Source organism: Lissotriton helveticus, chromosome 4_1 (assembly GCF_964261635.1).
Source record: "Lissotriton helveticus chromosome 4_1, aLisHel1.1, whole genome shotgun sequence".
Taxonomy (NCBI): domain Eukaryota; kingdom Metazoa; phylum Chordata; class Amphibia; order Caudata; family Salamandridae; genus Lissotriton; species Lissotriton helveticus.
The window spans coordinates 63,593,220-63,665,308 of record NC_136063.1 but is presented as its reverse complement, the minus strand read 5'-3'; the positions used below and the strand labels follow the sequence as shown (position 1 = coordinate 63,665,308).

The 72,089-nt window shown below is 45.8% G+C and overlaps 1 protein-coding gene across 1 annotated transcript; it reads right to left on the bottom strand.

The window, feature by feature from the left end:
* Window positions 1-12,702: 12,702 nt before the first annotated feature.
* On the bottom strand, window positions 12,703-64,198 carry LOC144826946 (leukocyte cell-derived chemotaxin-2-like). Its single transcript, XM_078685407.1, has 5 exons — window positions 64,077-64,198; window positions 39,857-40,039; window positions 27,309-27,405; window positions 22,312-22,463; window positions 12,703-15,792 (listed from the first exon to the last, which is right to left on the bottom strand). Exons 1-5 carry the CDS (start codon window positions 64,153-64,155, stop codon window positions 15,623-15,625), a joined length of 681 nt encoding a protein of 226 aa, XP_078541533.1. The 5' UTR covers window positions 64,156-64,198; the 3' UTR covers window positions 12,703-15,622.
* Window positions 64,199-72,089: the final 7,891 nt, after the last annotated feature.

Genomic DNA, 72,089 nt, shown 5'->3' with positions numbered 1-72,089 from the left:
TTAACTCCCTGGACCTCCCAGTCTTAACTTCCCGGACCTCCCAGCCTTAAGTCCCTGGACCTCCAGTCTTAACTCCATGGATCTCCCAGTCTTACCTCCGTGGACCTCCAGTCTTAACTCCCTGGACCTCCTAGTCTTATCTCCGTGGACCTCCTAGTCTTAACTCCCTGGACCTCCAGTCTTAACTCCCTGGACCTCCAGTCTTAAATCCTTGGACCTCCCATTCTTAACTCCCTGGACCTCCAGTCTTACCTCCGTGGACCTCCAGTCTTAACTCCCTGGCCCTCCCAGTCTTAACTCCCTGGACCTCCCAGTTTTAACTCCTTGAAATCCCAGGTTTTCAAGTTTTAACTACCTGTACCTCCCAGTCCTAACTCCCTGGACCTGCAGTCTTAACTTCCTGGACCTCCCATTCTTAACTCCCTGGACCTCCAGTCTTAACTCCCTGGACCTCCAGTCTTAACTCCCTGGACCTCCCAGTCTTAACTTCCTGGACCTCCCAGCCTTAAGTCCCTGGACCTCCAGTCTTAACTCCATGGACCTCCCAGTCTTAACTCCCTGGACTTCCCAGTATTAACTCCCTGGACCTCTATTCTTACCTCCCTGGACCTCCCAGTTTTAACTCCTGGGCTTCCCAACTCCGTGGACCTCCAGTCTTAACTCCTGGACCTCCATGTTATATTCTCTGGTCCTCCCAGTCATAACTCCCTGGACCACCAGTCTTAACTCCCTGGACATCCAAGTCTTAACTCCCTGGACGTTCAAAGTCTTAACTCCCTGGACCCCTCCAAGTCTTACCTCACTGGACCTCCCTGTTTTAACTCCCTGGTACTCCCAGTCTTAACTCCCTGGACCTCCCAGTATTAACTCACTCGACCTCCCAGTGTTAACTCCCTGGACCTCCCAGTATTAACTCCCTCGACCTCCCAGTCTTAACTCCCTGGACCTCCCAGTCTTACCTCCTTGGACCTCCCAGTTCTAAATCCTGGACCTCCCAGTCTCAACTTTCTGGACCTCCAGTCTTAACTCCCTGGACCTCCAGTTTTAACTCCTGGACCTCCCAGTCTTAACTCCCTGGACCTCCAGTCTTACCTCCTTGGACCTCCCAGTTCTAAATCCTGGACCTCCCAGTCTCAACTTTCTGGACCTCCAGTCTTAACTCCCTGGACCTCCACATTATAACTCTCTGGTCCTCCCAGTCATAACTCCCTGGACCTCCAGTCTAAACTCCCTGGACCTCCAGTCTTAACTCCCTGGACCTCACAGTCTTAACTCCCTGGTCCTCCAGTCTTAGCTCAACGGACCTCCAGTCTTAACTCCCTGTGGAGAGGCATGCAGAGGTGGAGACCCCGTTGGATCTGTGGAAACAAATGAAAAGTTGGAAACCCTGCTGGATCTACGCCAGTGAACAATTCCTTTCTCCTCAGGGTAAGAATTGCACTGGAGATCCCTAATCTTCTACCTCTGATGCCAACCCATAGAATCTCTACCATTGTGAATGAGAGAAAGCACCAAGAAAACAATTTTACACATTCACTATCGGCTCTGTAAGATCACGGCCTTCACAGACACAGCAAAATCAACAACCACAATATTTTTAAGTATGTATGTGCTTTTGTTGTCAATCTGTTGACTATTGCTGTTTCTGCCTCATTGTCATCTGCAAGCTTCACTCTCTTGTTATTAAATTCTTCACTCAGAAATACACTGCTACAAAAACCAGAAAATCTCTTGAAAAGGCTGGAGTAAACTTTATTATCTTCCAGCTCCCTGGCCGGTCTTGCATATGCCATTTTCTTTGTGAATACAGTCTCAGCAGGATCTTATGGTGTTTGCAATGAGTCCACCCAAGTTCCCTCAAAGTCCTGCAGCTTCTGTAGGTCTCATCTGATCTTACTCTGTGGTGAGGTGTTGTCATAGCTGGAGTCATCTTACAGAGTAAAATTCTCTCCCAGACAAAATCACACCACATCATTGTTGTATTTTCCTTATCTCCAGCCTCATCACCAGTTAGGTGTGTGTCGGGGATATCGACTGAAGAATATAGAAGGGTCACAATGTTGTGTCCAGAATATCAAGGGACAAAATATCGAAAGGTAAGTTTGCCTGGATTGGATTCCAAACTATCCTTCTCGCTCCATACTAAGAAGGTGGCATCCATGTGTTTTGGCATCCTACGGGGCTTGAGGCCTATCCTCAAGTTTTTTGACGCCCCTACTCGCCAGATGGTGATCCAAGCTAGTGTACTATCGAGGCTCGATTACGCGAGCTCTCTGTTCTTGGGCACCAACCAGGAGGAAGTTCGGCGACTCCAACGGGTGCAGAACGCGGCAGCTCGGGCCTTGGTTGGCCTTCCGCGCTTCTGTTCAGCTCGTGCCACAATTTCTAATTTGCATTGGCTACCAATATCCGGACGCATAGAGTTTAAGGCCCTTTGCTTTTCATTTAAAATTCTCAAGCTCGGTACCCCGACCATACTTCAGCACCTGTTGTCCCCTTATAACCCTCTGCGCTGCCTTCGTTCTACCGGACAAAACTTGGCACTTGTTCCCCGTTTCAAAAAAATGTCGACTGGGTGGCCGATCGTTTACGGTTCTGGCCGCTAAACTTTGGAATGCACTCCCGGCCCACATACGTTCACTGAAGGATCTGTTCTCCTTTAGGAAGGCTGTTAAAACCTACCTTTTCCCTCTGCCTTATTAATTAGCTTCCATCTTTTTGTGTTTCAGTTGTGTTATCTGTACTAATTATAGCGCCGGGACGCCCCTTGGCTGGGGCAGCTGTGCGCTCAAAAATTCGAATAACATAACATAACATAACATAACGTATAGGTTTTCTTCACCTAACTACACATATACGTACATCAGTGATTTATGTATTCTCAAAGCACGTAGACGAGGAATTGAAAATACTAAATCCATACCTCCGTCTGTGCACTTACCCCTTTAATAGTTTGTCTGTCGATATTCTGGTCCAGATATTGTGGCCTTTCGATTCTGTCTTTCATGTTCCCTCCTACAGTCACACCAGGTCATCAATTCTTTGTAGTTTTGGCAGTCAAACCTCTATTCCATAAGGACTGTTAGCTTCAATGTACAGAAAAGTTACTTTGTTAGTCGAACCGTCAGTGACAATGGTACCCCAAGATCCGGTGGTGCAGCGAAGAGGGGGGGGGGCACCATGCTGGTAGGGCAAATTCATGGATGATGGGAAGTGGGTGCAGCCTATTGGAATGAACATGTGCTTTGCTTTAAGGAAAACGTGTTCAAATGTATTAATGTCCATAAAAACCTAGGGCCTCATTTATGAGGCTGTGCGTCACTTTTACGCCGCTGGTGCGTCACTTTTTGTGACGCACCAGCAGCGTACAAAATGTGCCTTGTTGCACCAAATTTACAAAGTGACGCATCTAGGTAGATGCGTCACTTTGTAAACCCCTGCGCTACATTATACCTGCGCCAGGTATAATGTATGCAAGGGGGGAGTTTTGACGCAAGAAAGGGTCATAGAAGTGATGCAGTGAAATCTATAAGATTTCACTGCGCCACTTCTAGGACACAAATGCATCAATTTCGTACGCCTGCCTCACAGCAGGCGTAAGACTGACGCAGGCCGTTTTACATGGGGCTTGCCCCATGTGAAAGGACACATTGCTGGAGTTGCGTCACTTTTGCGCCATACAGATACGTCAGAAATACTGACGTATCTGTAACTCCTTGCGCCATGATGCATCATACTGTAAATATGACGCATCATTGGTGTCGCAAGGAGGGCGCAGTGAAAAGTGACACATCACTGTTTTCACGCAGCGATGCGTCACTTTTCATAAATGAGGCCCCAACAGTACATACTAACAGACATACTCAGATAAACTTGTTAGTGATTTAGTAGGATGGTATGTTTTCGAACATCCATCAGTAGCTCTGGCCTTTTTAATCTGATGTTAATATTAACTTGCTGATAAAGAACATCTGTAGTCAGCGAGGAGCAGTGCCAGACATGAGATAAAGGTAGTGAGAGCCAGGCAAGGCGTCAGAAGCAAGAAACAAAACTTCTCTTTGAGGTACAACAGGACTTGCTATTCACACATACCTTGGCCTTTCAGTTATAAATGTAGCTACCCTGAGCCCGAAAACTATTCAGCAAGAAAGTCTGTACAGAATAGCAATAACACATCATATTCTGTCATTTATACTTTGGGTGTTGGGACAGGAATGACCCCTGCCTGGTGTACAGTCATGTTGCCCTGCCCTGAATACCCAGCTGTGAGTATCTGGTATCCTGTTTTTTCACGCTAATCCAGTCTTTGTGCCATGGTCTAGGCCTGTCCCCCACATGCAAAAAGAACAGTTGATGGACAGAATGCAGAACAATGACATACATTAACCCTAGTACAGAGATCTGGGCCTAAATCCATTGTTTTTTTGCCCACCATGCCATTCCAGATTGAACCCAGCCATATGCAAATCAGTCTTGACCCTGTGCCCCCACATGAGTAACGTCCTGGATATGTTCTGTGATGTAAAACTCTAGGTCACAGAACAGACTCAGGACCTTACTCACCCAATACTCCTTCACTGACTGACAGAAAACTACTGTCCCTGTCATGGGTTTAGCACAAGGAGTGGTGGTGGCAGTCTACAGTGATTTGAGAATCCATGGTTATGTCCAGACCTTTTATCTGTGTCACTAGTGGAGAGAGGTACAGAGCCACTCGTGTAAAGTACCACTCTAGCGCTTGGACGCCTTCGGGCAGCAATTCGCGCTCTATAAATCTACATCCATTCCATTCCATTCCACTTCCATGCACTTGTCCAACTCCTAGCCATAAAATCCCAAGCGTATGCTGTGTGTTCTGGTGAATGTAGCCTGTGTGGTTTGTGCATCATGCTTGTGACTGAAGCAGAGCACTGGAGCTCTGGAGGATCCATTTTGGATAGCCCAGGCCTGGCCTCTTGCACAAGAGGGGGGTGAGACTGTTTTCCCAGACAGGGGACGTGTATTGCTGGGCTTCCTGAATCTGGATAAAGGCGACCTAGACACTGAAGTGAGGGATAAGGAGACAAGTTTCTTTTTATCAGTTAAATTAGGCCTTTGCTTGTGCCTGTATTGGCTGAGTCGCCTTCCCGAACACTGTGATTTGGTGGTAGGGGAAACGGTGTCAAAATTATCACCGCTTTAGTGGCAAAAAACTGCCGCTAAAGCAGCGATAATGGGCTTGATAATATGCCCTTGAGAATTCCAATAGAAAACCATGTTCTGGTGGCAACGTGGGCTTGTAGCGGCGATAATTTTAACGGCGTGCTTGATAATATGCCCCAGAGTCTGTTATTTCAAACAAACGTGCCACCATTGGAGGGGGACCTCGTGTTTCCATCGCTTTCTCTTATCGAGTTGTCCTCTGCCCTAAAGTTTGCACCATCCCTTTCCCTAGGCTGGCATCTCCTTGGCGGTCTCACAGCCTAGCTAATCCTTTCACGCCTTCCTCATTGTTCCATTGGTTCACAGCTATTTCACATTGGGCAACATATACTACTCCCTCTGGCAGGATTCACTGGGTCTGATCTTTGGATAAAGTGACCTTTACCCTTTTGTAGAGCTCCCTGGAATCCACAATCATGGGATTCCCACCAAATCATGTTCTCTTCCTCTGCCTAGAATGGTACAAATGTGTACATGTACATATGAGAAATAAAGCTATTCATTTATTTTTTTTATTTTTTATTTTTTGTATAAAAACCAATAAATTAAGTTAAAAAAAAAGAGAGAGAAATAAAGCTGAAGTGAATGCTTCAATTCCTCCATGGTACCCTTCATAGGATGAACTAGTCAGAGTGGGCACCACACGGAGGTGGTACAAGTTCCCCTGCAGTGCACGGCTCCTCAGACATAGGCAATGCCCTATGCAGTACCTAGCCCAACTAAGTGAACTACATTGTATTGTATTGTATTGTATTGTATTGTAAGGGGAACTTGTAAAGCGCGCTGACACCGTGGGTTTCCTGGCGCTGCATAAAACATGTCTTGATTTTGCACCACAGCTCCCTCAGCAGGAGTGTTAGAATATCTGGACCAGGCTGCAGGATGTAGTCACTGGTCTTGAATGAACTTGGACCAACTTGGTGATAGAAAATTCAGCTGATTTCAAAGACAAGACATGACCTTTTTAAATAATTATTATAGCCTTATAGCCCGCCGTAGAGGGCTATAGCGGCTATTAAAGGCCCTCTCCAGCGTTAAGGGCCCCGAGCCGAAGGCGAGGGCCTTTAACAAGGGAGAGGGATTTTAATAGCCGGTATAGCCCAGCTACGAAGGGCTATAAGGCTGTTAGAACATTCTGCCACTAGAGGGCAGAATGTTCTAACAAAAAAGAACAAAGCGTTATGGGAGTGCGACGGGATTGGGATCCCCTCAGGCTCCCTGAAGCCTTTGTTCACAGCCAGAGCTGAGAACAAAGAAACATTGGAATGTAGGAGCTCCGGGCTTATACCAGCCATTTTAAGCCCGAAGCACTCCATTGTTTTCAATGGAGCACCAACATTCCAATGTTCTAATTTATTTTAGACAAGTCAATAGCTCATAATAAGAAGTTCAAACCAGATATATTTAGCCTTAATAGGCATCAACTGAAACATTGTAAGGCATGAGTAAGGGCGCTCAGCCCCTCCTCCATGGTCCCTACACCTTCAGAGAGGTGACATATCTTGATCATATCTAGGCAGGACAATCCAATCAGAAGCAGTGTCAGAGACAGTATCTTCATGCTGAGGGGTGGGGAGGGCTCAGGACGAGAGGGGTGGTCAGCTCCTGAGCCTGACGCGGATGCATGAGGTCACGCATGGGATCAGGGGAGCAGCTTGGAACCTCAAACCAAAATGGAGATGCCCACGTCTTCTCAGTTCACCCCAAGTTCTCAATCAGGTGCTACACCGCTGGCACAGACTCTTAAGAGCATCACTAACTGATCCATCTCCAGTACTTGCTACAGATGTGGTAGCTCCACACGCCACTGATGACTCCTTGGGCCCAACTTTGCTGCAGTAAACATCTGGGGCAAATGTCACATCACTTTAGATCATATATTCCATGATCAACAACTAATATATCGATGCTTGATGGTTGCATTGTGCCGCTTATGCTGCACTCCCATCAGAGCTGCAGCTTTTCGCAGAACCCCATTAGTGTACAAACCTGCACAGCCCCAGCAGGCTCCTGGGGGACACGTGGGTGCAGCTTATCAGGTCTACAGTCCACCATGAGTTTATATGACTTTTTCTGTAGTGTTTTTTTTATCTACCGACCAACCCTCTCAATCCTCTTGTTGTAATGCCCTGCCCAGGCTGCTCTCATGTGTCACAACAATGGTGTCAGATTTGGCCCCCAGAGCCTCATTTTCTGAAATCCACCAAACCCGCCCATCGAAGTGACTTGAGTAGCCACATTCCGATAGTGACTTTGAGGTCTGCTTTCCTTAGGAAGGTAGATCATGTTCCTAGACCTTCGACAACACGCGATGCAGTGTCCATGTGGCAGCCTACTTTTGAAGTTCTAATTCTGAGCAAACGCTACGGGCCATATTTAGATCTCGGTAGATAGGATACTCCATCATAAATGTACGGATATCATGTCCCCCGAATTATGAGCGCCATAGGATATACTGGGATCGTAATACAGCGGACGGAATCTCCGCCATTTTTGTGACATAGTATTCCTCTTCGCCTAGATCTAAATTAGGCTCATAGACTTATTGAGCATGAGTCGTGTCATGAGTCTCCTAATAAGTGCTCTGTATGATTTTGATGGGTTACTCACCTACAGTGCACTAGTGCATGCAAAGCGATACTCCTTTTAACATGGGTATCTGTCCCCACCACCAGGTCATGATACTACTACCGGCTGCTGATGGATCATTATTGTTGGTGGAGGACACCCTAGTAGAGGGAGTGATTAAAGCATTTACCTGTTCCAATCTGGAGACCCTTTGATTTCCCAAATTGTATGCACGAGTGCTTGGGTCCATGAGAGGCGGGGGGCCCATGTTAGGCTCCGCACTAGATTGTAGCGCCTAAAGCCACAGTACGCTCCATAGGGTTTAGTAGTAGCCACTCCTGCTGTCTTCATCCATCCTTCACCCAACTACCAGCACCTGCTGGCTGGGTAGAAGTATGTTCACCTTTACACTCAGATATGCAGAGAATGCCAGAAAGTGTCATGAGTCAGTGGTATCTCTGCTGTCAAAATAGCCTCAAGCGTTATTCCAAAACACGTGAGCTCCAGTCTCACGTCACGGCCTTGAACTATGAATCCTGTTCCACCAGGTACTGAGGGAGCCCATTCTCAGACATCCATTTGTTTATACTTTTTTTTAAAAGCCATATATTTGTAATTAACAGCAAAACACAGCCTTTGCCATTGTGTCTCCAGAGAGCCCAGGTTGGGGAGTGTGTCTAAGGGCCTTATTATGACTTTGATGGCGTGGGAGTGGGGCCGCCATGCTAATGCCTGCTCGCACACTGCTCAGGCCAAAACAGACTAACACTTTTTACATCACTGGCGGGCAGTTCTTTGGCATTCCTACGCGGTGCCTTTGAAATGGGCACCGCAATGGAAACTTCAAAGCATGTTCCTGCATGGACGGAAATGCACAATGTTGTGCATTTGGTTCTGCGCAGGAACGTGGGGGTGCATGCAAAGAGGGGAGCACACTAGGTGCCCCCTGCATGCACCCATGCCTTTGTTCCCCAATGCCACACATTTCATGGCGGTCGTACCGCCATGAAAAGTGCGGCAGTGTGGAAACTCCTTGGGGCATATGATCAATCCCCTATCGCCACTACAGCATCACTTTTTGGGATGTTGTGGTGGCGATAGGGTCAGCGCCCTATTATCAAGGCAGCCCTTAGCCACTTAAAGTGGTTTAAAGCCTCGTTAAGTGGCTTAACGCTGCCTTAGTAATATTGCCCCTTTCATGCTAAACTTAGCGTGAAAGGGGGCGTACAGTGGGTGTTGCTGTGGGCGTTCCACTGCAACACCCATTGAAGTCGACGCTGCCACCTATTATCAAGTTTGAGGATAATAGGTGGCAGCGCCGAACTTAACATCAGAAAAGTCCCGATCTTAAGGAGGCGAAACGAGGAGAAAGGCATTATTTCTCCTCGTTTTTGCTTTTTCCATGTGTGCTGCCTTGTGCAGCACACAGGGAAAAAGCAAAATGCCATGGATTGTTCATGTACAGGAAGGTGCCTGGAGGCAAAAGCATTATAAAGTGCCCAAAAACATTTTGATTTTGGAGAAAGGGTCTAATTTTACTTGCTGGATTCCGTTTGAGAGGAAGGATTTTAGCTTCTAAGGGCCTTCAAACTCTGCTATGAGCCTAGTAAACAGAGTAGTTTTTGTTGCAGTTTTATATAGCGCACACTCGACTCGAAGGTATCAGAGCGCTTTACACGAGCACCAGTTACATTACACAAGGGCACATTAATTTTTTGGTCGGCACGGGGAGAATAATAGATTTGCTCAGAATCACAGGATGTTGAGCCTCGAACCTGGTTCCCCAGCTCCACAGTCGACAGCTCTGGCCATTAGGCTACATCCTAATTGACTTAGCTCACAGTACTATGTAAATGTAAATGTAAATGTAAATGTATTTCGATTTATATAGCGCACTAATCACCCAGGGGTCTCAAGGCGCTTGCTTAGGGAACCCGTCCTGGTATTCCCCTGTGAGATACCCCGGCATGTGTAGCTGCAAAAGGATGTCTGTGCAGTCCTGGCCCCTTTTCGTAGCCATGAAATGTTTTCTTCTTTTGTTCCTTAACCCCTTGGGCGCGGCCGCGATTCTGCGCCTGTGCGGCGTTTTCCGTAGTGGGCGGGTTCATGACGGCCCCAAGCTTTCATCAGCACACGAGCCTCGTGATGCATGATGGCTGGGGGCCGTCATCAGCATCGAAGGGGTTAATGTTGATTTCAAACTCTGCGGGGTGTGAACCCCAACTAGAAATCCCAGCGGAAAGCTGTGTCCAGAAAACCAGGTCATTTTGAAACCACTGTTACAAGAATAAGGGCCAGATGTAGGCCACCCATTACCGGTCGGTAATGGCCGAAATTACCGAATTTTTGGCCGTTATCGACCGGTATTAGGCTACTTAGATGTAGGTGGCCTAAATGGCAAATTCGGTAATTTACTGAATCGGTATTTTAAAGAATCGGTAAATTACAGATTCCTTAAAATATCGAATCGGTAAATTACCGAATTTGCAATGTAGGGGGCACCCAAATGAGTGCTTTTCCCATTTTAGGATTCGTTATTTATCACCAACTATAAGTTGGTGGTAAATCACGAATACCTTTGAAAATGCAAATCTGTGCATTTTCAACTGTGCCATGTGGCAGACATACATGCCCTTAGGGCATGTATGTGTGCCACATCTGCACACAAGCACGATTCAGGGGTGCAACAGGGTGTCAAAGTGACACCCTGCCACCCTTGAATGTGTTCCCCATTTTTCACAAAAACGCTCAAGGGTCAGAACTATAATGACCAGCACAGATTTTCACTATTGGTAAGTGCCTATTTAGCAGATGATTCCTTGTGCGACACGGTCGAGGATGCGACCCATATACACCCCCTGAAAGTGACAAAGTCACTAAAACATATATCATGGAAAATTGACCCGCACCAAGGTTTATACACACGTATTTGATCTATCCAATTTCTATATTTCACAGTAATAATAGATATTTAGACAGAAACTTCCCACACATAAAAATTTCAAAAAAGAGTTGATTGTAGAAGGTACGCATACATTGTCCAGGACGTTTGGAGACTCACCTATACTCATACTAGCGCTGGCCACGAGACACTAATCTTTTAGCCGCGAATAAAAGAACAGGAAATAAAAGAACAGGAGGTACCTTCCCTATGTTGTACTGATTGTCTTGAGGGGTACGCGCAGGATATATCAATGTGAATATATCAGACCAGAACATGTAGAGATTATATGGTGGCTGACGCTAACTAGGAATTCTGTCAGAAACATTAACTTTGAGCTCTGAAGAAGTCACGGATGTGACGAAAGGCGTTGGCAACAAGCAAAGCTGTGAATTTTAACTAAGAACTTGAATAAAGAAAATTGAAAAATCTACAATCAACTCTTTTTTGAAATTCTTATAGGTGGGAAGTTTCTGTCTAAATATCTATTATTACTGTGAAATATAGAAATTGGATAAATCAAATACGTGTGTATAAACCTTGGTGCGGGTCAATTTTCCATGATATGTGTTCTCCATTTTACCGAATCGGCATTTACCGATTCGGTAATTGGCATTCATTCCTATGGGCCTCTATGGCCCATAGGAATGAATCAATCATAAGCCATAGTCTCGTCAGTTTCTTCAGGAACTGGGTGACAATACTGAAAACACGTCACTATCCCTGAATATTAGATGTAAATACAGTCATGGCCAAAGAGGGCATGAAAGAGCTGAAACGGAGTCTTAAATTCAAAGCTGTTTCCAACAGGGGCCCCCAAATCCTTAAGGTGTCCCTGCGTTGCACCTCGCAAGATATGATCATACACTACTTTAATTGCATAACGCTTATCCTATTTTCTGCAGTCATTCATTTATGCCCCCTGACACTTTTGTCCTTGTACTCTTATTCTTTTTTTCAGTATTCTGTGCCTAATTAGCACGTTTTATTGTCTTGTGACTGCTCGTGAACTGTGGGGCATATTACCAAGCAATAGCGATAATTATCGCTATTGCTTGGTTAGAAACAAAATTTTACCGCTGTGCTGCGGCGATTTTTATCGCAGATAAACCTTGGTATTACCAAGGTTTATCGCAAATGTGATAAAAAACGGCCGCAATGCATGAATATCGCTGAAAAGTCAGCGATATTCATGCATTACCGAGCTAATGCTCTTAGCCATGTTATCCACCTACCATTGGATAACATGGCTAAGAACTGCTCAGGGCAGGTGTTAGCTTTTGGAGATATTCGCGCTAAGCGCGAATATCTCCAAAAGTTGGTAATAGGAGATAGCGATGTTAGTGACTGTTTCCAGTCGCTAACATCTTAGCACGCCCACTTTGCATGTCATTAGTGATAAATATCACTGACATGCAAAGTGGGGCCCAAGATGGTCACTATCTCCTACTAGCTGTCGCTAACTGGTGTTAGCGACAGCTAGTTAATAGGGAGATAATTTTATCTCCGCTTTCTTGGCTTTTAAAGCCAAAAAAGCGGAGATAAACCCCCTTGATAATATGCCCCTCTGTCTCTTATTAAACCTTCAAAATGTGCCATTTTCCCTCGGCACTGGTGAGCACATTAGTTCTGGAACACCAGCAGCTTCAATAATTCAGTGCACGGTTGGAGAAGCGACATCTGAGCGCCGGTATTCTTGCATCATCCGGTTACCAAGGGTATAGACCACTTTGTCCCTGGTGACTTAGTCGGGTGGCTTGCCGGTGGCATTGGTACTGGCATTTCGCAGCTCTGCCAGGGGCAATGGATGGCACCAGCTGGTATGGGTTTCTGAAACATATCTCGGGCCCTGCCAGGTATTTGATTTATAAATTAAGCATAGCTGCAATGTAGTATGTGACAAAGTCTGCCATGTCCAACCCCCTCATCAAATGATTCACAGCATGTTTATTTTATTTTTTAAATAAATCTTTTTATTGAATTTAGTGAAATACAACATGTAAAAAGGCAGAGCAGCTGGATCATGGGTCCTTAAGAGCACAATACATCAATGTAACAACAAAGCATCATCTTTTGGATCATAAGACTAACACAGTGACAAACTCATAAACAATCCCCTCTCAATACGTAAAGAGTGTCTAAGTTATGGACTCTAGGGGGCATATGTACAAGCCCCTATCACCACCACAATGTCACTTTTACCGATGTTGTGGTGGCGATAGGGGCGCAGCATTATGTACAAGGCAGCGTTAACTCACTTAATGTGGTTTTACGCTGCCTTGTAAATAAGGCCCCCTTTGGTGAACAGTGGGTGTTGCAGTGGGAGTTCCGCTGCAACACCCATTGATTTTGACGCTGTCTCCTATGTACAAGGGTAGTGTACATAGGAGGCAGCGTCAAAATTAAGACCGGGTAAACCCTGATCCTCTCCCTCACCAGAAACCCCGACACCGCCAGAACCAGCCTCCACGAAGGGATGAAAGACGTCGCCGAGTGGATGAAGAACAGCCGCTTGAAACTGAACTCAGACAAGACGGAAGTCCTCATCCTTGGGCCATCACCCACCGCCTGGGATGACTCCTGGTGGCCCCCAGCCCTGGGCACCGCCCCCAAGCCGACAGACCAAGCACGCAACCTGGGCTTCATCCTGGACTCCTCACTCTCGATGACCAGACAAGTCAACGCCGTCTCCTCTTCATGCTTTCACACCCTCCGCATGCTCCGCAAGATCTTCTGATGGATCCCGACCGAAACCAGGAAGACGGTCACCCAATCCCTCGTCACCAGCCGGCTGGACTACAGAAATACCCTCTACGCCGGAACCACAGCCAAGCTACAGAAAAGACTACAACGCATCCAGAACGCCTCCGCCCGACTCATCCTAGACATCCCTCGACGCAGCCACATCTCCGGCCACCTGAGGAACCTGCACTGACTCCCCGTCAACAAGAGGATCACGTTCAGGCTCCTCACCCACGCACACAAGTCTCTCCACAACCTGGGCCCCAAGTACCTCAACGACCGCCTGACCTTCCACACGCCCACCCGCCAGCTACGATCCGCTAGCCTTGCCCTCGCCGCCGTACCACGCATCCGAAGAACCACCGCCGGAGGCAGATCCTTCTCCTACCTGGCGGCCAAGACATGGAACTCCCTCCCCATCCACCTTCGGCTGACCCAGGACCACCTCGCCTTCAGGAGACAACTCAAGACCTGGCTGTTCGAGCAGCAGCAGCCCCCCTTCCCCCAAGCGCCTTGAGACCCTCCGGGTGAGTAGCGCGCTATACAAATGCTATGATTGATTGATTGATTGATTGATTAAGTTGGCGAAAGTTGCCTTGTGCAGCACACATGGAAAAAGAAAAATGGTTTGGGTATGTACAGGAAGGTGTCCTTGCCTGTACATAAACAAACCTTTAAGGAAAATGCCATGTTGTCACTTTCATGTCTGCTGCATGAAGCAGCACTCATAAAAGTGACAGAAGGGCATTTTGGGATTGTTTATGTGCAGGAAGGGACACCTTCCTACACATAAACACTCCTCCCCTGCACGCAGACACCCTTGCACTCTGGTGCAAGTTTGCCTGCGTTGGCGTTAAGTTGTTAAACCTAGCGCCATCGCAGGGGGGAACGCAAGGCTGCACCACATTCTCGTAAACGCCGTGCTCCGCCACTTACTTGTACATATCCCCCTCGGACTCTCGACAGAGTCCTCCTCCATCCCTCAGTATGGATCACCATTTTCTCTCACTTTTACTACTTTTGCTCACATGCTGAGTTTTATTTCACCAGGTTAAGGAGCTGATTATTCAGGTCAGCTTCACAATACACAAAGACGTTTTTGGGTATTTCTGTGCAGGATATTATGGGGAGTTCGATCATTTTGATCAGCACAACTCTTCCAACTGGGGCTATTGACGGAAATGTATCCATCAGCATTCAAAGACATTCCATAAACAGTGCCTACACCTCACAAACCTCTACATATGCCTCTGGGCTTCCTACCAGCACCCTGCTTGGCACTGGTCATCCCATTTTTAAGGCTGCAAACACATGCCCAGGGTTACCAATGCTTTGCACTATGTTTGTGTCACTTTTGTGGCACACACCCCATGCAAAGTAGTGGGTGGGATTTACTATCCAACACAAACCAAGACTTTCACTGCAAAGTATCTGAGAGTAACGCAAAGCTGTGGTAGCCGCTGCTTTGCACCGCTTCGAGTCACGGGGGTGTTCCATGGGTGGCCTGTGGGCATTTTCATGCAAACCCCACCACCCTCCAAAAAAAACCAATGTCCAGCACACATAGAAAGTGGAAAAAGTCTTCATGCAGTTTTTGTACTGGAAGGATTCCTACAAAACCTATATTTTAGAAAATGCACACACCGTTATACATTGGCACACGGTTGTGTGCGCCAGGGCATGGTGACCAAAAGTGTGCCCGTGCTGGGGGAGAGTAAATGGAGCACTTGTTAGTAGGTAGGGCTCATTTTTCTGCTCTCCCTTTGAAGCAAGGGAGCGCAGCAACTCTAGCTGCTGCGCTGCTCAGTGTCAAATATTAGTAAATCTGGGTCAAAGTGTGCACCCCGGTCTCCGCATGTCCAAATTTATGGGGGGAAAACACGATGTAGACCTGCGATGAACCTGTGTGTGAGCACCTGTGCTTCCTGTGTGCATTGTGCCTGTGTGCATGTCTGAGACGCAGAGAAATATAAGTGACATTTTTGCGTTTTCACCAGGGGCGTAGCAAAGACGCCGCGGGCCCTAATGCGGGCTATGAATTTGGGCTCCTGTACCCTAATTTGGGAATTGAAAGCAGCCTCTGGAAATAGATCCTTCACATAGGCAGAGATAGAGAGAGAGACAGAGACAGAGAGAGAGACAGTCAGACTAATGCCAACGTAGGTCCACTCATTCGAGCAGCCCCGTGGGGTCCGAGAGGTCGCATTTCTGCACGTGGAAGTGCGAGGTTATCCGCGGATACTGCGCTTGCATCGGCTGCAGCGTGCCCAGGCGGCATCCCTTCATGACGGGGCCATCGTGGACATCTGGCGTCACGTTGAAGATCTTGAAGCAGAATCCTGGAAAGAAAAACAGAAGATGAAGAGTAAATAAGAAGTAAATATCAGGTCGTTGGTAAAACTGAATCCCTGATGGAACCTAGAGGACGGGCTGTTTAAGGCACTCTTCAGTCCTGCCTCAAGTCTGCCAAAAAATGATGGATAATGTGTGCCCTACTTCATGCTAGGTGTGTGCCAGCCTGGGTTCAGACATAGCACCAAGTAGGCAACCTTCATGGGTATTGATGAATTATAAAAACCTCTGATAATGGCCAACCGCGGCGACGTGTCCTATCGGACTTGACAATAATGTTCATTAGAACTTTGGAATGTTGGGAGCTCCATTGAAAACAATGGAGTGCTCTGGGCTTCTAATGGCTGGTCGAAGCCCGGAGCTCCAACATTCCAATGTTTCTTTGTTCACAGCTCTGGCTGCGAAAAAAGGCTTCAGGGAGCCTGAGGGGATTCCAATCCCCCCCACGCTCGCTGAAGGCTTTTTTTTTTGTTAGAACATTCTGTCCTGTAGTGACAGAATGTTCTAATAGCCTTATAGCCCTTCGTAGCTGGGCTATACCGGCTATTAAAGTCCCTCTCCCTTGTTAAAGGTCCTCACCTTCGGCTCGGGGCCTTTAACGCTGGAGAGGGCCTTTAATAGCCAGTATAGCCCTCTACGGCGGGCTATAAGGCTATAATAGTGCCCACAACACGGTGGCCTCGATTATAAGAACCCCAGTGTGAGAGGAGATGTTTATTATTTGTGATAAAATCCAACACTCAAGGGTTTGTAATATATCAGGTGCAAGAAGTAGCACCTGTTCTGAACTTTTCTCAAACATGGAGGGAGATTTACAAGCATCTTGCGCCATTTTTGTGTCATTTTTATCATGTTAAAAATGACATAAATGTGGCGCAAGGGGCTGGTAAATCTGCCCCATGGTGTGCAACATGGATTTGTTGCTTACTGCACCATGATCTGCAGGTACACATTGGCAGCTTCTACTCAAAGAGCACACCCCTGGTCAAGGCTCCTCTGTGTTCAATGGAGCCCAGTGGACACATCTTTCTCAGGCAATGCATCAAGGGTTCAGAAGACTCCACCTGTGCACATCAAGGAAGCAGGAACCTTCAGCATCCTGCAGACATATCCAGAGAGATCCACATAGAGACATCTGAAGGAATAAAAGGGTCTTTGGAGAAGCGTGGCTCAGTGGTTAGAGGCGGCAGACCCGGAAGCTGAGATCGGCTGTGGACCAGGGTTCGATTCCCCGCCTCGGCGGGTCTCAGGCTCAAAATTCCACGGACTCGATAATTCTCGTTCCAGTGCCTACTCGACTCATGGGGTCACACTCTGTGACTCTGGGCAATAGCTTGCTTAATCTCCACTACGGCCCCTCGCGGCGGGATGCCTGGCTTTCACCTTGTGGACACCCTGCCGGGGTATCTCACAGGGGAATACCAGGACGGGTTCCCTAAGCAAGCGCTTAGATACCGTGTCGGTAATTTGTGCTATATAAATACATGCACATTTACATTTACATTTGTGGTATGTCTATCCCACCTCAGAGAGAGGCTGAGGAAGACAGGGGGGTGAGGGTGGGAACAGGAGTGATGCGGACACTCCAAAGGTCACTACCTCTTCCACACACCCAGTGATATTCACGTCACAGACTAATGCTCTCAAATATTGAAAATGTTTAATGTATTCATAAGAAAATCATTGTTATTACTCATGGATCTGATACTGCTAACAAGCACTGGCGATGCCAATACGTCTGGTTTGTTTGAGGCATATGTTCATTGTTGTGTGATATGCCTGGGCGCAGAAATAAAAACACAATTTATATACACTCAAATACTGGTCAATGCTCTTTCACATTCTTGTGAAAGTGTCACTTGAAAAGGGACTCATTTGACAGTAGAAAGCCACTCTTACATGACCTTAAACCATACATTTGCCACATGTAAGCAACCTGAAAACACAGCAGCTATTTTGAAGGCTCTCTGTGTTACTGTACTGGTGATAACAGCTATTCCACTTTAACAAATGCAAAATATGTAATGTCTACAGATGTTGGTGACAAAGTCTGTCTTCTGACAAGTTCCACCTTGTGCACTCCTTCAAACTCTGACACAGAACTCTTTACACAACTATGTAAAGTTTGCTCATGTTCTTCTTCTCAGTGTTGTAAACACCCATTTATTTTGTGCTACTGGTCTGTACCTAGTTTTCACCATGACCATGTTACAGAAAATATAAAGAATTTAAATAACAAATAGCGGTTGACGACCAATGTGCTTCTGCTTCCCCTGACACTAACTTGGGACTATTGGGGTTGGGGGCAGTGCATGCCAGCAATACAAGGCCCCAGTGGAATGGATGTAAGTGCAACGCGACAGCGGTGACCGATAACTTAACATGAGAGGTTGTCAGATCTTGATTTATGTATAATCTGTCCATATCTGTTGAGCTTGTACACACACAGGGAGAAAAGTAGGCATGGATGCTTGCTTGAGACTCCTGGACACCACATGTCCCTCAAGAGACTGATGGACATTTTTTAGAACAATTCTTAAGGCTCTGAATTTAGAAATCTATCGAAGAGTTTAAGGAAGGCCTGGGCAGAGCTGCACTATAAGCCCTATAGGCCACATGAGTGGCAGCCTTTGCCATGGGTACATGAGCACAGAGTGCCAAAGTGTACAAAAAGTGATGGATGGAATACTTGAGTGAGTCTCAGCCACTGGTAACTATTTGGGCCGCAGCCCAGTTTTTGGTTATTTTTCACCATTCCACCTCAGTTTGGAACCAGCCATATGCAAATCAGACTTGACCTTGCTTCAAGGGGAACAGTCCAGCCCGAACAGCCAAGCCAGGTCCTCCCTGAACTGGAAGATAAACAACCCAGGACCGGTTCCACCCTAGTTTGAGCTGGGCCCAGGAAATGGAGCTGCATTTGAAAAAATATATACTATTTTTAAAACATATGTTTAAGCGTTGACAGTGGTCGCGTACACCACTGTCTATTCCCCAACAAACCTTTTTTTATGTTCACAAAGTGATAGGGGTCTGAAGTGGGCACGTTCCCCTTTGCGAATGGGTTACCTCCTCCTTTTAGGAGTGGGTAACCTATCAATGGTTTATGACTGAAATGGGGATCGCAAACCACTGATACGTAGCGTTCCAAAGAACAGTTCAGAAGGGATGTCCTACACACGCTCCTTCCAAATTGTGATCTAGTATTGTAAGAAAACAGGCTTTTGGCAGGTTTCACCCCACTTTTTGCCCCCATTTGGACTACTAGCGGCTGGTTGTTCGCAGCCACGGCTTGTAGTGGGAGTACCTGCCGGGCGGTGATGTGGGGAGGGGGAGGGGCAGGGTGGGGGTTAGTAATGTATGGATTACGGATCTTAACAGGTAAGTAAACATATAAATAAATAAAACTAATTTTGTTGCGTGCACTGCATCACCAAATGCGATGCAGTGCACGCAACAAAATTTGTTTTAGGGAATCGCAAAATTTGTGATTCCCTATTTTGCAAATGAATTTAAGGAATCTCAAATTGCAATTGCTTAAATGCGAAGTAAAAAGCAACCAAGTTGTGCGATTTCTCCTTAAGAAATCGCAAATTACCACCAATCAAGGTGGTGGTAATTTGCGATTTCTTAGAAAAATTCTTTTTTTGGCATTTTTCAAAGTGCCATGTGGCGCACATACATGCCCTTAGGGCATGAATGTGCGCCACATGTGCACACATGCTCATTTCAGGGGTTCAATGGGGTGTCCTTATGACATCCTTTCACCCTTCAAACTGAATTTACAATTTGCGGGTACCTGATGGGTACTCGCAAATTGCGAATGTCTACCCGTTCATTTCTATGGGCCTCTAGGCCCATAGGAATGAAAAGGAAGCCATTTCTTAATTGCGACTCGCAATTTGCAAGTCGCAATTAAGGAATACCAAGGAATCGCGAAATATTTGTGAATTTTTAATTACATCTCGTTTTGGATTCTCTCAAAATCGCTATTTGAGAATCGCGAATACAGTATTTGATAAATATGCCCCTTAGTCTGAACATATGGCGGCTTCATCGAGATCAATACCGAGCAGCATTCCATCATCGTCAAGGCCATCCCGTGCATGGACTCGGAGCGTTGCTGTCATCGTAGACGACCGCACTAAGTCCTCCCTCTTCAGCAACCCATCATTGTCGAGTCCCATTTTGGATCCAGCTTGCCACACCAATGACTCGGTGACAACCACTTTTTCTCCATAAAGGTTTCTAAGCCTGAAGATAAACTTTCCACCAGGATGAACTTGGTCCCTGTATCTGACCATTGCTCCATTGTGATCACCCTTATCTTGGGACTTTGACCAGGATTAGCCAACCAGATAAATTTGGTTGGTGCTTTGTGCTTTTTGCCGCTATTTTTAATTCAAACTTTAAAAATTCATATCTTGCATTTATTGCATATCAATTAGGAGTCATTATGTTTATTAAATTGCACTCTAGTTTGCTAAATTGGTTTGGGAAATGTTCCTGTCTTCTGTTTTCACTTTATTACTTACTGTATAAATACTTCGGACATTGCTTCTAAGTTAAGCCTGGCTGCTTTGTGCCATGGCCACCAACGGGTTAAGTACAGGTTTATTGAGTGAGTTTAGTGTAAATGTAAATGTACAGGAATTTATATAGCACTAATCACCAAGCGGTTTCTAAGCGCTTGCTTAGGGAACCCGTCCTGGTATTCCCCTGTGAGATAACCCCGGCAGGGTATTCGCAAGGTGAAAGCTAGACATCCCGCCGCGAGGGGCCGTTGTGGAGATTAAGCAAGCTATTGCCCAGAGTCGCAGAGTGTGAACTCGTGAATCGAGTAGGCACCAGAGCGAGAATTGTCGAGTCCATGGACATTTTAGGACCAAAGACCCCGCCGAGCCAGGAATTGAACCCTGGTCCCGGGCTGACCTCTGCTTCCAGGTCTGCCTCCTCTAACCAGTGAGCCACACTTCTCCACCCTGACAAGAAATGTGATCATTGTTTGAGGTGGGTTCCCACCCCCTTAAGTAATACTCCAATTTCTTACACTTCCAATGCCAGTGAGGATCTCCCATTAGCTGTTTCACAGACCAACAGAAGGCATGGTGGCCTCTCCTTGGGAGAACACTATTCAAGACCTCAAATGAGCTTTGCTCACCCATGAGTGTACCACCAATAATCCCTATTATTCTGAAAGTAGGTAAAAAGTCAACTCTACAAACATTACTCCTGAACTCGGTCCTCAGTGCTGCATTTCCTGGGTCTGTAGTGCTTTCCTAATCCCGAGGTATAAGTGCCGGCCATCGCCTAAATGACTGCGCTCCTACTGTGGAACTATACGTCAAATGATCAGCATCTTGTCTTCTCTCGCGACTAATGACCAGGGGCCTCAGTTATGAGAAATGACGCATCGCTGTGTGAAAGCAGCTATACGTCACTTCTCAGTGCGCACTCCTTGCAACATACCTGATACGTCATATTTAATGTATGACGCATCATGTCGCAAGGAGTTACAGATACGTCAGTATTTCTGATGTATCTGTAAGCGCAAAAGTGACGCATTGCTGGAGTGTGTCACAAAAATGACACAACTCCAGCAATGCATCCTTTCACATGGGGCAAGCCCCATGTGAAAGGGCCTGCATCAGTCTTACGCCTGCTGTGAGGCAGGCGCAAGATTTTGACGCAACGGCGTCCTAGAAGTGACGAAGTAAAATCTCAGAGATTTCACTGCGTCACTTCTACGAGGCTTTTTGTGGGGAAACGCCCCCCCGCATACATTATACCTGACGCAGGTATAATGTAGCGCAGGGGTGTTCAAAGTGACACATCTGCTTAGATGCGTCACTTTGTAAATAGTGCGCAACAGGAGGCATGTTTTATGCTGCCGATGCGTCACAGTGGGGAAGCGTGGCTCAGTGGTTAGAGGCGGCAGACCCGGAAGCTGAGATTGACTGTGGACCAGGGTTCGATTCCCCGCCTCGGCGGGTCTCGGGCTCAAAATTCCACAGACTCGACAATTCTCGCTCTGGTGCCTACTCGACTCACGGGGTCACACTCTGCGACTCTGGGCAATAGCTTGCTCAATCTCCACTACGGCCCCTCGTGGCGGGATGCCTGGCTTTCACCTTGTGGACACCCTGCCAGGGGTTTCTCACAGGGGAATACCAGGACGGGTTCCCTAAGCAAGTGCTTAGATACCGTGTCGGTGATTTGTGCTATATAAATACATGTACATTTACATTTACAAAAAGTGACGTATGGGAAGCGCAAAACTGATGCAAGGCCTCATAAATGAGGCCCCAGGTGCCACAGCTATTCAAGGACCAGGAGCAATCGAACTGCTAAAAAGGAAGGCTGTACCTGAAATCATCCTAGCATGTATATCCTAAGAGACTTTACCTCACCAACATTGATCAACTGATAACTGTGCACCTACTTCAAGCCATTCCACACAACAGTGTGCGTGGCTGAGCTGAGTAAGACCCTCTGCTTGGACTCACCTGAGCCGATGAACGTAAAGCCTTCAGTCCCAGGGCTGTCCTTATCATCACCATAGCACATACCATGGTCGCTTATGGTGCCATTGAAAGGGGCGTACACCGTGGAGCCATCACTGCACACAACGTCAACTCCTTTAAGGTACTTGCGGCCTCTGGAAATCAGAGATCAGTGTCAGCAATGCAGGCCTTGTGAATCAGAGGAGCATTCATATGTGGCACTGATGTTACAAATCTCAAAGGAATGCAGTTTTGTGGTTTGTAGGATTTAATATAAGTGTGCATTGCAGAAATTGTAGCTTATGCTGGCATATGGAATTCATAACAGCTGCAGTGTTAAATGTGACTCATGGACTTTATTATGTATCAGCAAACCAGGCCTTGCTTGTAGGCATTAATATATGTCAGCAATGTAGATGTGATTCGTAGGTATCAATAAATGTCTGCAATGCAGGTGTGATTCGAGGCATTAATATATGTCAGCAATGCAGGTGTGATTCGAGGCATTAATATATGTCAGCAATGCAGGTGTGATTCGTAGGCATTAATATATGTCAGCAATGCAGGTGTGATTCGTAGGCATTAATATATGTCAGCAATGCAGGGGTGATTCGTAGGCATTAATATATGTCAGCAATGCAGGTGTGATTCGTAGGCATTAATATATGTCAGCAATGCAGGGGTGATTCGTAGGCATTAATATATGTCAGCAATGCAGGTGTGATTCATAGGCATTGATATATGTCAGCAATGCAGGTGTGATTCGTAGGCCTTAATATATGTCAGCAATGCAGGGGTGATTCGTAGGCATTAATATATGTCAGCAATGCAGGGGTGATTCGTAGGCATTAATATATGTCAGCAATGCAGGGGTGATTCGTAGGCATTAATATATGTCAGTAATGCACGGGTGATTCGTAGGCATTAATATATGTCAGCAATGCAGGGGTGATTCCTAGTAACCACGGGCACAGAACTCCGCTCTGCCAGTGGAGTATGCAGAGCTTTGCCAACTCCACGCTCCACTGGGAACGAGTAGCAAAAAACTCAGATTACGCAGCGTATTGGAGTTTGCCTTGCCACCCACCACGAGGAGACTCGCGGACGCAGGCTTTGTGGCTTACGTGGTCACGCCAGTGCTTCCGTGCCCTTCCCGGGCTGCCCTCCTCCACCGAGTGTGTTCAGTCTTCACCACTCCAGACTCGTCCGACTCCCCAGACACTCTATGTCACCAACCGCAGTCCTCCCTATAGTGACGTAGAGCATAATGTAAATGTAAATGTGTTGGATTTGTAAAGCGCACGGCTGCCCGTAAGCATCCCGGCGCTGGAGACCGCTGGGGAACACGTCCTGGCTTTCCCTGTGAGATGGTCCCTTCTGGGTATCTCCAAGGTGAAACCAGGCGTCCCCGGCGTCTGTGGGGGGTCGTTGTAGAGATGAGGCAAGCTTAATGCCCAGAGTTGCCGAGTGTGATCCCTGGTTAGAGTAGGCACCGAGGCGAGAATTGTCGAGCCCGCTGACCCTTGTCCACGACCCTGCCGCGTCGGGAATTGAACCCTGGTCCTGGGCCGTTCTCTGCTTCTGGGTCTGCCGCCTCTAACCAGTGAGCCACACCACTCCAATAGGAGTTTTGTTTTGCCTGGGGAGGGGGTCGAGCCTGGAGATGAGAGAGAAGCCATCCAGGAGGACAGCCTGGGCAGGGTACTAGAATTATACAAATACCAACATTTAAAAACAAAACAAACACTGAAATTGACCAGCTGTAGTTTACTGAGCTAGCTATAACTTGTGCCCCTGCTATGCACTGCTTATGATCTCACAAATAGCATCACTCATGAGATGATGTCTCAAAAGACTCCTGGATGACATGACTGATAGTATCATCCAACGGACAGAACACTTTGCTATAAGCTTTTCATACTGGAGGATGATCAGTAAGGTGCACGTAGACCAATTTTCCATAACTTCTGTAGTACTAAAGGGAGTAACTTTTTTCAATCAACAGAACAAGCAGAATATGAAGCACCGCTGTGAAATGATCCACATTGTGGGGCAGATTTACAATAACTGGTGCATCCCTGCATATCAGCAGGTATGCGCCCCTTATTGTGCATCAGGGCTCCGCAAACATGGATGCGCCGCATTTACAATGTGGTGCACCATGGGGCAAAAACGGACAGATGCGTGACGCATCTATGCCGTAAAGGTGGCGCATTGCTGGAGGTGTGTCGCAAGCGGGACGAAGCTCCAGCAAGGGTCCGGGTGCCCTATCTTTTAAATGCTGCGTCAATCCTTACGCCTGCTTCAAGCAGGCACAGGTTTTTGACGCAGCATAGGTTAAAAAGTGACTGAGTGAAATCTTGTAGATTTCTCTCAGCCACTTTTAAGAGGCGTTCCTGCGCCGTAACGCCCCCCCCCCCTACCCCCCCCCCCCGGGCCTGAACGCCTACTTCTGGCCCAGGGCTTTACAACGTGACTCATCTCCCAGATGCATCACTTTGTAAATATCCTGCAGCATGGCGCCTCCTTTGTGCCGCCGCTGCATCACAAAAGTGACGCAACGACGGCGTAAAAGAGGCGCAAGGGACCTGTAAATCTGCCCCTGTGTACATATTATGTTCTCTTTTTTTTACTGGGATTGAGGTGTGTAAGAAATGTAATGGCTACATAGATATTAATGATCTCAGATACTATTTAAACTTTGAATACAGTTTAAAACCAGTATTTGGTAATTATTTACCTTAATGAGATGTGTCTGTTAAATACCTCAGCTAACAGACTTTTAAGAGAATGGCTTCATTCTCTAGGTAAGGCAATGATAAGGCATGCACATTCGGGCCAGAGGGACAACTGTCTTAAGTATATGAAGGCACTTTCCACATATTCCTGGAATGAACAGATGGATATGCACTATTTTGGCAAGGTTTACAATCATACTGTGACTTGAACCGTCAGTAACCACTACTTTGCCCATGGGCACTGGTCTTTTGCACAGATTGTCTCTTCCAGTAAACAACATTGTGAACACTTCATCATCATCGTCCTCAGGGCGACTGACAACTGCGGCACTTTGTTCGGGTCGCCAGTCCTCGTCATCATCGATGGGCAGTTGGTGGAGTGTTGGCTGACCCCACCCTTGGTAGTTGTAACCTGGTGCCGGACAACCATTGCGACACACTTTAGCGAAGTAATTTGTGCAGCCACACTTCAGGCAGGGTTTCTCTTATGCTGGGCACACATTTGGTGTGTGGTGTGCCATGCCACGATTGCTGCAGGATTTCCCACCTTGGTTGGGGGTACTGACTCGGAGTGGCTGTGCAGGGTGGTGTGGGATATTGTTACTTGTTCTTCTCTGATTTTTATGGCTTTACGTGTCGCTGGTGGGCCTGCCCCATGTTCTCAGCTTGGGTGTCTACTAGCTCGTGGGGCCTGGCCAGGAATAGTATATTGTCCAGTATGATGCCAGGTTGGCAGAGGATGTGTTTTCTCAGACTGGCATCCTTGTATGATCTGGGCCCTGATTTCGTTAAGCCGGTCAATATTCGTGCAGGTACTTGCCAGTTTGCGTAAACGGTACAAAAGGGGGTGGTGATGGACGGAGCATCTGAACCAATCAAACACTCACACCCAGTCAACAGATCTGGGTTCAATCCATCACCGTTCTTTAGCCCACTCTGCCACCCCAGTTCAGACATGGCCATATGCAAATCAGTCTGACCCTGTGCCTCATGGGAACAGTCCAGCCTGAACTGCCAAGCCGTGCCTTCCCTGGACCGGAAACAAGCTTCCCAGGACCGGAAACAAGCTTCCTAGGACCGGTTTTTTCAGCCAGGCTTGCTTGAATCCAGTGGCAAAGTGAGCAAGGGACTCACGTCTGAGCATACCCCGCCAACTTATGGCGAACAAAGCGGTACAAAAGGGGGCGGTGATGGACGGAGCATCTGAACCAATCAAACACTCACACCCATGGGTGTGAGTGTTTGATAGCCTCGTCGCCAATGTGGCTCAATGTGCAGCAGGTGTGCGTTTAGGCCTTGTGTCTCTGCTACAAATAACGCACACACCCTCGTGAAGTACAGGTATGCCATGTGACCACGAGCGATCCTTGCCCCTTTATTTATACCCTCGGGCCGAGCCTATCCCTCTGGCTGCGTGCTGGTTACACTGTAAGGAAGAGGCCGGGTGGCACTCTAAAGGGGGGCAAGGGGCACTGTCATCTGACCCTCTCCCAGTGCCACAGGGTGTGGCAGCCAGCAGTTTACCGGAAGTGTATCCATGAAACTGCGCCTAGAGTTTCTAGCCACGGGAATACTGGGCCCAGTGTCTGCTGGCATGGTCACATCAGGTGGTCTAGGAAGACAGACCACTAAGATTAGCCAAAAACAGCGGGCATATTAGCAAGAACCTCGCCGCTAAAACGGCGATAATGGCCTTGCTAATATGCGTTATAGAATTCCAGGTTAGATGTACAGGACATCTAACCTGGACCTCTATTGGAATTCTATAATGCATATTATCTAGCCCATTATCGCCGTTTTAGCGGCAGTTTCCAGCCGCTAAAGCGGCGATAATTTTAACGAGGTTCTTGCTAATATGCCCCAGCATTCCTTCTGGAATTGGATTCCTTGAGACTGGCTTGCACAGAGGCCCCCCTCCCAGTTCACGTTTTAGCCTCGTATGTCACTACGTCATCATTCAGAGAATCAGCCTGATTAATGCAATTAACCTATTGGTTCTGCGCCACCAGATCTGCTTGTGACGAACACACGTGTAATGACAATCAATAGCTTCTAGTGCTTAAAAAGCCGCCATTTTGGCGATGCAAAGTTAGGTCACAATCTGCCAGGTGTTTCAGGGCAGCTAGTGCATAAAAAGGCTCCTTTAACGCCTTAACGGCGGCCGCGATTTTGCCGAAGTGCGGCACTTCCGCAAAACGGGCAAGGCCGCGTCGGCCAATGGCCGACGGCAGCTCGGAACGGGTTAAAACGTCTCCACCTTACCTGGGACACCGGTAGCATCCACAGCCGTACCAGTCACAGGGTCGGACGAGGTTCGATGGCTGCCCAGAGCACATCACTGGGAACTTTCTTCCTGGATCTAAACATTTAAAAGACAAAAATGACAATTGCTTTTCAAATTCGTTTTGTGTGCGTTTTACACATACTACAGTACATACGGTTTAAAATGCTCTGCAAGTCCAACTTCATCACATAGAATTTACGTTTTTTTAGATTATTACATATATAATATATATATATATATATATATATATATATTCACTGAAAAAACCATAGGTTATAGACCATATATAGTTAGGAATTAGCATTTACAAAACCTTGAAAATTCACTGAAAAAACCATAGGTTATAGACCATATATAGTTGGGAATTAGCATTTAAAAAACCTTATTTTACTCACACAAAACCATTGAAATTCCATATATAGTTAGTTGTACTAACTATATATCGCGCACCCGCAATCCACTGCTGATGATGTCACATATTACATCATTCATGACATGGTCAGTGACATCACTGATGACATCACTGATGACATCTCAAATGACATCACTGATGACATCACTGATGACATCACTGGTGATAACATCCAGTGACTGTATGTTTCTGTAAAGTTAAAATATGTCTTATATATTGAAGAATGAGTGGATGTATAAGTGTCTGGATGATGTATTTAGTAGGTGCATGACTGACTGTATAAGTGAGTGATTAAATGTGTCTCACTGAGTGCATGGGTTAGTGACTAAACTGTTTTAAATTGTGCACCATTGTGTCTGTTGTTTTGTAATCTGATGCAATTGTTGATCATTAGCTATATGACTAACTATATGGGTTATTGATTAGTTGGCCATGTATTTGTTTGGGAGACTGAGTGTGTGTGTGGGTGTCTGGGAGGTGTATGACTCTGTGCATAGATGTGTGAGCAGTTGATTCACTAGATGTATGGGTTCAAAAGTGCATGTGGAAACAGCTGTATGGGCGGTTTACTGTGTGCATGAGTGTATTGGTGAGTGAATGGATATCTCAGTGCTACATGTCAAAGTAAGTACATATGTAAAACACAGTACATGTGGTAGTTGACATATATAAATAACTGTGCATAAGAGCCAGTGAATGTGTGAGTGGCTGTATGGATTATTGTGAACTTGTATCAGGGATTGTATAACAGAGTAAATATGTGTTATTATATGTTTCAATAAGTAAGGTGTGTTTTACTATATAGTTGAGGAAATGGAGGTGTGATTGATTCTTTGCAAGACTGATTAGGTGTGTGAGTAACTCCATGGATGAGTGACAGTCTGTGAGTGTGTGAGTAACTCCATGGATGAGTGTCTGTTTACACTGAGTGTATCTAAGGTTATATTAGAGTCTGAAGAGGTTCATCGTATCATCACATGAATGATGTCATGAGTAATGTCAAATGAGATGTCATCAGTGATGTCATCAGTGATGTCATTTGAGATGTCATCAGTGATGTCATCAGTGATGTCACTGACCATGTCATGAATGATGTAATATGTGACATCATCAGCAGTGGATTGCGGGTGCGCGATATATAGTTAGTACAACTAACTATATATGGAATTTCAATGGTTTTGTGTGAGTAAAATAAGGTTTTTTAAATGCTAATTCCCAACTATATATGGTCTATAACCTATGGTTTTTTCAGTGAATTTTCAAGGTTTTGTAAATGCTAATTCCTAACTATATATGGTCTATAACCTATGGTTTTTTCAGTGAATTTCATTGGTTTTTTAAAAGCTAATATCTGTAGCTGTAAAATGTATTCTTCTTTAAATCCAAACATATATTTTATATGTTTATTAATATATTTTTTTTTTTATACTTTTTTTTTGTAAGCTCCCGGTGCGCGGACAGGTGAACGCACGGGTAAGCGCAATCTTGCGGCGCGCCCCGGGGCGCGTACTAATACGCGTCCCGGAAGCGCTATTGCCGCGAACGAAAACAACATCGTGACGTATCGCGTAGCCGCCACGCCTTGCGTCATATGACACGTGTCGCGTAGCCGCGAGATGCGTCTTATGACGCACCGCGTAAGCGCACACGGAAGCGCATACGATCGCGCAACGTAAGCGCCCCGATACACGCCCGGGACGTGCCCCGGGGCGCGTAGCGTAAGCGCGTCAAACCATGTGACTTTAAAATAACACTTTTCATTGGTTCAGAACTTTTTTTTTTCCAAATTGTGTGAAACCCACCCATTTCTCTCACTATTGCTTTGTACTTGGAGAGAGCAAGAGCTGTTCTGTCTACTCTATCTCCTACTTTTCTGATCTCCAGCAATGGCTGCAAGAGAGTCATCCAGCAGTGATTCAGATGGATTTTTAGATGAGCACCCTCCTCAGCAAAAGAAAAAAACCCATTTCATCTGGAAATTTTACGACATCCCTGAAGGACAGAAAAAAGTCAACGCTCCCAAAGTAACCTGCAAAATATGTGGGAGTAGTTTATCCAGAGGCAATCCTCTGAAAAAATATAGTTTTGGGAATGCTAATTTGATCAGGCATGTGAAAAGAAGACACCCTAACAACTTTGCCAGCGAGAGTGTCAGAGAGCTGGCACGGAATGTACCAACAGATGGCGGCAGCACCTCCACTGGTGGAGCAACACCTTCGGGACCACCCCGTGGAAGAATGGTCCCTAACATTCAGCCGGTGTTTGCAGGCATCAAATTTTTGTGCACGGAGTGTGACGAACTGCTCTGCTATGGGGAGCAGAGTGTTGAACTCATTGCCCTAAAGAAACAGCAACACCGCTGCTCTGCCAGTCCCTAAATTTTCACATTTTTTTGCTCCTGTTGAGCAGTTTTGGAATCCCTGTTTTTGTTTTTCCCTTGACAAAAATCCAAAAAAAATATAAAATTGTTTTAAAAAGTCTAAAAAAAATATAAAACAACAAAAACAAAAAAAATATATATAAAACAACAAAATCAAAAAAAAAGTTCTTTTCAGAACTACCTCCAATTTATAAAAAAGAAGCTTTTTAAAAAAAAAAAAAGTCTGTCATTTTTAATCTCCATGGTACGCTCCCCCGTAAGCTCCCCGGTGCGCGTACCGGGCGCTCCCCCCCGCGAAAATCGTTTTTTTTTTTTTTTTTTTTCACCCGCGGGAGCCTTTTATGGCCCCCACATCAAAAGTAGGGGGTCAGGGGGGTGTACCCTGCCCCCTTTTGCTCATTCCCCCCCTTTGATTCTTGCCACCTCTTGTGTCTCAATCCCACCGAGACACAAGATGGCGGCCGCTGCGGACTGTTTCGAATGTTTACAGACACCCGAGAACCAATCAGCTTGCCGTGCGCAAGTCGCGTGGCGCGCCTGAAGCGCTCCCCGGTACGCGTACCGGGCGCGGCTCTAGATATATATCTTTTTTTAAACCTAATTTACTCAAAATTCACAGGACCACATATCTTGAGACCTAGCAAAGGCACATCGGGCAAACAATATCTACAATTTTGCCAAGTTTCGTGGAAATCCATTCAGCCGTTCGGGCTAAAAGTGAGGCCAACCGCCCTATGGAAAACTCAATGTTAAAAACACGTTTTGGGACCCCCCTTTTTTCTCGGCCCCCCCTTGACGAAACCCCCCCAAATTTTCAGGGGCTGCTCAGAAACAAAATGTTCCATTTTCCTGAAAATTTCAGCCAATTCCGTCCACAAACGCCAAAGTTATTAGACATAGAATTTTCAAAAATCCCATAGAGAAAAAATCCTAACTATATATACCTACTGGCGACCGCCAGTAGGTAATATATATATATATATATATATATATATATATATATATATATATATATATTACCTACTGGCGGTCGCCAGTAGGTATATATAGTTAGGATTTTTTCCCTATGGGTTTTTTGAAAATTCTATGTCTAATAACTTTGGCGTTTGTGGACGGAATTGGCTGAAATTTTCAGGAAAATGGCACATTTTGTTTCTGAGCAGCCCCTGAAAATTTGGGGGGGTTTCGTCAAGGGGGGGCCGAGAAAAAAGGGGGGTCCCAAAACGTGTTTTTAACATTGATTTTTCCATAGGGCGGTTAGCCTCACTTTTAGCCCGAACGGCTGAATAGATTTGCACGAAACTTGGCAAAATTGTAGGGACTGGTAGCCCGATGTGCCTTTTGTAGGTCTCAATATATGTGCTCCAGTGGATTTTGAGAAATTAACGTTTAAAAAAAGATATATATCTGTAGCAGCGGACCGGGAAGCGCTCTAGGACGCGTACTTTTCGCGCAACGGAGCTTTGTGAAGCGAAGCTGATTGGTTCTCTGGCGTCTGTCAACATTCCAAAAAGTCCGTAGCTGCCGCCATCTTGTCTCTCGGTAGGATCGAGAGGCAAGAGGAGGCCAAAACAAAGGGGCAAATAACCATAAGGGGGCATAGTAGATCCTCCCTGACCCCCTAGGTTTAATGTGGAGGCTTTAAAACGGCCCCGCGGGGCAAAAAAAAATAATTTTTTTTTTGTTTTTTTGCGTGGGTAGCGCCCGGTCCGGGAACCGGGAAGCTTTCTGGGCAGCGTACTGCAATGAAAAATGAATGATAGACTTTTATTTTTTAAGGATTGTTTATTGTGTTTAATAATTTATTAAACTTTCTAACGCGGCGCGTCATATGACGCATTACGCGACAACGCAGGTCCAGAATATAGTGAAAATGTCTCCACCAACCAGCGGACGGCACACAACCCCTTTCAGCAGGCTAAATAGTTCTGTTAAATGACAACAGAAGGGACAGGCAACAAGAACCATCAGTCAAAGAGGGGAGGGCAAGTTCTTCTCTACCGGGTCACGTTGGAGCGCTACCGGAACTGATCGAATTGGTAGTCTACAGTGTTTCTGGATGTTTCAGACTGAAGCTGGCGTTAGCATGAGAGCACCACCATTTCGTAGCTCCGTCGTGGCCATTCCACGAGCAATCATGCTAGGCGCTCCCCACCAGAAGCCTGCGGGAGTCGGGGGCCCCCCAAGACTTTTGTAGAATCTTCAAGGATGAGGGGACGCTTTCGAGAATGGAGCCCAAGCTCTAGCAGACAAGCGTCCGAGTTCCAAGGTGTCGCAGGCCCATTTTAGTGGACCACGCCCAAATCTGAAGAGATGGCCGCCATTTTGAGAGTCCTGTGGCAGCCGCCTATCTAGCTGAATAGCGGAAGAGGCACAGTGTAGCAAAAGCGGGCTGAATGGCAAATGAAACGGAAAAGGGGTGCCCCACTACAGCGTGTCTTTAGGTGAAACGGATTGTGGGACAAGGTGAAGAATGGAAGAGTCACCAAAAGGAAAAAAGTTCCGCTTGACCCCGGGAGCCGGCCACCTATGTCGGGGGCGATCTCAGGCCACACCAGGGCAACACGACTTGGGGAGGGGGCCGGAGCCAAGCGCCCCCTCCGAGTCCGCGACATGACACCGTCCCTCGGGGGCCTCCGTCAAGCGGTTCAGGGTGGCACCGCATCACAACAGCCCCCACTTACTTTAAGAATAGTGAAGATGAAGCAATTGCAAATAGGCTTCAGACAATGTTACAAGCACTCCTCAAAACTTTGAACTTTCAGAGTGCATGAGTTGGGACAGCGAGGGGTGATTTGGTTTCTCGGATTTGGTTTCTCGGACTGTTTTTCTGGTCTCTCACCACTGGCATAGTTTAACGTTTTCTTGTTTCTAGGACATTAATAGGTTTTATCATTACGTTATGTTATCGTTTCTTTGTTTGTTGTTTAATAAAAGTTCATGTTCATCAGTGGCCTACTGATTTTCGTTTTCCTATTTTTTTCTTTCCAGGTTGTTTCATGGTAAAGTTTCTGTTAACAGGATACAGTGATCACTTCGTTATTATTGCATATGTCCTTTTCACTAGGGGTGCTCTCTGGTCGGGCCAGATGACGTATCTCTAGTAAATGGTCCGGGTGAAAAAGGTGCATCAATCAGTGGGGAGTAGATAGGCATGACAGATTACAACGGGGGAGAAAGGTCCGCATTACGTACCCTTTCACTACTTGCAAAGATTTTCCTACGTTTATATGCAAACAGGGAATACCTCCAAAAAGAACTAATTCCCAAACAGTCAATGTTCGGACAATCAATCAATCAATGAGGAATGAAATAGGTACGACGTGTTAAAGGCTTGCGTTACCTACCCTTCACTATCTGCAAAGGGAGAGAGAATATTCCTATTCTTCCTCGTTTGCAGGTAGAGAAGATCCTTAAGAGAATTAACTTCGAACAATTCAATGCTCGATTGAAACAATCAACAAGGGGTACTGTGAACACAAATGAACGCCGCTTATGTACATACGCATTGCTATTTTCAACAGGTTGTTCCTAATGTTTCTATTTTAGCGAGGTCAAAAAGAGATCCCATTAGTGGCCTACTGATTTTGCTCGATTCCTTTTGTTTTTTTACACGATTTTTCGCTATCTGCAAAGACTAAACAGAGTATTGCGACTCTGTGCTTGTTTGTAAATAGAGAATGAACCAAAGAGAACAATCAATCAAATGGAGAGAGAAGCAGGCACGACGTATTACAAAGGGGGCAAAGGGCTGCGTTAACTACCCTTCACTATCTGCAAAGAGAGAGTACTCCTAATAGAAATGAGGGGTGGGGGGCAGTATTCAAAGCAGATCAGTGTGCATAAACACGAAAATGTTTTTACTTACCACGTACTTGACATTCGACAGCTTATGATATTTGCTATTAAAAAACCATTGAAATTCACTGAAAAAACCATAGGTTATAGACTATATATAGTTAGGAATTAGCATTTACAAAACCTTGAAAATTCACTGAAAAAACCATAGGTTATACACCATATATAGTTAGGAATTAGCATTTAAAAAACCTTATTTTACTCACACAAAACCATTGAAATTCCATATATAGTTAGTTGCACTAACTATATATCGCGCACCCGCAATCCACTGCTGATCATGTCACATATTACATCATTCATGACATGGTCAGTGACATCACTGATGACATCACTGATGACATCTCAAATGACATCACTGATGACATCACTGATGACATCTCATTTGACATCATTCTTGTGCTAATACGATAAACCTCTTCAGACTCTAATATAACCTTAGATACACTCAGTGTAAACAGACACTCACACACTGCCACTCATCCATGGAGTTACTCACACACCCAGTCAGTCATGCAAAGAAACAATCTCACCTCCATTTCTTCAACTATACAGTTAAACACACCTTACTTATTGAAACATATACTAACACATATTTACTCTCTTATACAATCCCTGATACAAGTTGACAATGATCGATACAACCACTCACTCATTCAGTGGCTCTCATGCACAGTTATTTATATATGCCAACTCTCACATGTACTGTGTTTTACATATGTACTTACTATGACATGTAGCATTGAGATATCCATTCACTCATCAATACACTCATGCACACAGTCAACTGCCCATGTAGCTGTTTCCACATGCACTCTTGAACTCATACACCTAGTGAATAAACTGCTCACACATCTATGCATAGAGTCACACACCTTCCAGCCACCCCCACACAAACTCAATCTCCCATAGAAATACTTGGGCAACCAATTAATAACACATATAGCCTCTCGTATAGCTAATGATCAACACATGCAGCAGTTTACAGAACAACAGACATAATGATGCACAAATTAAGACAGTTTAGTCACTAACCCATGCATTCAGTGAGACACATTTAATCACTCACTCATACAGTCAGTCATGCACCTACTAAATCCTTCATCCAGACACTTATACATCCACTCAAGACATATTTTAACTTTACAGAAAAATACAGTCACTGGATGTTGTCATCAGTGATGTCATTTGAGATGTCATCAGTGATGTCATCAGTGATGTCACTGACCATGTCATGAATGATGTAATATGTGACATGATCAGCAGTGGATTGCGGGTGCGCGATATATAGTTAGTGCAACTAACTATATATGGAATTTCAATGGTTTTGTGTGAGTAAAATAAGGTTTTTTAAATGCTAATTCCTAACTATATATGGTGTATAACCTATGGTTTTTTCAGTGAATTTTCAAGGTTTTGTAAATGCTAATTCCTAACTATATATAGTCTATAACCTATGGTTTTTTCAGTGAATATATATATATATATTCAAAAACTTTAAACATTTCCACAACATATCCCATAGTAAACTGTTCAACCTATTAGTGAAAATACAAGGGAAACGGCGCAGTACAGTTTAGTACCTCTTTAAACAAGCAATTGCAATGCAATAGGTCTCCCATTTACGAGACTTTGAGCTATTGGCAATGTAAATATCAATAGCTCAAATTCTCGCAAATGCGAGACTTATTGAATTGCAAATATTGTTTGTTTCCAAGTGCTCCGTGCCGTGCTTGCAACTCAATAGAGGACACGCCCCTTTCTTTAGACGAAACGCATCTAAAGAAAGGGGCGTCAGCTTGCAACAGGGATGGCCGCCTGAGCCATCGGCTCCTCCGCCGCACTACACATCCTGTAAAATATCCTGCTTTGCCAGTGCCACACTGCCTGCAAAACGAAGGTTAATCGTGCCGGAGCATTGGGGACACACGAGAACCGATCTGCTTCTCGGATCCATAGCTGGAAGCGCTCCTGAGGGCCTGGACACGCTCCGGACAGGGGCAGATTGCCACGCGGCTCCCCGGGCTTGAAGAAGACGATAAGCCAGTGCTGGTACACCCCACGGCTGCCATCGCCTGATGGTGCTCGAATTTCAAAATACCTGACCCTGAACCGTGAAGAGATCGAGCGGCGCCCCTGGTGAGGAGTCTCGGGGAAGGGGGCCGGACTGTGTGTGTCACACAGGCCAGAGGCAACAGATCGAGTGCACAGCCTAATTTAGCCCCCGGCTTCTCCTGAGCCCCTGGGCCTCCAACACACGGGGGCGCCGTCCGGAAAGATCCCCCGGGAAGCCGCGGCGAAACACTACGTCTGTATGTATGGGCCCTGACTGGACACTTAATACTCTGTGGGGGGCGAAATGGATGTATCGGCCTAGCGCTGAGGAGAGAAGCAGTGTTGCCGGTTGTGACCTGGACACAGGACGGTAATGGATGGCGAGGGTGGTGCTCAGACCTGTTCAAATGCTGACTCTGTGACTAGAGGGAGCACTGCCGCCCTGATACAGCTGCGAGTCCCAATCTGAGCCAGGGTACTACTATCAGCATTCGGGACGTTAAGATTGAGCTATCTGAGGAGGAGCTACGACGGCGGCGTGATGGCGGCTTGGTCTTCTGGCTTCCCCCCGGACCTCCTGTCCGTAGCTAACGGATTCTGTCCCCTTTCCTGCTTTTCTGCCACACATCAGTGTCTAAGTACGGGTCTACAGCCCGATGGGGCAATCCCGTAATTTTCCGATATGGTGGTGAGGAGTAACGTCGAGGTCGGATCTTGAGGCCTGCTCCTCTCTGGAAGCCGGGGTCTAGAGTGGTGGCCCTGCCGGATCCCAGTCGAACGACAGCGGACTGGTGGGGGCGGCTGGGTCCGGTCCATTGACCTTTCAACATCCTTTAGACTGCTTGGCTGCCAATTTGCTGCCCGGTTCGAAACATGGCGGGGCGGATTGAGGGCGGCCCAACGCTGCGGGCTGTGCTGGCAGCCCTCGAGGAACTTCTAGCGACAATGGCAGCCCGGTTCCGTAAACTGCTATCGGCGGCGGACGGCATACGGCAATTGGAACCGGACGCTGATTCATTGCACGGGACTCGATGGACACCTTTATTTTCGGCAGACACCCCAGTGGCGCACTTTGTCCCTGTGCACGGAGATGTGATTACCCCCCCAGAAGTGCTACTGAGTGATCATGCTGCATTCTGTTTGTCAACTGTGGGGCTTGACTTCTTGGTTTCGCTATCAGTGGACCATTTAGCCGCTATATCCATTCTGGTAACTTTGTGTCAAGACTGTCGAATGGATCGGACTGTGTTGCACCCCCCTCCCGGCTGGTCCACCAAGATGGCGGAGGAGGACATGTTGAACCGGACAGTCTGGGAGGAGTACCGTCGGCATCGGCCAAGTCCTTTAGGGTTTGCCATCTATCCTTCATCTATTAGACTGTATCGCGGCGACTTTTCTATATATTTTGACACTTTGGGGGGCGAGTCCGACTTATCAGGAGGGGACAGCACGCTCGATCGAAGGGGACAAGGCTGAGACGATTGCTTTGGGTTTACTGTAGAGGCTCACTCGGTGACGGGATTTGATTCATTGGTCGTGGGAGACTGGGCGGGGCTTCCAGCTTCCTTCAGTATGATCTCCTCTTGTATCTGGCGTGATGGCGTTTACTTATGGGATTTTGTTGGGGCGGGGGGGTGGCTTGGATTGCGTGCGTTACTGTCCCCCTCCATTCCTACTTTTAGGATAGGGGTTTAATCCCCTCTTACACTTTTTCTTCTCTCTATATTTCGGGTTTTAGTCATTTAGGGCGACAGGCACTCTGCTAGGGGGGTTAGGCCGTAGTCACCTGCAGGGGTGCTGGGTGGGGGGTTGGGGGTGGATCTCTTTTTTTATTTTGCCTTTCTTTGTTTCTATGGCCTTTTTCTCTTTTTCTCTTTTCTTCCTTTCTCTCGTTTCCTATTTTTCGGGTCAGTATGGTGGGTTCATTTTTGTGTTTGTTATTGATCCTTCTTAATTGTGCCAATATCACTATGATACTGTTTGTATCACTGGGCGGGTGCTTCACCTGTTGGAAATGTGATTGAATGCTTTTATCCAGAACCGTGTATCCTGTCGTCACTGTTTTCACTACGATCGTTCTACTTGCGATTATTCTTCTATTTGGCCCGCCCTTCCTATGACGCTGTTTTATTGTATGGCACCTGATCCTTCATTTTTCATGTTATAAAATGGAGCCTTTTGAATATCGTATTCTAGTTTGTACGCTCGATGGCACGTTCTCAATCGAATCTAAGGTGCCTCTGCGTCATGGGCTGCTGAATCGTGCTATGATTACCTTACTGTGGCGGAACTAATTAGCGGCCCGCCCTGATGGTTGTAGGCCCATACTTGTTGGAAGTGCTAATAAAGGCTTTTCAAAAAAAAAAAAAAAAAAAAGGGGCGTGGTCTCTATTAAGTGCAATCGCGGCATGGGGAGCTTGGAAACAACCCACACAATAAATATTTGTAAAGCAATAGGTGTCACATTTGCGAGAGTTTAAGCTATTGTCACTTACAATGCCAATAGCTCAAACTCTCCTAAATGAGAGACTTATTGCATTGTCCCGGCTGCTTGGAAAGTGAAAGCGTGCATGGCGCCTCTCTTAAATTGTGAACTTGGCTTTAGCCATTTTCCTTATCTATCACAGCGTAATACCTTTACTCTTACTAATTGAACAATATTAATTTTACACCAAAAAATGAAATCAAGAGCTTAGGCTTTTGGCTCGACCAGGATCTCAGCTTCAGATCCCAAGCGAGAAAGACAGCCGGCACATGCTTTGGGCTCATGCGAACGGCCCGGAAGATCCTCCCTCTTATCCCCCCCAGTCTAGAAAAATCCTTATCCAGGGCCTTATTATCTCTAGACTGGATTACGGAAACGCCCTGTACCTGGGCGCCCCAGTAGCTGTCATCAAAAAACTTCAGCACGCTCAGAATGCCGCAGCAAGACTCATCACGGGGACGAAATCCAGATGCTCGGCTAAACCCTCCCTCAAAGCTCTTCACTGGCTCCCCATTCAGGAGTGCATCGCCTTTAAAACCCTATGCATCTCTCATAAAATCTTACAGGGTAAAGGCCCTCCCATACTAAACCCACTCATCAAACCCCATAAATCCACCAGACAGCTCAGGTCAGACTCCCTTTTCCTTGCCAGCATCCCCAGAATAAGAAGAGCGCGCACGGGTGGGCGCCGCTTCGCATACAACGCCCCTAAGCTCTGGAATAGCCTCCCCCTCAGCATCCGTAAAGAAACCAACCTGCTGTCATTCCGCAGGCTACTGAAGACCTGGCTCTTCCCCCAATAATTCCCCCCCAGGAGCACTTCAGGCTGATACTATTGCGCTGGGACGCCCTTGGGTAGCTACGCGCTCTACAAATCCAAAATCAAATCAAATCAAATCACTGTAACTTTATTAAACTACTTAATCTATTTTAACATAAGCTTATTAAACGACATAATATTATATTTCAAGCTCTTTTTTTCTTTTTGTTTGAAAGGCAGGTAAATATGGGATCTCCATAAGCTTGTGAAAGTTGAATGCAAACATATGAAAGTTATTGTGCTGACAAGCTATTGGACACAGTACCACACACCTTAGAGGATAGTGACCAATAAGTTATCTTCAAATGCCAGCTAAACACTTTGCTAATCCAGGAAGTATATCACATTGCATCGCAAACCTGCCTTTTCACCGCAGTTCCCCTCCCCTCTTGAGGGTCTTTGACCCTGGCTCGCACGCCCACTTATCAGTGACCCTTACCCTCTACAAATGCTACCAACATTACCATAAAAAGAAGCTTGGAGGATTGGGAGACTCAGTAGGGTTTGGTAGGGTACCTGTGGGTATGCACTCAGGCTCAGAATAGTTCATTATCAGTGTCCATTCAGTGTAATCAGAGGTCAGCGGGGTGCCAGAGGGTAGCAGAGGTCCTGAGATCAGGGGAGTATCAGTGGGTAGCGGAGCATCAGACATCAGTGGAGTACTCGGTTGGGCCGTTTGGCTGCTGGACATCGCCTCATCTGTATTTGCAAAAACGGAAACACATAGAGTTTTTATCCTTATACAAGTTTATTTTATAGCTGTGTATTGTAATCAAGTCTGCTAGCTGAGTAGCTGAGTCTATGGAACAAGCTTCCCCTTGCTTTGAGGCAATGTCCTCCACATTTGAGCTTCAGGAAGAAGCTCAAAACATTCCTGTTTCAGAATTAATCCGCTATCCATTGACTGCTTGACCATGCTTCTGGTGTTTTTTGGGCGCAGAGATACCCCGGAAGAGGTCGATTCAAGCGCGATACAAACCCGCAAATAAATGATGATTTATTCAGATTTATTTGCAGGCTGGTTGATCCATGTACAGCAGCTCCACCCGGGGCAGCCTGCCTGCTGCTCAGCCCATACTCCAGCCGTCACACCTCACCCCAGAGGCAACCAAACATTCCATCCATCATCACCACACCAACACCCCGCGCAGAGCACTCACACTGGCTGAGCAGCCAGGAACCAAGGCAACAGGGGAGAAGCAAGAATACATAAGCAAGATATAACACTGTGCACAGGTCAATGTACACATTACAACATTTATGCTGCCTATCACAGATGAGGATTCATGAACTGTGAAAAGTGAACCATTTTCAATAATAATCACTCGCTGAAAAGGCTATAAACCAAAGTGACTGAAGAATACACCATGACACTAAGGTTACTCCTGCCAGGGAGGGCGCGAGGGCCCTGCCTGCTCCCCTCTCATTAGCTTTAGAGGCAGGAGTGTGATGGTCTGGGGTGGGGGACTTAACCAGTGGGGTCCTGTAACCAATGGAGAGGTGTGGTGCAGCGGCCAGAGCAGCTGACTTCGCAGCACAGGGTTCACGGTTTGATCCCTGGCTCCGGCGGCAGCTCAGCTTAGCACCATGTGACTCTGGGCAATAGCTCACTTAATTTCCACGATGGCCCCCAGCGCCTTGAGACCCATAAAGGTGAGTAGTTTGTGCTTTAAAATTAGGGTTTTGCAACCAACAGGTGAGGACAAGTGGGACTGCCTGGGTATGTGTGATTGGCTGGAAGACCTAGAGGGCCTGCGTTCCACTGGAGTGAGGAGAGAGAACTAAAGAGAGGGGTGAGTAAGGAAGAAAGTATGGAGGGCTGAGGGAAAGGAGGAGTGAGATAGTGGAGACAGAAAGATGGAGCCAATTCATGAAAGCAATTATGAGTACAGGAACCAGTACTCCTAGAGGAGTCTGTCATGTGCTCTTCTGCGCCTCTCTGAACCATCCAAAACATACATCCCCCCCCCCTAGCAGAGGTGCCAGGAAGGCAGAGTCCTCTCTGTTTGTAGTACCTCTATAGGAATATTTCCTGACTGTTCCTTTTTTATAACATATGTAAATGTTTTGGGGCAGGAGTAGGGGAAAGCTGTACTACAGGAGTGCCATTTTCAATTCCATTCAATTAAAATTTTCTTTATTTCCATGAAACACATTCTTATAGAAATAATGCACATTCTCCAAATCATTAACATATACAGCTACAAATATCATAAAATCAGCAATGCATAACACTAAATTGAATTTATTCAACCAACACATATCATCACCCTATAATGAAAATAAAGCACTCATTAGACGGTCAGCAGCGCATTATCCCACACGTATTAAAACATTTGAAGGAGTAACAAATTAACCAGCAGCATGCAGCTCGTTTTGCCCAATAGAGAACATTATAAAGTGCAGCGTGCAAACCCAAATGATTGCACCACCATTTTACTTACCTCAAAACGCCTCTGAGTAATCCCAAAGAAAATAAGATACAAAGGAGAGCTCAAATGAAGGGGGATAAAACATGGGAAAGAAAGAAAGGTGGGAGGGGCTGAGAAGGAGAAAGGAAGTGAGGGAAAGAGATAAGGGGCCATATGAGTTTGGCGGTCCGACTGCCGTATTACAACTTTGGCGGTCAGTCCGCCATTGGACAGCCACAACCGCAAGGGAACCGCATTTCCTGGCGGTGGCGCGGCGTTCAGGGACTCATAATATGCTGGTGGCGCTGTTGCGGCACCGCAATGCATGAGATTCCTGACTGCCAGCGGTTCCATGGCGGTTCTTACTCAATGAAACTGCTGGCGGTCAGGAAACAAAGGAGGCCCAAGTTGGTGCATGCAGGGGGGCACATGCGGATAGGCTGCCCCGTTTGGCAGTGTGCAAGCGGGGTAGTGGTATGGAGGCCCACTCCCACACCGCCAAACTCGTAATCGGGCCCAATGTGAGAGAGTCAAAGAGAAGGAGAGAGAAAGGAAGAGAAGGGGTAAGAGAGGCGACTAGAGCGAGTAATCCAGGATTCGGTGCAGTCAGGAGCAGGCTTCCACAAGTCTTCTTCCCTGGCCATATCCTAGGTGGCGGCCTCTAGTGTTGGCGCAAGCTTCAAAAAGCATCATCTAAAAGCCAAAGGCAGAGGGACACTAAGGGCTTCATTTAAAGGTGCCCGGTAATGTGGCCGCCATCAAAAATTGGAGGACGCCCCTTTCAGCAAACTTTCATTTTCCTGCCTCATCTATAGAGATGAGGGAACATCTTGCCAAGGGACCTCAGCTGTCTCTGCCATACGAAGCAGCCTTCTGGGCCCATGGGAGGCTTTCCTTATTTAGGGGTGACCTCTATTGCTGTTTCTAATGCCTTGGTGCCACATGCCAATATGGCGACCCAGACAGAAGTTTCTACACCTTGTTGGAAGGAATCTCCCAGTAGACGAGGGAAGTTATATTTTTATTTTTCAAAGCTAAATTCCCTTAGAAATCCCAAACCAAAATATTCAGACCAGTTTATCACTTCACAATGGCATGGTGGGCCAGGTGGCACTGAGCATCTTCCTTCAAGAGCTCCTGGTCTGTTGACAGGAGAATTTGTAGCAAAAGGATTCTGGCTGTGCCGGTGGGAATTCTAAATATCCACCTTTGTTTTATGACGGGAGGAGCAGTATACGTGATAACGTTAATTACTGGGTCTGCCTCAGAAGTCCTTTTCTTTTCATATTTTAGGTGGAAGTACATGGTGAAAAAGGGATTTCAACCATAAATATGTTGACAGTTTCCAACTACTCCTAAATTCTCAACCTTAAGATTTCAATTACAAGAATCTTGGAAGAACTTGAATGAATGGTTCCTCCCTGAAGATTAACACAGCAAAAACAGAAAGCATTCTCATACATTCTAAACATCCACCACCTCCAATTTAAAAATAGATAAATCTCAAAGCTGGTGCAGACAACTTTGATGCACCCAACTCTGACATCTCAGAAAACTTTAGATCTGCTGTTCAGGCCCTTGGCAGAACTCTACAGGGCAGAACTCTACTGTCACCCATCCCATCCCAACCCTGCCCTAGACCCTGTCATAGTCAACCATCATCAGATGATGTGTCACTCAGGACAAGTCAAGTTCTTGAAATCATAAAATCTACAAAAATCTAAAACTCTGAACCAAGCCTTGTCTTCATTAGTGGTGGGTGGCAAACTCTGCTCTGCTGGCGGAGTTAGCGGAGCTTTGCCCACTCAGCGCTCCACTTGGAGTGCGGAGTTCGCAAAACTCTGCCGACTACCGGCAGAGCGGAGTTTCCCAATTCACTCGCCGCTCACCCCATTTTGTGCGCTCTGAATTTTATGCCCCTCTGCCTTTTTATGTGTGGCAGAACACGCCATGGAACACCAACCCCTTTGACCCTGCCCCTGACTCTGAAGCCACACCCGTGTTGTCTGGACTCCAATGAGTCTCCTCCCTCCTTTCCTCCAAGAAATCCCGTGCCAGACGGTAGTAAGGCGGAGGAGGCCAGGATCCTGTCGTACCCCTGGTGGAGAAGTGTGGCTCACTGGTTAGAGCGGCAGACTCTGAAGCAGAGATCAGACCCGGGACCAGGGTTCAAGTCCCGACGCGGCAGGGTCTTGGGCTCAATGTCCGCGGACTCGATAATTCTCACCTCGGCGCCTACTCTAATCATGGGTCCCACTCTGCAACTCTGGGCGATAGCTTGCTTAATCTCCACAACGGCCCCTACAACACTGGGATGCCTGGCTTCACCTTGGGGGCGCCCAGGAGGGGCATCTCACAGGGAGAGCCAGGAAGGGTTCCACAGCGTTATACAGCGCCGGGACGCCCTGTTTGGGGCAGCTGTGCGTTTTACAAAATACACTACACACACACTGTAGGGCATATGCTCCTGCCTTTGGGCTTCCAGCAGTGCAGGGTGGACTGACCCTGGACCTCCGATCTCCGTATATGCGGCCCCTACCAGCCCTACGTGCAATACAGACAGGAGGTGGTGCCGCCTCCACTTCACTCTAGTCCTACCCCACAACCAGTGAGGGTGTCCTGCAGGAGCTCCAAGACAAGCCTGATAGACCCCCGAACACCCTATCCACCATCGAAGCAACAGAATAATCCTCGCAGGACAGCGTATCCGGTATCCACCTGCAATCTACACTGTGCGAACGACAAGAGACTGTGCAGGACTCTCACCACAGTACGTTGATGTGGAGCTGCAGGCAGGCCAAGGTAATCCAGAGGCTGGTGCAGGAGGCAACCTCGAGGAGCAGCAGCCCAGGAAGAAGGTTTCAAGCCACTCCACTGCCCAGAGCATGGTGACACAGGCAGAAAAAGCATGCGAACACCCTGCAGTCACTCCTCTCACCCTACTCTCACACTGTCACCTCGCTCACCGTCCACTCACATGTGCACTCCTGTCACCCACACAGTGCAGAGGGTTAATGTGCCTGCTACAAAGAACGTCTACCATGCAGATCACAGAACGGAGTGTGAGTAAACTATGAGTAGCGCTATAAAAAAATGAAATATTTGTCGGAAAGGTGCTATAGAGAGATGAGGTGAGTGGTAGTGAGGGAATTCATGGAGAAGGAGGAAATGGGGGAGGGGGTTCTAAAAAAGACTGTGGCACCGTGTGCGACTAATGCTAAGGTCAGCCCCGGATGGGAGTGTTACCCCAATACAATTGTGAATTGAATTATGGTGAAGCTCTTAACCAAACTGTCTCCATGTGTTTTGGCCAGGTTTAGATTAGGATTAAAATTGGCCCAGGCATGCTAAAAAAACAGTGGTCCATATTTGTATACTGCCTTTCCGCAAAACACTGATCCAGAAAGGCCACTCAGGCACTCACTGGCCGCTGGGGCATCGAACAACACAGAAACTGCCCAAATCGGCCCCCAGGCTGCTCAAAAAAGCAGCCCATGCCTGGAATTCGGATACCGGCCCCTCGGGCATTGCCCGGGTGCCCGCCTTGCCAATTACTGGTTTGGGCCTATCCCGTGCATCTGAAACATTCCGGTTGTGTTTCACATCCTGTGTGAGTGGGACCACAGCTTCTAAGATGTCCTCGGGGCCCGGGGTGGACCTTTGAATTCCGACACCACTGCCAAAACATGGCCAAGCTGGAAGAGCAGGTTCCACCTGTGAGGAGGCGGTAAGGGTGCAACACCTTTGAGGTGTGTGGATCAGGATCCAATGCGCCCTTTGACCTCTGTGCTGTGGTCCAAAACCAGGCATTCATTAACAACCATTGGCAGAGCCAACAGATTTCGTCTTTCAGTGGCGTTGCCCAGCGCTATGTTGCTTTATCAGTGCTTTCTGACAGAGCTGCTATGAATGAGCGAGAAGGAAAATAAATGCCCGTTTGCCAGTACCGAATGTCTTAGCAACAAAAAAACACAGCGTAATGACGAATATGTGTTTGTGTCACCACACATGCACAGGTTTGCGTCATGACGATGAGGACATTTTTTTCTATATTTCATTGATGCGGGGGAGTGGAGGCAGCCACGGAACAGGCAGGGGAGCGGTTGGGGCAGCACGGAGAGCAAGAGTGATTTGATGTGGTATAGCAATCTTCAAAAATGTGGTTTTAGCACTCCTTCGATGACTTACTGTTGTTTGCCTTTAGAATAATCTAAAATTCTAAACTCCTCAACTTTTTTTTACATTTTTTTTATTTCAAACGATTTTATTAGAAAATGTTTTTTTACATAATCAGTACAGAGAGAATGAAGGCAATACTGGTCATGTTATAACGCCGTTGGGGTTACAGTTGGCGTACAGTATATATGGTTAGTCATTTACAGCTCTTCAGTGGTCGGGAGTGACGCCTTTGTAATATTAATAACTTCTGAAGTTCTTGATCGAGCAATGCAAAGGGATGGAAAAGCTTCTTCAGGTGTTTCATTAGTCGGATCCGAACTATCATCACTTTCAGAATGACCAGAAGGGACAAAACTGCATTCACTGTTGCAATCCAGATGTTGACGAGGAGCTAAATCATCAGCGTTATTGACTAACTTGGAGAGCGCCCTTGTGATTCTGTTTGAGATGCACAATTTATCGAGGAGCGATTTGTTTGGGACCAGAGCTGTAAAAGATCCACAAAACCATTGATTTTGAACCAAAAAAAGTTATGAATCTTTGCGTCAAAAGAAGCGGGAGTATTATCCGCAGATATAAGTTCTTTAAAATAATTATTCTGAGATCCCAAAGAAAAGTGTGTCCATTTCCGCGTACTTTCTTCCAAAAGTCCAGCTCGCTATCTTTAAGGTACTCTGCATTATTTTCAGATCCTTCTCTAAAGCTAGTAGGTATCCGTTGCGCAGTTGGGGCAATGTGTTGGTTTTGTGGAGCTGCACGGCTGTGATGCGGAGTCCAGCGTCGTCATCGAGGCTGCCGTCCAAGAGGGATGGGAGGGCCTGGTCTTGCAGTTCTTGGTGACACGTTCGATCCACGCAGCAACGGCGATGTGTCGTTTTTGCTAGAAGTGGTGCCACGTGGCAGAGGAAATGCATTGTTTTCTTCTGGGTTCACGGAGACTGGCAGAGCATCTTTGGCCTGCTTCCAAGAGTCCAGGACTGGGGTGGCACTACTTAGCAGGGTAGACTCACAGATTACAGAATCCAGGTGCTGAGGTGAAGGTTGTTGGAGTCTTCTGTCCTTGAGGCTAAGGTCAGAAGGCCAACCAACTAGACCTTGGAGTCCCTCTGGGGTCCTGGGTTCAATAGATGCAGGCCCAGTCCTTCTCACCCAGGCAAGGGGGCAGCAGATCAGCACAGCAGGACAGCAATTATCCAGAGCAGCAGTTCCCCAGAGTAGCAGTTGTTTCAAGCAGCAGAGCAGTCCTTCTTCCGGGCAGAGTTTCCACAGGTTCAGAAGTGCACAGAAAAGGTGGTATCTGCGGTCCAATATTTATACCTGGTGTCATTTCCCTGGAAGGTGGGAGAAGCATTTATAAATTCCTTTTGAAGTCTCCAGGCATCCTGGCTACCCTGTCCAGGCTCCAGACTAACTACAGAGGGTATGCAGCACGTTGTGTGGAGGACACAGCATATCCAGGTGTAAATAGGGCTGTGCCCAGCTCCTTCCTTCCATCTTTTCAGGGATGGCCCATCCAGGCCCACCTAAGCTCACTATTGTGTGTGGCCGTCTAGGAGGAATGCACAAAGCTCAACTGTCAACTACAGCCAGTCATGTGACCCAGGGACAGCCAGAATACACTAAACAGCGTAGGCAGGAAAATGCCAACTTTCTAAAAGTGCAAAAAGAGAAGAATTGTTCCCATGGGAAGTAAGGGAAAGACTTATTTGCATATGGCTGGGTTTAAACTGGAATGGCATGGGGAGCAAAAAACAATGGATTTAGGCCCAGATCTCTGTACTGTGAGGAATGTTTGACGTTGTTTAAATTTCTGTCCATCAATTGTTCTTTTTGCAGCTTTCTAAAAGTAGCGTTTTCAAAATTCTAGATAAAATATCTGACTTCACCATAAGTTAGGATGTTTCATTACAATTCCAAAGACACCAAACATTATCTGATTACCTGTCCCCATTTGGAAATTAGAAGTTATTAAATGTAATAAAGTCATTCAAATGTTAGCCCATGAGAGAGGCAGGCCTTGCAGTAGTGAAAAGTCAATTTAAAAGTTTTCACTACCAGGACATGTAAAGTCTAAAAGTACATGGCCTACTTTTAATATAAACTGTACCGTGACCTCTGGACTGTTCAGGACCTATGCCTTAAAAAGGAAGGGTTGGGCCTGGCAAAAGGTTTATTTGGCCAGGTCAAAATGGCACTTTAAAACGGCACTCACAGGCAGCATTGGCAGGCCTGAGACATGTTTAAAGGCTACTTAAGTGGGTGGCACAATCATTGCTGCAGGCCCACTAGTAGCATTTAATTTACAGACCCTAGGCACATGTAGTGTCATTTTACTAGGGACCTACAAGTTAATTAAATATGCAAGCTGGGGATAAGCCAATGTTACCATGTTTTAAGGAGTGAGCACATGCACTTTAGCAGCAGGGCAGTCCTTATTTGGCCCTCTTTCCAATTCAGAAGTGACGTGAGGTCTGGGTGCACGGTGTGCCACTTTTATGCCCATTTTTTGACCTCGGGCAATGTGGGGACCCCTAGCCAATGGGCTACTTGGTCTCCTCCCACCTGGCGATGACCTGTTATAAACTGTGAACATTAAAGGATTATCTGACCACTTTTTTGATCGCTCTGTTTATTTAAAGCAGACTAAAAAAATAAAAACTAGAAAAAGATCGGAAGCAAGATTCAGCAACCGAGGGACAGGCAGTCAGTTGAAATCGCTTTTGTTATTGAACGAAATATTTACAAAGATAGACCTTTTTGAAAATAATGAGAAGATTCTGGCATGGATAAAATCCAAATTCAGCTAAGAACACTACATGATCAAAACTGTACCTGTAAAGGAGAAACATTACACAACCGTACAGACTTCACCAGTCACTGCCCTGAGGAGAATCCCGCAATTAATACAGGGATTCGAAACGCGTCGGCAAAGGCAAAAGCCACGAGGGATAATAATTAATATTGGCTTTCAGTCAATATATCCGTGGTTATTAACTCTCTAAAAAGAAATAGGCTACTAATGTCATGGGAGTTAATTGACAATAACTCTTTACTGTTGTTTGTGACACACTGCATTTGGTGTAATGACAATAATTCAACACTGTTGTTGCATATGGTGTAAAATGATTTTCTCTAGCACATAATTTGTTTCAATTTAATTTTATTGAAAGATGTAATCAAACAAATGTAAATGTAAGGTGTATAGACAGATGTGATTCAAAAGTTTTTGTCATGACCTATTGTTGAACAAGAAAATGTATTGAAAAGTGTGTGAAATGTTTGCAATTTAATTGGCAGAACCAAGAAAAATATTGATTGGTTCTTAGTCTACTTTAAATAAACAGAAGCGATCAAAAAAGTGGTCAGATAATCCTTTAATGTTCCAAGTTTTACCACGCCCTATCTGGCCACGATTGGGCATAACCTCCATTATGACTGTTATAAACTGTGGCATCTTGCTAGCCCAGAATGCACTGTACTGCCCACTCCTAATATGGTATAACCATTCTATCCGCGTGTGGAGTTCCCTAGCCCAACTAAGAGGTGTGACTACCAAGGGTTGACACTCCTCCTCTGCTTTTTCCCTCTCTGCCCAAGCTGACAGCCTGTCTGCCTAAACAATAGAGCAGCCCCTTCCTCGTGTGATCACCATTTGCCCATTGAATGCTTCCCCTTTGAACTTTGCTTTTTGAGCTCACACATACTTGCCAGAAAGAGGTTGCACCTCCTTCCACAACAGATCCATTGTTTGACGACATGAGAGTTGTTTTCACCTTCGCCCCAGGAGAGCAGAAGGCTGTCTCAGGGACCCTGTGAAACCATGAATGGATACTGGAGATTTTGGACAACAAAGTGACAACATTCTAAAGTTTCCATTTCTGAAATAGCTAAATTATATTCGACTTGGACAATAAGTTGTGTTTAAAAAGCACAGATTTTGTGATACCTTGAAGCATCATTTTTAACAGTACCATTTGGAAGTTTGCACTGCTGAGTTGTCAGAATGTAACTCCATACTTACCAATGAGGCAACTAGCGTTTCTACAGCAAAAACTACAATGCAGGGTTTTTATTGTCAGGAAATGTAAAAACACGTCTAAAATATCATGCACCCTGCCTCAGGGCTCACTCGGTCTACTTTAGGGATGACTTGTGAATATTAAAAAGGAAGGTTTGGGCTTTGCCATAAGTTGAAATGGCTAAGTCGAGTTAGCACCCTAACAACTTGCTCTACCTGGCTGCAGTGGCAGGCTGGGAGTTGTGTTTTCCTTTGTCACACTCGTGGTGGCACAATGAGTGCTGTAGTCCACAAGGGACACTTAACTTACAGACCTTGGGTACCCCTAGACTCACATACTAAGGACTTATAGGTAAGTTAACCTATAGCAATTGTGGGTAGACTAATTAGGCATATACGATTGAAGGGTCAGAGAACCTGGCACTTAGGCCTGGTTGGCAGGACTAAGTGCACTTTCAGAGTCAAAAAACCAACAGCACCAGTACAAGTTTGCTTGATGGGGCGCTGAGGTTTGCAGACCCACCACGGTTTCTACATTTTCATGCAGAACACTCTGGAAATTACACAGTTGTAAATCAGATGGAATTCATACAGGCATAAGTTGCACCTTTTTCCAGACTTCAGTCTGACTAACATCTAGGAAGAAAACCATGGAAACCAGCTCCCCCCACTCCAGGCTTCAGCACATCAGTGCGCATACTCCACTTTTTAAAATGAAGCTTTAGTTCCTTCGCGATACTGATGTGGCGGGAAGTCTGCATCTAGATAGATTTGACTCCTATTGTACCTGGGCTCTGCCACTTTCAGCGTTGTTATTCTGAGGAGTCTTGCATGTTGACACCACCTTTTCACAAATAAATGCTCTACTACTTCCCTGTTTGAATTGTGTACATTAGGATACAACACTTTCAGCCTTACCCTTGTTTTCTAGACATTTTCATCCACTGCTTCTGCTGACTTGTTTTTCCTTCTTCTCTCTAGCCTGCTTTTACAGGTTAAGAGTTATAATTGTACTTGGAGTCATTGTTGGGCTGTAGAAAGTACCAGGACCTTCCTTATCCTTATTTTAACTACCATTCTGCCTGTGTGTTATCAAAAGCTGAACTACACCACTGTGACTTTATGTCCAGTGCATCATGTAGCACCTGAGGTACAGATCCTCTGCCACCTCTTACAACAATCTCTAACTGTTCCACTCACTTCCCATGGGGGGTCAGGAAACACAAGGAGAATCTGGGATGTCTGACTGGGGTGAGGCAGCAACTGAGGCCAGAAAGCACCCCTAAAGATTGATGCTCTCAACAATGTAAACTAACCAGAAACCACAGACTGAGCCAAGATCCAGAGAAAGGACTTCACAATACACGACTCAGGGTCGCTGTTTTCATACAGTGATGAGAAGCAGGAGTCGCACCTCACAGGGTCCCTGGCCACCTGAGCTGTGCAGGAGAACAGGTGGAATGAGGGTTCTTCTCTCTAACCAGAGGAAGCCTTGTACAACAACTTTATACTTTATTGTTTCTCACATCATGGCTCAAACAATCATGAGTTGTACACGTATGCACACAGCATGATGTTTTTCTATAGCACAAACCTAGTTGAAAGGCTCCACAGAGTGCTGTACAGTGTCTGAGACATAGATACAATCAATGAGTCACTGGAGGTGGGAGAACTGAGTTCTCAGAGGGCTACTGCCTGGACTACTGCTGCATTGTGAGGTAGGGTCCCTAAAAGATACAGGGGTCGATTCACAGAACTAATCTGAGATAAAATCCTAAACGTACTACTTTTGGTATTCACAGAAGGCATTTAGTAGTAGTAAAGTAAGGAGACCTATCTAAAACAGAAATCCTCTTATTAGTGGTGAAGCCCTCGGAAACCCATGATTTTCGCGTTCACCTCAGTTGATTGACCAAATATCGATCAGTTTGGTTATCAACTTGGGTTTATGTCTGGCTGCAAGATGCCACCAGATACCCAAACAAGCAAGTCTGTGTGCCATTGCTTCCCCAACTGTGCAAGTTAAACTCTTTTTTCCCCAATTGTCCTTTTTGCACAAAGCTCTGGGAGTAGGGCCATGACCATCACAAGCCCAAAGGATAACAATGGTATGTCTACATGGTTGCCCTCATCTGCCATGGCATGGCTGCAGAGGGTGCAAAATGCTGTGGTCTGTGCATGAACTCAAACAGAAGGACCATGTTTTGCAACAAGGAGGTCATTGCATCAGCTGTGAGTCAAGGAGTGAAAGAGGTTTAAATGTTCTTGCCATGTGTACAGGTGTTTCCATCAAATAACACCAAATAATTAATTCAATGGGTTTACACTTACATGCCAGCCTGCCCCCTGAGCACACAGGGTCAAGCTGTATCACTAAATGTTGGTGCAAATGTAAGGATGGTGGAGCTTTCTCAGTGGCAGACCTGTCCTGCAGAATTCCCTTCCAGGACAGCTTACAGCAATACCCTCTTTCTCCATCTTTAAGGCATCCTTGTAGCTCTCTCCCTTAAAGTCCAAGATCGATGCCAACAGGCTTCCACTGAGGTAGTGTCCACCTTACAGATGCAATTTCCTATCCATGATGGCCAGGAAGTCTCAGCTCTCCCCTTTTCACCAAAATAACGCCTTCTATGGGTTCATCCGAACATCACTCCCAGGACAAAAGGTCCCTTGACCCTCATCATCCTCTTGAATCTCCCTGAATCTAAAGCTGCACTTACCAACACATAGCGCCCAACAGGGCCTGTCCAGTGACATGGGAGCGCTATACAAAACTCTTCAAATAAATACATAAAGATAGTACCATGCAAAGCAGAACAGTACTGCTTAGAAGTGCAAGTAGCCGCTGGTTACAAATGCTTTAGGCCTGAAGTCAAGGGCTACTGCAGCTCTGTTATTTTAGTCCGGGTCATTGACTAATGTCATGACTGCAGAGAAGTGCCAGTCCTAGCAGGTTTAGGCCATTAAAAAGGTGCCAATGCATGCTCATAATATGTTAAGTTATATCTAGGGGCATAGCTTCAGGGGGGTGTTTTGGGGTGTTACACCCCCTAATAAATGTATTTTCTGAGGAATAGTTGGGTACAGGTACTTTCAGTCGGGTATGGTGAGGTGTCTGTCGGATTTCACCTGGGATTTTTGCATGCACACACTGACAAAAACACACACATACTCTCTTTCATCTCTGTTTCGAAAGCCCAAAAATGTTTGATTATTTATCAAAACACTGTGCTTCTCTCAGTTGGGACTCCTACCAATCCTCATTCCTCTCCCTTTCCACTGCCTCTTAAGCCCCTCTCATGCGCACTGCTTGTCCTATATTCTATTTTAACATTATATGCCAGCCTGATTGTCAGGGAATCTGAAGCTCACCCCCCCCCCCCCCACCCCCCAATTTTATTGACCAAGCTACGCACAGGTAATATCATTTTACATAGACCTTTTGTATAGTTTTAACATTCAATTAAATAGCACTGTTTAAGAAGGTGCCGGTACTTGTTCATTAAATCGTACAGCCTTAAGGGAGGTGACGGTACTTGTTCATTAAATAGTACAACCTTCAGAGAAGGTGCCAGTACTTGTTCATTAGGTGGTAAAATTTACAGAGAGGTACCAGTACATGTTCATTAGGTAGTAGATTCTACAGAGAGGTGACAGTACTTTGTCATTCAGTAATGTAGCCTACAGGGAGGTGCCAGTACTTGATCATTCAGTAATTTAGCTAGGCTTTCCTGTTTTCAGTTTCTATTTTGGGTAAATTAAGGTGGGGTTTTTTCATTTTTTTCAATTACTTAAAAACAGTGGTTATCAGTGGTTACACATTTTCACGCCATTAAAAACAACAGAAACAGTGTTTTTCCGCTGTTTAATGGAATTTTAATTTAATTTAAAAAATTGCTTGGTTTCTGCACTGATAGTGCATGTGTATAGGTAGCGTGTGCACAGGGTATATGAGGACCAAATACATTTTTACTGCACCAGAATGGACTACAAAGTCAATAGCATTCTTCATGAACTGAAGATTGTAGAGATGCTTTCAGCAAACAATCTAGCAAGTAAAAAGGATCTCTTACTGGGATGCACTTCAGCTCAGGTATCGATTTTGACAGGCCATGATACAACTTTTTCATATACGTAGCTGAATTACTGCAAATACAAAAAATATCCCTCCAATCTTTATTGAAATTGGTAGGAACTTTTTTTTCAACAGCATTACAAGTGACACTGTGTTCCATATTTACCAAATGCCTGGTGTTATGTTTTTGCCACTATCTCAGATGCTTGGTGACTACATTTTTTTCACATATACCTGTCACTACATCTTGCATTGAATGTTTAAAGAATGAGGTGTTTGGCAATTCACTTACTACAAAAGGGGGCTGATGTATGAAAGGATTTCACCCATTCTCTGTCTGTGGGTAAATGTGATGCTACATATTCAGAAAGATTCTTTTGAAACCAAGCATTTTACCTATCAGTGAAATCAAATGTAGCCAAAATTTCAAATATGATTTTGATATTTCCCGATTCTCTGCATTTTATAAAATAACTAAATAAGACCTAATACATGCTTCCAAGCACTGCATCTTTAGACCAAAGACCACAAAACAGAAAAAAGCAGAAGGAAGAAGATTCAATGTTTTAGTGACATCCCTAAACAACAAAACTCAAGCAGAATAATGTTAGCCCAGTCTTTCTTGATGCTACCTTGTATAACAAAGTTACATTGTATTGGCCCGTTCAGGAAGAAATAAAAATTACTCTTTCACTCATCTTTTCCTTTCTTTGAATGGCACTTAGTAAGTGGTTGCAATGGTGTTTTTCAGTGTTTATACGTTTACACCAGTGATGGCTATTTTCCTTTTGGTGGGGTTTTATAAGTTATTCTAGGTTTAAACCTAAAACCAGATAGCCTAAATTATAGCCTAACGTGAGGTGCTGGTACTTGTTCATTTTGTAATATAGCCTACAGAGAGGTCTGGGTATTTGTTCATTAAGTTGTACAGCCTACAGAGAGGTGCTGCTACTTGTTCATTAAGTAGTACAGACAGCAATGAGGTGACAGTACTTTATCATTAAGTAGTACGGAGTACAGAGAGGTGTCGATACTTGTTCATTATATATTGCAACCTACAGAGAGGTGCCAGGACTTGTTCATTAAGTAGTAAAGCATGCAAAGAGTTGTTGGTACTTGTTTATTAAGTAGTACAGACAGCAGGGAGGTGAGTGTACTTATTCATTAAGTAGTGCAGAGTACAGATAAGTGTAGGTACTTGTTCATTAAGTAGTACAGCCTACAGAGAGGTACCGGTACTTAATCATTAAGTAATACAACTTACACAGAAGTGTCGGTACTTGCTCATTAAATAGTAGAGCCTACAGAGAGGTGCCGGTACTTGTTCATTAAGTAGTACAGCGAGGTGCCGGTACTTGTTCAATAAGTAATACAGCCTACAGAGAGGTTCCCGTACTTGTTCATTAGGTAGTAAAATTCACAGAGAGGTGATGGTACTTGGTCATTCAGTAGTACAGACAGCAGGGATGGTCCAGTGCTTCTTCATTCAATAGTACATCCTATAAAGAGGTGCTGATAATTGTTAATTAAGTAGTGCAGCTTGCAGAGCGGTATCGGTACTTGGTCATTCAGTAGTACAGTCTACAGAGAGATGCCAGTACTTGTTCATTAGGAATACAACTTACACAGAGGTGCTGGTACTTGTTCATTAACTAGTACAGAATACAGAGAGAAGTTGGTACTTCTTCATTAAATAGTAGAGCCTACAGAGAGGTGCAGGTACTTGTTCCTTAAGTAGTACAGCCTGCAGAAAGATGTCAGTACATGTTCATTAAGTAGTGCAGCCTGCAGAGAGATGTCAGTACATGTTCATTAAGTAGTGCAGCCTGCAGAGAGATGTCAGTACATGTTCATTAAGTAGTGCAGCCTGCAGAGAGATGTCAGTACATGTTCATTTAGTAGTGCAGCCTGCAGAGAGGTCAGTACATGTTCATTAAGTAGTGCAGCCTGCAGAGAGATGTCAGTACATGTTCATTAAGTAGTGCAGCCTACAGAGAGATGTCAGTACATGTTCATTTAGTAGTGCAGCCTGCAGAGAGATGTCAGTACATGTTCATTAAGTAGTGCAGCCTGCAGAGAGATGTCAGTACATGTTCATTTAGTAGTGCAGCCTGCAGAGAGATGCCAGTACATGTTCATTAAGTAGTGCAGCCTGCAGAGAGATGTCAGTACATGTTCATTAAGTAGTGCAGCCTGCAGAGAGATGTCAGTACATGTTCATTTAGTAGTGCAGCCTGCAGAGAGATGTCAGTACATGTTCATTAAGTAGTGCAGCCTGCAGAGAGATGTCAGTACATGTTCATTAAGTAGTGCAGCCTGCAGAGAGATGTCAGTACATGTTCATTAAGTAGTGCAGCCTGCAGAGAGATGTCAGTACATGTTCATTAAGTAGTTCAGTCTGCAGAGAGATGTCAGTACATGTTCATTAAGTAGTGCAGCCTGCAGAGAGATGTCAGTACATGTTCATTTAGTAGTGCAGCCTGCAGAGAGATGTCAGTACATGTTCATTAAGTAGTGCAGCCTGCAGAGAGATGTCAGTACATGTTCATTAAGTAGTGCAGCCTGCAGAGAGATGTCAGTACATGTTCATTAAGTAGTGCAGCCTGCAGAGAGATGTCAGTACATGTTCATTAAGTAGTTCAGTCTGCAGAGAGATGTCAGTACATGTTCATTAAGTAGTGCAGCCGGCAGAGAGATGTCAGTACATGTTCATTTAGTAGTGCAGCCTGCAGAGAGATGTCAGTAAATGTTCATTAAGTAGTGAAGCCTGCAGAGAGATGTCAGTACGTGTTCATTTAGTAGTGCAGCCTGCAGAGAGATGTCAGTACATGTTCATTAAGTAGTGCAGCCTGCAGAGAGATGTCAGTACATGTTCATTTAGTAGTGCAGCCTGCAGAGAGATGTCAGTACATGTTCATTAAGTAGTGCAGCCTGCAGATAGATGTCAGTACATGTTCATTAAGTAGTGCAGCCTGCAGAGAGATGTCAGTACATGTTCATTTAGTAGTGCAGCCTGCAGAGAGATGTCAGTACATGTTCATTAAGTAGTGCAGCCTGCAGATAGATGTCAGTACATGTTCATTAAGTAGTGCAGCCTGCAGAGAGATGTCAGTACATGTTCATTAAGTAGTGCAGCCTGCAGAGAGATGTCAGTACATGTTCATTAAGTAGTGCATCCTGCAGAGAGATGTCAGTACATGTTCATTAAGTAGTACAGCCTGCAGAGAGATGTCAGTACATGTTCATTTAGTAGTGCAGCCTGCAGAGAGATGTCAGTACATGTTCATTTAGTAGTGCAGCCTGCAGAGAGATGTCAGTACATGTTCATTAAGTAGTGCAGCCTGCAGAGAGATGTCAGTACATGTTCATTTAGTAGTGCAGCCTGCAGAGAGATGTCAGTACATGTTCATTTAGTAGTGCAGCCTGCAGAGAGATGTCAGTACATGTTCATTAAGTAGTGCAGCCTGCAGAGAGATGTCAGTACATGTTCATTTAGTAGTGCAGCCTGCAGAGAGATGTCAGTACATGTTCATTAAGTAGTGCAGCCTGCAGAGAGATGTCAGTACATGTTCATTAAGTAGTGCAGCCTGCAGAGAGATGTCAGTACATGTTCATTAAGTAGTGCAGCCTGCAGAGAGATGTCAGTACATGTTCATTAAGTAGTGCAGCCTGCAGAGAGATGTCAGTACATGTTCATTAAGTAGTGCAGCCTGCAGAGAGATGTCAGTACATGTTCATTAAGTAGTGCAGCCTGCAGAGAGATGTCAGTACATGTTCATTAAGTAGTGCAGCCTGCAGAGAGATGTCAGTACATGTTCATTTAGTATTGCAGCCTGCAGAGAGATGTCAGTACATGTTCATTAAGTAGTGCAGCCTGCAGAGAGATGTCAGTACATGTTCATTAAGTAGTACAGCCTGCAGAGAGATGTCAGTACATGTTCATTAAGTAGTGCAGCCTGCAGAGAGATGTCAGTACATGTTCATTAAGTAGTGCAGCCTGCAGAGAGATGTCAGTACATGTTCATTAAGTAGTACAGCCTGCAGAGAGATGTCAGTACATGTTCATTAAGTAGTGCAGCCTGCAGAGAGATGTCAGTACATGTTCATTTAGTAGTGCAGCCTGCAGAGAGGTGCAGATACATGTTCATTAAGTAGTACAGCCTGCAGAGAGATGTCAGTACATGTTCATTTAGTAGTGCAGCCTGCAGAGAGATGTCAGTACATGTTCATTTAGTAGTGCAGCCTGCAGAGAGGTGCAGATACATGTTCATTAAGTAGTGCAGCCTGCAGAGAGATGTCAGTACATGTTCATTAAGTAGTGCAGCCTGCAGAGATGTCAGTACATGTTCATTAAGTAGTGCAGCCTGCAGAGAGATGTCAGTACATGTTCATTAAGTAGTGCAGCCTGCAGAGAGATGTCAGTACATGTTCATTTAGTAGTGCAGCCTGCAGAGAGATGTCAGTACATGTTCATTAAGTAGTGTAGCCTGCAGAGAGATGTCAGTACATGTTCATTAAGTAGTGCAGCCTGCAGAGAGATGTCAGTACATGTTCATTAAGTAGTGCAGCCTGCAGAGAGATGTCAGTACATGTTCATTAAGTAGTGCAGCCTGCAGAGAGATGTCAGTACATGTTCATTAAGTAGTACAGCCTGCAGAGAGATGTCAGTACATGTTCATTAAGTAGTGCAGCCTGCAGAGAGATGTCAGTACATGTTCATTAAGTAGTGCAGCCTGCAGAGAGATGTCAGTACATGTTCATTAAGTAGTACAGCCTGCAGAGAGATGTCAGTACATGTTCATTAAGTAGTGCAGCCTGCAGAGAGATGTCAGTACATGTTCATTTAGTAGTGCAGCCTGCAGAGAGGTGCAGATACATGTTCATTAAGTAGTACAGCCTGCAGAGAGATGTCAGTACATGTTCATTTAGTAGTGCAGCCTGCAGAGAGATGTCAGTACATGTTCATTTAGTAGTGCAGCCTGCAGAGAGGTGCAGATACATGTTCATTAAGTAGTGCAGCCTGCAGAGAGATGTCAGTACATGTTCATTTAGTAGTGCAGCCTGCAGAGAGGTGCAGATACATGTTCATTAAGTAGTGCAGCCTGCAGAGAGTTGCTGGTCCTTTCTCATTAAGTAGTGCAGCCTGCAGAGAGTTGCTGGTCCTTTCTCATTAAGTAGTGCAGCCTGCAGAGAGTTGCTGGTCCTTTCTCATTAAGTAGTGCAGCCTGCAGAGAGTTGCTGGTCCTTTCTCATTAAGTAGTGCAGCCTGCAGAGAGTTGCTGGTCCTTTCTCATTAAGTAGTGCAGCCTGCTGAGAGTTGCTGGTCCTTTCTCATTAAGTAGTATAGCCTACATAGAGGTACCAGTACTCATTCAGTATGTAGTACAGCCTGGAGAGTGGCACTGGTAGTTGCTCAGTATGTAGTACAGCTTACAGAGAGGTGCCGGTATTTGTGCATTAAGTAGTACAGGCAACATAGAGGTGACAGCACTAGTGAATTACGGTAGTACTTGTTCATTAAGTAGAACAGCATACAGAGAGGTGCCAACACATGTTCATTAAGTTGTACAGTGTACAGAGAGGTGCTGGTACCAGTGAAGTACGTAGTACAGCATACAGAGAGGTATCAGTACTCGTTCATTAAGTAGTATAGCATACAGAGAGGTGCTGATGCATGTTCATTAAGTAGTGCAGCCTGCAGAGAGATGTCAGTACATGTTCATTTAGTAGTGCAGCCTGCAGAGAGATGTCAGTACATGTTCATTTAGTAGTGCAGCCTGCAGAGAGATGTCAGTACATGTTCATTTAGTAGTGCAGCCTGCAGAGAGATGTCAGTACATGTTCAATAAGTAGTGCAGCCTGCAGAGAGATGTCAGTACATGTTCATTTAGTAGTGCAGCCTGCAGAGAGATGTCAGTACATGTTCATTAAGTAGTACAGCCTGCAGAGAGATGCCAGTACATGTTCATTAAGTAGTGCAGCCTGCAGAGAGATGTCAGTACATGTTCATTAAGTAGTGCAGCCTGCAGAGAGATGTCAGTACATGTTCATTAAGTAGTGCAGCCTGCAGAGAGATGTCAGTACATGTTCATTTAGTAGTGCAGCCTGCAGAGAGATGTCAGTACATGTTCATTAAGTAGTGTAGCCTGCAGAGAGATGTCAGTACATGTTCATTAAGTAGTGCAGCCTGCAGAGAGATGTCAGTACATGTTCATTAAGTAGTGCAGCCTGCAGAGAGATGTCAGTACATGTTCATTAAGTAGTGCAGCCTGCAGAGAGATGTCAGTACATGTTCATTTAGTAGTGCAGCCTGCAGAGAGATGTCAGTACATGTTCATTAAGTAGTGCAGCCTGCAGAGAGATGTCAGTACATGTTCATTAAGTAGTGCAGCCTGCAGAGAGATGTCAGTACATGTTCATTAAGTAGTGCAGCCTGCAGAGAGGTGCAGATACATGTTCATTTAGTAGTGCAGCCTGCAGAGAGATGTCAGTACATGTTCATTAAGTAGTGAAGCCTGCAGAGAGGTCAGTACATGTTCATTAAGTAGTGCAGCCTGCAGAGAGGTGCAGATACATGTTCATTTAGTAGTGCAGCCTGCAGAGAGATGTCAGTACATGTTCATTTAGTAGTGCAGCCTGCAGAGAGATGTCAGTACATGTTCATTTAGTAGTGCAGCCTGCAGAGAGATGTCAGTACATGTTCATTTAGTAGTACAGCCTGCAGAGAGATGTCAGTACATGTTCATTAAGTAGTGAAGCCTGCAGAGAGATGTCAGTACATGTTCATTAAGTAGTGCAGCCTGCAGAGAGATGTCAGTACATGTTCATTAAGTAGTGCAGCCTGCAGAGAGGTGCAGATACATGTTCATTTAGTAGTGCAGCCTGCAGAGAGATGTCAGTACATGTTCATTTAGTAGTGCAGCCTGCAGAGAGATGTCAGTACATGTTCATTTAGTAGTGCAGCCTGCAGAGAGATGTCAGTACATGTTCATTTAGTAGTGCAGCCTGCAGAGAGATGTCAGTACATGTTCATTTAGTAGTACAGCCTGCAGAGAGATGTCAGTACATGTTCATTAAGTAGTACAGCCTGCAGAGAGATGTCAGTACATGTTCATTAAGTAGTGAAGCCTGCAGAGAGGTCAGTACATGTTCATTAAGTAGTGAAGCCTGCAGAGAGATGTCAGTACATGTTCATTAAGTAGTGAAGCCTGCAGAGAGGTCAGTACATGTTCATTAAGTAGTGCAGCCTGCAGAGAGATGTCAGTACATGTTCATTAAGTAGTGAAGCCTGCAGAGAGATGTCAGTACATGTTCATTAAGTAGTGCAGCCTGCAGAGAGGTGTTGGTAGTTGTTCATTGAGAAGTACAGCATACAGAGAGGTGGCGGTACTTGTTTATTAAGTAGTACAGCATACAGAGAGGTGCCGATACATGTTCATTATGTAGTACAGTGTACAGAGAGGTGCTGGCACTAGTGACATACGTAGTACAGCCTGCAGAGAGGTGCCAGTACTTGTTCATTATGCAGTACAGTGTACAGAGAGGTGCTGATACTAGTGAAATACGTAGTACAGACTGCAGAGAGGTGCCGACACATGTTCAATAAGTTGTACAGCATACAGAGAGGTGCCAATACATGTTCATTGTGTAGTACAGTGTACAGAGAGGTGCTGGCACTAGTGAAATACGTAGTACAGACTGCAGTTAGGTGCCGGGACTTGTTCATTATGTAGTACAGCATATAGAGAGGTGCAGATACATGTTTATTATGTAGTACAGTGTACAGAGAGGTGCTGGTACTAGTGAAATACGTAGTAAAGCCTGCAGAGAGGTGCGGGTACTTGATCATTAAGTAGTACAGCATACAGAGAGGTGCTGATACATGTTTGTTATGTAGTACAGTGTACTGAGAGGTGCCGGTACTTGTTCATTATGTAGTACAGGCTGCAGAGAGGTGCTGGTACTAGTGAAATACGTAGTACAGCCTGCAGAGAGGTGCGGGTACTTGTTCATTGAGTAGTATAGCATACAGAGAGGTGCTGATACATGTTCATTATGTAGCAATCTTTAAGTGGATTCCCCTCTCAGCTCGTATGCCTTTAGTACAGGGACTTATCGTCAGTAGGATTGATTATGGGAACGCACTTTTGGCCTCAACAAATACCACCCTGCTGGCCCGTCTACAGGTCTGCAAGACAGGTGCTTGACCTTCCCTCCCGCACGCCTTCAATACCTTGCTTAAAAACCTTGCACTGGCTCCCAATACAAAAACGTATTAAATTCAAACTATGCTGCCTTGTCCATAAATCCATCAATGGGCATGGCCCGGCATACCTAGAACAAAAGCTTAAGGTCTACCACCCGGTGAGAACACTTAGATCATCCACCAAGTTTCTCCTAAATGTCCCCAGGGTACGTACGGCCAGAAACGGTGACAGGGTTTTCATTAAAACCGCTCCGGAAGCCTGGAACTCCCTGCCCCTCCAGATTAGGACGGAACCCGATTACCTGAGATTCCGCAGGCAGCTAAAAACATGGCTCTTTTAGACCTGCCTCTGCTCTGTCTGAGTTTCTGCTAGGAGTTTTCTGCGAGCGCTCTGAGACCTTCGGGTAATTTATGCGCTATACAAATGTAATAAAGTAAAGTAAGTAAGTAAGTACAGTGTACTGAGAGGTGCCAGTACTTGTTCATTAAATAGTACAGCCTGAAGAGAGGAGCTGGAACTTGTTCATTAAGTAGTACAGCATACAGAGAGGTGGTGGTACTTCTCCATTAAGTAGTACAGCATACAGAGAGGTGCATGTACCTGTTCATTAAATAGTACAGCGTACAGAGAGATGCCTGTACTTGTTCAGTAAGTAGTGCAACCTGCAGAGAGGTGCCAGTACTTGTTCAATAAGTAGTGCAGCCTGCAGAGAGATGTCAGTACATGTTCATTTAGTAGTGCAGCCTGCAGAGAGATGTCAGTACTTGTTCATTAAATAGTAAAAACGTACAGAGAGGTGCCGGTACATGTTTATTAAGTAGTGCAGCGTACAGAGAGGTGCAAGTACTAGTGAAACACGTAGTACAGCCTGCGGAGAGGTGCAGGTACTAGTTCATTAAATAGTACAGCATACAGAGAGGTGCCGGTACTTGTTCATTAAATAGTAAAACGTACAGAGAGGTGCCGGTACATGTTTATTAAGTAGTACAGTGAGATGCTGGTATTAGTGATACACATAGTACAACCTGCAGACCGGTGTTATGTTATGTTATGTTATTTAGGCTTGTAAAGCGCACTGTTTCCCAAGGGTGTCCTGGTGCCTGTACTAGTTCATTAAATAGTAGAGCCTACAGAGAGGTGCAGGTACATGTTCATTAAGTAGTACAGTGAGGTGCCGGTACTAGTGATATACGTAGTACAGCCTGCAGAGAGGTGCCGGTACTTGTTCATTTAATAGTACAGCGTACAGAGAGATGCTGATACATGTTCATTAAATAGTCAAGCGTACAGAGAGATGGCGGTACTTGTTCAGTAAGTGGTACAGTGAGGTGCTGGTAATAGTGATATACATAGTACAACCTGCAGAGAGGTGCCGGTACTAGTTCAATAAATAGTACAGTGTACAGAGAAGGTGCAAGTACTAGTGAAACACGTAGTAAAGCCTGCAGAGAGGTGCCAGTACTTTTTCATTAAGTAGTGCGGAATACAGAGAGATGCCTGTATTTGTTCATTATGTAGTACAGCACACAGACAGGTGCCGATACATGTTCATTATGTAGTACAGCGTACAGAGAGGTGCTGCTACTAGTGAAATACGTAGTACAGCCTGCAGAGAGGTACCGGTACTTGTTCCTTAAGTAGTACATCTTACAGACGTGCGGGCATTTGGCCACCGACCAGTACAGTCCTCCAGAGCGGTGTTGGTACTGTTCCTTTCAGTAATAAAGCTCTGCAGAGTAGAAATAGTTCTGATCGATTAAATAATATCATCACTTCCTCCTGGAAAGCCACTTGTCCACTGATTGACAGGTGTCCCTGTGCTCATGGCCTGCCAGCGATGCCTTACCTTGAAAAGCCTTTCCAGTTGTGACCCCAATGCAGATGGCCAGGAGCCCTCCAAGCAGGGCTAGGCTGTGCCAACCCATGACCTGTGGGTAAGTGCTGCCTGTGAGTGCACAGAAAGCACCTGTGAGCTCAAGCAGTGCAGTGAGAGCAGCAGGTGCTGGGGCTGCAGTATGTCAGTCTGGAGGCCCCTGAGTGTTTTATAAACACCCTGCTCCGAGAGGAGCCACAGGGAGGCGGGGACACACAGCAATCTGTATCTGGTCAGTTCTGCTGCACCCCTCTTCTGAATATAGCTCCTCATCACATGTCCACTCTCAGACAAGAGGAGTGTGCAATTATCCTGTCACAGAGGAATGCACACTTCTGGGCAGAAGAAAGGCACTCACATTTCTCAAATAGCATCTACCCTTCCAGGAACATCTTTCCCACCACCTAAAGAGGCACAAGAATTTAGCATCACACACACAGGGTGGCTGGAAACCTGGCTACGGCAGAGCCCCTGGCCAGCGTCATCAGACACACTAGGGGCCCCATTAGGATGCCATCCCATCGGAAAAAGGGACCGCCCGCCGTAAGGACGGGGGTCCCGATGGTGGCATTAGGATGCGCCCGAGACAGTGGCAGGCGCATCCTGTATTTTTACCATTGCGGCGGGCGGTGCTGAAAGCGCCGCCAGCCGCAATGTTGAAAATGCACGTCGTGCATTTCAAAGCACAACATGACAGGCACCGCGCGGTGCCTGCCATGTTGCACTTTGAAATGCGGGAGGGTACCATAGGTACCCCCCATGTGCACCCCACCACCCCCCGGAGTCCCTGGGGAACTCGCAATGGGTCCCCGCAGGGATTCTCCGCATGCCATTGCCGCCACGGAAAGGCATTCAAATTGGCCCATCATAATATGGCTGGCGGTGTCTCATAGACACCGCCACCATATTATACCTTTTCCGCCCCGGTCCCCTCGCCATCCTAATTTGGCGGGGGGTTTTCAGAGCAAGGATGGCGGGCGGATCACCCCCGCCAGGCTGGCGGTGGCTACCGCCAGGTTGGCGGGGGCGATCCGCTCGCCAACCTAATGGGCCCCTTAACTCAGGCAGCACCAAAAGCTGGGTTAAAAGAGGATCTCATACTTATCAGAACAATGGCAGTGAGGCGGACTGATCCTGGGTGCAAGTGCATATATGTGGCTTGGCAGTGAGCATTGAGTGCTCTGTGCATAAGGGAGGGACTGATCCTGGGAGCAAGTACATATCTGTGGCTTGGCAGTGAGCATTGAGAGCCCCGCACATAAGGGAGTGACTGATCCTGGGTGCAAGTGCATATCTGTGGTTTGGCAGTGACCATTGAGGGCTCCATGCATAAGGGAGGGACTGATCCTGGGAGCAAGTACATATCTGTGGCTTGGCAGTGAGCATTGGGAGCCCTGCGCATAAGGGAGTGACTGATCCTGGGTGCAAGTGCATATCTGTGGTTTGGCAGTGACCATTGAGGGCTCCATGCATAAGGGAGGGACTGATCCTGGGAGCAAGTACATATCTGTGGCTTGGCAGTGAGCATTGAGAGCCCCGCACATAAGGGAGTGACTGATCCTGGGTGCAAGTACATATCTGTGGCTTGGCAGTGAGCATTGAGAGCCCCGCACATAAGGGAGTGACTGATCCTGGGTGCAAGTACATATCTGTGGCTTGGCAGTGAACATTGAGAGCCCCGCACATAAGGGAGTGACTGATCCTGGGTGCAAGTGCATATCTGTGGTTTGGCATTGAGCATTGAGTGCTCTGTGCATAAGGGAGTGACTGATCCTGGGTGCAAGTGCATATCTGTGGTTTGGCATTGAGCATTGAGTGCTCTGTGCATAAGGGAGTGACTGATCCTGGGTGCAAGTGCATATCTGTGGTTTGGCATTGAGCATTGAGTGCTCTGTGCATAAGGGAGGGACTGATCCTGGGTGCAAGTACATATCTGTGGCTTGGCAGTGAGCATTGAGTGCTCCGTGCATAACGGTGGACTGATCCTGAGTGCAAGTACATATCTGTGGTTTGGCAGTGAGCATTGAGAGCCTCACGCGTAAGGGAGGGACTGATCCTGGGTTAAAGTACATATCTTTGGTTTGGCAGTAAGCTTTGATAGCCCTGTGCAGAAGGGAGAGCCTGATCCTGGGTGCAAGTAAATATTGTGGATTAGCAGTGACCACCAAGGGTCCCAAGCATAACACAGGGACTGAGCCAGGGTGCAAGTACATATCTGTGGTTTGGCATTGAGCATTGAGTGCTCTGTGCATAAGGGAGGGACTGATCCTGGGTGCAAGTACATATCTGTGGCTTGGCAGTGAGCATTGAGAGCCCCGCACATAAGGGAGTGACTGATCCTGGGTGCAAGTGCATATCTGTGGTTTGGCATTGAGCATTGAGTGCTCTGTGCATAAGGGAGTGACTGATCCTGGGTGCAAGTGCATATCTGTGGTTTGGCATTGAGCATTGAGTGCTCTGTGCATAAGGGAGTGACTGATCCTGGGTGCAAGTGCATATCTGTGGTTTGGCATTGAGCATTGAGTGCTCTGTGCATAAGGGAGGGACTGATCCTGGGTGCAAGTACATATCTGTGGCTTGGCAGTGAGCATTGAGTGCTCCGTGCATAACGGTGGACTGATCCTGAGTGCAAGTACATATCTGTGGTTTGGCAGTGAGCATTGAGAGCCTCACGTGTAAGGGAGGGACTGATCCTGGGTTAAAGTACATATCTTTGGTTTGGCAGTAAGCTTTGATAGCCCTGTGCAGAAGGGAGAGCCTGATCCTGGGTGCAAGTAAATATTGTGGATTAGCAGTGACCACCAAGGGTCCCAAGCATAACACAGGGACTGAGCCAGGGTGCAAGTACATATCTGTGGTTTGGCATTGAGCATTGAGTGCTCTGTGCATAAGGGAGGGACTGATCCTGGGTGCAAGTACATATCTGTGGCTTGGCAGTGAGCATTGAGTGCTCCGTGCATAGAGGTGGACTGATCCTGGGTGCAAGTACATATCTGTGGCTTGGCAGTGAGCATTGAGTGCTCTGTGCATAAGGGAGGGACTGATCCTGGGTGCAAGTACATATATGTGGCTTGGCAGTGAGCATTGAGAGCCCTGCGCATAAGGGAGTGACTGATCCTGGGTGCAAGTGCATATCTGTGGTTTGGCATTGAGCATTGAGTGCTCTGTGCATAAGGGAGGGACTGATCCTGGGTGCAAGTACATATATGTGGCTTGGCAGTGAGCATTGAGAGCCCTGCGCATAAGGGAGTGACTGATCCTGGGTGCAAGTGCATATCTGTGGTTTGGCATTGAGCATTGAGTGCTCTGTGCATAAGGGAGGGACTGATCCTGGGTGCAAGTACATATATGTGGCTTGGCAGTGAGCATTGAGAGCCCTGCGCATAAGTGTGGGTCTGATCCTGGGTGCAAGTACATATCTGTGGTTTGGCAGTGAGCATTGAGAGCCCGGCACATAAGGCAGGGACTGATCCTGGGTGCAAGTACATAACTGTGGTTTGGCAGTGACCATTGAGGGCTCCATGCATAAGGGAGGGACTGATCCTGGGAGCAAGTACATATCTGTGGCTTGGCAGTGAGCATTGAGAGCCCTGCGCATAAGGGAGTGACTGATCCTGGGTGCAAGTGCATATCTGTGGTTTGGCATTGAGCATTGAGTGCTCTGTGCATAAGGGAGGGACTGATCCTGGGTGCAAGTACATATCCGTGGTTTGGCAGTGAAAATTGAGAGCCCGGCGCATAAGGGAGGGACTGATCCAGGGTCCAAGTACATGTATGTTGCTTGGCAGTGAGCATTGAGAGCCCGGCACATAAGGCAGGGACTGATCCTGGGTGCAAGTACATATCTGTGGTTTGGCAGTGAGCATTGAGAGCCTCACGCGTAAGGGAGGGACTGATCCTGGGTTATAGTACATATCTTTGGTTTGGCAGTGAGCTTTGATAGCCCTGTGCAGAAGGGAGAGACTGATCCTGGGTGCAAGTAAATATCTGTGGATTAGCAGTGACTACCAAGGGTCCCAAGCATAACAGAGGGACTGAGCCAGGGTGCAAGTACATATCTGTGGCTTGCCAGTGAGTATTGAGAGCCAATCCAATCCTGGCTTTTTATTTTAAGATGACTGCTACATCCTCTTCCAAAGTTAGACTCACTCACACTAAATTACTGTATTCGAAGTCCTTTATCGATCAATTAGCTACAGGGGGCTACGAGCTGTAGAAAGATACCATTGATCTTAAATCGGTTTGTGGTTCTAAAAGCTGGTCGGTGCAAGGCGCTGCGGCTTTGCATCGTGCATATCTCATCCCGAATAACATGTTGTTTTTTAATTCAACTATTTCACAAACTATTTGCTTTCGTTTGGCTATATCTAAAAAATTAAATGCCCCTTCCATTCCTGATTTGGGGGAATACACTACATGGTACAATCACGCTGATAGGTCCCTTGATGAATTGCAGTCCCTCATTACGAATTCCTCCTTTAGCATTTCCTCCTTGGATCCTGACGGTTGGTTGTTATGGCAGAGAAGTTCAGGTTCATGCCAACATCGTTTTCTGGGTCTGGCCCCTGGCTATACGCAGTTTAGGATGGATCCCCTTTTTGATAATGCCCATTCCGTTACTAGCTATTCAGTAGGCAAATTATGTCAGAACTGGCTCAAACATTCCACTTTGGAGTCAGTCAAACTTCATTTGTCCAATTTGACTAACAATGTTGTTTTGAATGACTTTGTGAAAGGCCCTATAGGAGGCAGGCCCAAAAGATGGGTATACGCTATTTACAACGAAGTCTGGAAATTGTCCCAAATTGAATCTGCTTCTTGATTAAGAGCAATTGATCAGGCTAATTTAGAAAAAGTACTTGCAGTCATTGATAATAGCATGAATACACTTTCATACAGGATTTACACATTAGATAATATTGTTTCGTCTGTTGTGGATTTTGTACAGGATGCTGTGTCTGTATTGTGCCATGGTCAAAATCAATTACGTTCCATAATGCAGTTTGCTTGGACTTTACAAACTTTAAAATCTGGGAAAGTGCCTTGGGACTACATGAATACGTCTTCTCTATTTTTACCATTTAATTTAACTGAAAAACAACAGTTTATGTCAATGGAGGATGCTGCATATTCACTTTTGCATATTGAAAAATTGGAACCTTTACCATTTTCTGTTGCCAAATCTAATTCAGCTGTATGGCTCATTCATGGGTTAATAACACTGCCCTTCCCTTTGTTTAAATTCAATTCTTGTATGAAACACTGTGCCATAGGCAGATATGAACCATTGTGAAGCGCCTATCTAAATGAAGTTTGGTCTCTACCCTTCACATATAGGTGCCTTAGGGAGGGTAAAGAAGTTTATTTAAAAGGCGAGGAGTGCACTTCTATACCTGATCACTCATTGGTTTGCAAGAATATACAATTGCACGGCTCGTGTAACATGCAAGCTCCGAATTTAGCATGCATTTTAAAAGGAAATCCAGTGCCTGTAATAACACTAACTTTCACGCTGCTAGCTAACGGTAGCTATTTACTTCTAAATAATGAAGATTGCTCCGGTATGTTGGCAGGGATTCCGTACATTGTGACCATCTCCCAACTTGTCGTTTGCTGTAAAAATTTGCTTTTCCGCATGGGAGACTCGATGTATGCATCTGGCCTTCCATTCTGACCTTGAAAGCAGAATTCAACAAGATGAGTCGAATAAGGGCTCTATTGTCCCAGAAAGAAGTCGCCCTTACTTCTTCCCGTGAAACATTTATCCTTCACGTGGCAAACACCTGCACAGAGGTGCATGCACTTTTAAACACTGATCTCCCACTTCATTTCGCTACTTTGATTCACACAATATTCAATGCCTCGTCAACAAGTGGCTTGATTCATTTTTTTTACGTAGTTAGCTCTGGCCTTGTTCATTCCAAACTATGTTTGGTGTGATACCGGCATTTTTTCACTGTATTTTTTCCAGCATCTCCGGCGGGGTACCATTAATTCTTGCCTTGGCTGCTGGTGTGCTACTGTTGGTTTGCTAGCTACAAAATGGCTGCACAATCTGCGTCACAAGACGGCCTGCACTGGCTGCACCACCTTCGCAGCCGGATGCTTGAATACTATGGGTCGCTACCCCTGGCCATCTTGAGTGTCGCATATGGATTGTCCTTCCGGTTCTCCTAATTTACTTGCGTGCAACCTGTTTTCCAATGCCTGGATTGCTGTTTTGAATGGGCTCTGGATTTGTGTCTCTGCAATACGGTGTCTCCTGACCCGGATTATGATCGACTGATGAGTCCCTTAATAGCACATGAGTTGGACTGTTCTGGAATCGGGATTATAGCCTTTGCAGCTGCGCATGGCATTCTGGGTAATTGGGATATATGGGCACAGCCCATGAATTCCTGGTACAAAACTACCTGGAAGAACACACAAGTTGTCCTCTGATGGTGCTAGAGGCTCCGGCTATTGAAGAACATGTATGTTCATTCCATTTATTAAATTGGATGGCTGAATCGTTTGCAGACGAGAACAATGACTTCCTTTTGGAGGCTGTTGCAACATACTGTGCCTATACGCTGATGGATTGATTTGGCATTTATCCATCTTTACCGCGGCCTATGCTTGAAAGATTTTTATTGTTTTTTCCATTTCCATGTCGGGCAGTATTCTGCCCCTTGTTGGGTTTAAAAAAATAAACAATTCCTTACTATTTCGAAATTATTACTTCCAATTATCCAGTTTGGCAAATTTTGAACTTGATTCTGTCTCACTCGAATTTGAACTCTGCGTTCCTAATTAGCCTCCCTTCTTGTACGTGTTCCGATCAGGGGAGGGTGTAGTGAAGATAGGGCCCTGCTTGCACACTGCTATGTTAGCATAAGCTTATTAGAAGTTTAAACGCCATATTGCCACTTAGCAGCTTTTGCACACGGCACTACATGTAACTGTTGTTGTAAGTTACCAAGGGTTCTGTGTAGGGTTTTCACTTATACAGGAAGGATGGCGCCTTGGCTGGGAATGGTAGGAATTTAGTGAAAAGCAACAATAATGAGACGGTGCTACAAGGTCAGAGGAGACCCCAAAACCTCTGTAGGGAGTGGCAAGGGCCCACCCGGTGAATACAACAAGAGTCCTGTGCACATGTTAAGGTAGCTATATAGAAATGTCATGAAAGGTGAAGAACAGTTTCTTAGTCAATGAAACACAATTAATAGGCTAAAGCCATAATGCGGAAATTCTCGAATTTCCACATTATGGTTTAACCTATTAATTGTGTGATGTCACTAATACTGTAAAAATGTTTTTATTATGTCGCTTTCACTTTTATAGGGTTTCCACTCACGTGAGGTTGTTTTTCTGCGCAATTCACTTTGTGGTAGCTAATGCATCATGTGTATATTCTCCATACTGTACCATGTCTTTTACTCTACCCCCAACCCTGAAGAGTCACGGGTTCACTGCCCGCTTGACGAAACACGTGTCGGCTGGTTGTTTTCTTTGATGTCACCATTCCAGAAAGGAAGATCCAATACATTTCATTTTTGAAAAAAACATTCAATTGTGTCTACCTTGTTTCATTGACTATGAACTGTTGTTGTAAGTTAGACTGCTTGATTTTCTTCACATGAGAACGGCTTGTTTTCAACATCCCTAGACTTGCATCGCGACCTTATTCTGTACAGTGTGTGCAGAAGCCTTCAAGGTCAACATAACAACGTATGCTGTTATTAAGATTGATCGGCCCATACTCAAGACACAACATAAACACAGCTGCAGGTAACTGAAATTCTAGTGCTTTTAATATTGCACTGCATGCATGATTTGGGCACTTGGAAGAAAACCGTTTCCAGTGAGGGAGCTTTTGCCTATCCTGTGATGTGATACACTGCTGCTGATCTTGGAGGTAAGGGGTTCCCCATTCAAGCCTAAGAGACCTTTTATTATTATTATAAAACCTAGTTCCTAGCAGGGGAGGGTTGTTCACAAGTC

Coding starts and splice junctions, on each gene's coding strand:
- LOC144826946 (XM_078685407.1), bottom strand. CDS start 64,155: ATGGGTTGGCACAGCCTAGCCCTGCTTGGAGGGCTCCTGGCCATCTGC. Junction 27,406..39,856: donor GCCTGAGTGCATACCCACAG/GTACCCTACCAA, acceptor TTAAATGTTTAG/ATCCAGGAAGAAAGTTCCCA. Junction 15,793..22,311: donor CTTTACGTTCATCGGCTCAG/GTGAGTCCAAGC, acceptor TTTTCTTTCCAG/GATTCTGCTTCAAGATCTTC.